This window comes from Miscanthus floridulus, chromosome 9 (genome assembly GCF_019320115.1).
Source record: "Miscanthus floridulus cultivar M001 chromosome 9, ASM1932011v1, whole genome shotgun sequence".
Taxonomy (NCBI): Eukaryota; Viridiplantae; Streptophyta; class Magnoliopsida; order Poales; family Poaceae; genus Miscanthus; species Miscanthus floridulus.
The window spans coordinates 132,875,040-132,947,128 of NC_089588.1; the positions used below are offsets into that span (position 1 = coordinate 132,875,040).

At 43.0% G+C, this 72,089-nt stretch overlaps 1 protein-coding gene and 1 pseudogene across 1 annotated transcript; both read left to right on the forward strand.

Moving 5' to 3' along the window:
• Positions 1-15,696: 15,696 nt before the first annotated feature.
• LOC136484289 (receptor kinase-like protein Xa21) lies at positions 15,697-30,272 on the forward strand (annotated as a pseudogene).
• A 5,896-nt stretch (positions 30,273-36,168) lies between these two features.
• LOC136480978 (uncharacterized) lies at positions 36,169-37,533 on the forward strand. Its single transcript, XM_066478383.1, has 2 exons — positions 36,169-36,345; positions 37,015-37,533. The coding sequence occupies exons 1-2, from the start codon at positions 36,169-36,171 to the stop codon at positions 37,531-37,533; spliced, it is 696 nt and encodes a 231-aa protein (XP_066334480.1).
• The last annotated feature ends 34,556 nt before the right edge of the window (positions 37,534-72,089 follow it).

Consider the following 72,089-nt stretch of genomic DNA (forward strand, 5'->3'; position numbering starts at 1 on the left):
CGGTGCGGGGTCGATCGGCTAGTAGGCTCGAAGACGGAGCCGAGAGTGCGTCGAATTGAATGGACATGACCCATCCATGTCGAATTGATGGTATGGCTTGGCTGGCCTGAGCAACAGAGGAGGGAGGGGAAAAGAAGGGGATGGGTCCGGCTACTTGCCTGAGCTTTGGCGGGACGCGACGACCAGACACGTGCACTCACTATGAACTACTGCAACCAGGAGAGGAACATGCGCGTGTGTAGCCGGTGGCAGAGCGGCTGTGGCGCCGTTAATCGCGAATGACACGCGAGTGGCCTTGGCAAGCCCACGTGCACAAAGTCAGGACGGCAATGACGTAGCGGCACAGGCGGACGACATCCACCCTGTCAGAGAGGAACAGCACAGCATAGCGCAGAGCAGACATGATGCGACGCAAAGGCAGCGGCAGTGACATGGCAAGGTAGGCGGCAGCGGACCAGCCAGGACATCAGGCCCGCATCGACAGCGGTGGGGCAGAGTGGCCAGGACAACTAGCCCCCAGCAACCCGTCAAACACAGCGGTGCGCGATGCGTGCATGTGCGTGCTCTGCTCGTGCAACACATGCCTAGGCGTGGCAGCGGTGACGCGGGGCCTGCGCTGCGGTGCGCGTGTGTGCGCATGTTGGATGAGCCGGCATTGCGACGCTTAGTGCCGAGGCACGGTGACCGTGCCCAGTCACTGAAACCTGCCGAAAATGTGCCATGCACGCTTTTTGAAGTGTCTGAAAAATCCAAATCGTTGATTCAATCGCCGAACCACCTATGCCATTCTTAAGAGGGCATATTAGGCTACTAAAACCAGCCATAAAACCACAACACTCCTTAACCCAATTACTCTACAAAAATTGCCAAACACAGCTTTGTCAAAACATTTTTCAGACTTACAAAATCGACTAAGTCTTGATCGGATTTGCGTCAAATTCAATTTCAATTCTATTAGACCAATTAGCTAGTGAATTCATTATTCGACCACAGGTATTTCATCGTCATCTATAAAGTTTCTACTTCTAACTTTATTAAAGTATCACATGTATGTTCTATAGCATTTTCGCTTAATAAAATTGGTTTTAAACCCTAAGTGATATTTCGATTGAAACATCTACCTCAGTGGACTAGAAAGAAGGCAGGGATAATGCTTCAAAATATAACTTTCTTGCCCCCACGTTGCTTCATCCTCTGAGTGGTTTTTCCACTGAACTTTGTAGAACTTCACCACATTGTTTCTAGTCACTCTTTCTTTCTCATCTAAGATCTTGACAGGATGCTCGATATATGTCAAGTCAGGCTAGAGGGGAAGTCCTTCAATTTCCACAGCTTCATCAGGGACCCACAAACATTTCTTCAACTGCAATTCGTGAAACACATTGTGTACCATCGATAAAATCTCTAGAAGTTGGAGACGATAAGCAACTGGGCCACACTACTCCAAAACCTTGTAAGGGCCACATATCGAGGGGCTAACTTGCCACGGACGCCAAACCGATGCACCCCTCTCATAGAAGACACCTTGAGGTACACATGATCCCCAACTACAAACTGCAAAGGCGTTCTTTGCTTGTTCACATAAGCTTTCTATCGGCTCTGAACTGCCTTCAAATGACTCTGAATAATACTGACTTGCTCTCGAGCTTCATTGATAAAATCAGGCCCAAAATATCTATGGTCTCCCACTTAAACCCAGTTAAGTGGTGTCCTACATTTCTTTCCATACGGATCTTCAAAGGGTGCCATACGAATGCTTTCTTGATAGCTATTGTTGTAAGAAAACTCAGCTAAGTTCAAGCATTCGTCCCTTCTCAGGAAAAGAAATGGCACAAGCTCTGAACATATCTTCAAGTACCTGGTTTACCCTTTCAAGTACATGTTTTAAACAAAATGTAGAAGCTTATTTTTAAAAAATAACTTTTGTCACATTTATAGTGTTTATTAATATATCTTAAGGTTTGAAAAGAGTTTAGGGATGTCACTATCTCACCTCTCAAACCCAACTCCTTCAAAGGTTCAAAGGGCAAAACCTCCCCCTCTATTTTTGCTATTTCTCGCCCTCCAAATGAGCTAATGGTGCTCAACATGCAGACTGTCCCGAGGAGGAAGAAGGGGTATTTAGGGGTGGCATTTTTAGGGGCAGTTGACTAAAGAGAACCGCCTCTGTTAATTCATTTGTAGGGGCGGTTCTCATAAGGAACCATCTTTGAAAAGAAGTCACTTTTAGAGACGATTTTGTAAGGAGGACCGCCTTTGAAGATTCATTTTCAGGGGCAGTTCTCTTAAACCAACCGCCCCTAAAAATGGACGTATTTCAGAGGCGGTTTATCTAATAGAACCATCCCTGAAGATGGATCTTCAGAGGCGGTCATGGAGCTACAGTGCTCACTGACGTGGTTAGAGGCGGCGTGACCAACTAGTGAATATTTGTAGTTTTGTTGTACGTTGTGATCGGAGGTGGCCTAGCACTTAATGACACAGGATTTATACTGGTTCAGGCAACGTGCCCTACGTCCAGTTTGGGTCGGTCAGTGACTTTATTCCTGAGCCCAGGTGCTCGAAGTTTGCAGTGGGGTTACAAACGAGAAGGAGAAAGATGGGGTGTACGAGAGGTCCGGTAGGCTCCGGTCGGAAGAGCCAAGAGCGACAGGGGCTACGCTATGAGCTAAGTGTTCAAGCGTTTGCTTGGGGTACGAATCCGGCAGTTTTGTGGTTGTGAGCTAGTGAACTTGATCGGTGCTTGTTATCTTCAAGAAGGGCTCCCTCTTTGTTGGAGGGGGCGCATCCCCTTTTATAGATAAAGGGGATGGCTTTACAAGTGAGAGGATGAGGGTACGTATGCTACCAAGCCTTGTTGCCCACGCCTACCGAGCCTTGTTGCCCACACCGGCGGGTACAAGATAATGGTAGGCGCCTACAACACTATTGATGTCACTATAGAATGTTAGATGCATGCGGGAGGTCGTGCTGCCTTTTTCAGGGATGGTAGACGTCGGTACCTGCAAATATTGTTTGATGCCTAGAGGCATGTGAGGACTCTCACTATGTTCACCCGGTACGGTAAATCCCGGCGCCCACACCGCTATAGATGCCCAGAGGCACGTGGGGGGCCTCACCGTAGAGGGAGATGTCCGCGCCTATAATATTGTGTAACACCCCAAAATTTGCCTGTTTTTAAAATAGGTTCAAAATGATTTATTTGTGAATTTTTGAGCACATGAAAACATAGGAAAATAAAATTTTCATTAATTTAAAATTTATCATAAGGTAGAAACGTGTTTATTGCATTCATGCCGGTCGCACCTCGTGTTTCTATGCGCAAAATGTGTGTTTTTTTATACGTTTAGGAGACGAATATCTATCTCTAGGAATTTTTCAGCTTCTTTCCGGAATTTAATTCCTACCTCCGTCACCTTAATCTTTATGTTCCAAGTTCCCAACAATATTTTTATGAGCTCCAAATACTATATTTGGGTTCATCATGTTCCATAATATCTCTGGGAATTTCCGCCGAATTTTCAGAGCTTTCGGAGTATTTTTCGCGGCTTAAATGATAATTCTAGACTTTTCTGGAATTATTTTATCCATGAAATTAATTAATTCCGAAAATAATAAATCTCTCATTTTTCCGAAAGCTCAAAGCCCATGTGCAATATTCCTAGTAAATCTCAAAGGCGCATGCATTTATTTACTAATGGGCTTTAATGTTTATTTAGGCTCATTAGTGCAGGCGGATGGTACAACGTCAATTAGTACCATATCGCTAGTTGACGGGGATGTGGGGAGTTTTTCTCCCTATATATATCTACCAACCCCTTGGGGAAAGCACACCAAAACTACCGTAAGGGGAGCCCCTAGTTTGGGAAATCCCTCGTGTAGTAAATCATATTTTTCTCATCCTTCTCTCGCCGTCACCGTTGTCGTCGCTGTCGCCGTCACTGCCGCGCTGCCCAGCCCGGCCATACTCTCCTCAGCAACAAGTAAGTCCGCCGCCGTCCCTGCCGTTCTCCAACTCGTGGCTACATCCTGTCGTTGCTCCGTGGCCATGCAATCTGCTACTCATTGCCGAGCCCTAAGGTATGTGTTCCAACTAGCCAGCAAGCCGTCATGTAGATGCCCTGCAAATCTTTCCAGCTGGACATCATGTTCATATATTCACCTCAGACACAACGGAACAGAGTTGTTCGCTGGCCAGTTCCAACAATGTTTGCACGATGTCTTATGCGTTCTATCACTGCCTGAGCTTCTCTACAAAGATGGACGCCCAAGCCTAACCAAAGCCCTTGCTGCCGATCTGGTGTCCGGTGCCCCGACGTCTACAAGTCACAAGTCATCAACATCATTGATCCACCAGCTGACGGGCACACCTACATGAAGAGTCGTTCCTCCATCGTCGGGCATGCAGTGCAGGCTCCATCAAGCTGCCGAGAACCACCAACGTGAGCTCGCCGAGCCGCCTGACGGACATTGCATCGGCTGGAAGTAAATGACAGGACGCCTATGTTCAATGGTCAGCCCAGCCTTCCTTACCCTATTATTTTATTGGCCATAAATACTATCAACGTCATGCCTGCGTCATTTAGATGTAATCTAGCAGCGATAATCATGTCACATGTTTTGTGAGTTTTATAAATAAAATACTAAATTGATCAGTGTCCATGCTACAAGTTTTCTAAATGTAAAGCAAACATAGGTTCTACACCACGGTCTTTCATAAGCAAATAGTAATATGCTTAATTGCTAAACCAAATAAATATATATATATGTTTTAAATTTGCTTAGCTCAAACATGCATTACATATAATTCGAACAGATATTCTCACGTGTTCTTCTATGTTTGCGAATTAAAAGTTTGATTTGACTTAAATTATTCCGCCGTATTTATTAATAAGATATGACTAGTCATTACTCGACCTTTTAATTAAAAGATGATTTGACTAATCTGAATTAATATACTTCACGTGGCTTTTGCTTAGCTAAAATAAATCAAGCTTACATTTATTTGTTTTATAAAGTGATGAATCTTTCTGCAGCCGTTCTTTTGTCACCGAAGCTCTGATTAGCGTGTCTATCGTGTTTGTGTGTTCGTAGCGATGCATAGAATTGTGTTTCAAACTTTTTTGCTTATTTTTCTATGATTGGTGTATTGTTCTAATTTAGATCTATTGTCTGTTTCGTGTATGATTGTACAGATGTTTGTGTGGTGTTTTATGATTACGTCCAGTCGGTGAGATATACGTGGTGATCAAAAGAAGAAGAAGAACGTTGAAGATTAAAGCTTACCGAAGGATCGGTGTTTAAGACAAGTATAGCATGGGATCTTCCTTGTTGTCCTATTCATCTTTAATCACTTAATTCATATTGCATGTGTCTACCTAGACTACCATTAAGGATTTTCTAGTAATTTGCACTTATACCTTGATGTCTTTGGGTTATTGCATTGGGTAGCTTTGCTAGTGCTCAACTACAACCATGATCTTGTAACTTGACTAATGTAATATGCAATAAACATTAAAAGATGCTTTTTAGCAACATGGAACAAGGGGGCTAGAGCATTGGGCTATTTTTATGGTGCTCTAGATTCCTCTCCCTAAGGACTTATCTGTAAGTGATCATCCGGGACTTACATTACAGCTGTGAGGGTTACATGGCTCTGGCTTTAGCTCAGTATGAGGACCTTTTCTAGCTTGTTAGTGGTTACCTTTATTGGCGTAAGAATGGCTTGATGAATCGGGTATAGTGCGGCCTCTGTCCCCTTGTGTATAGGCTGCATGTCATTGTGCCATCTGGAAGGGGGGCTCTACATCTGTTTGCTGAGTGAATCTAATGGCCCTAACTTGTTAGACGAACCTTTGAAAGGCTTCATAGTGAACCCTACCGACCTTCCTTGGAAGTGGGTCAAGCGATTAGTTACCTCGGGCGAAAGGGTAAATCATGACTCACAGTGAAAGTGTACAACCTCTGCAGAGTGTAAAACTGGTATATCAGCCGTGCTCACGGTCACAAGCGGCCTTGGAACCCTTACGGAATAGATGATCACTAATGGTTAATGATGATGAACACTGATGATGAAGATGCTCATTAATGATTACTATTTATGCTATTCATTATTCATGCTTACCTGATCATGTGTTTATATGGGCTTGTGATAAACTTGTTGCTACTCCTATGCTAAAATCATGACTCATTAAAAGCTAAACGCAGTTAAACCAGTGTCAACCTTTTGAGCCTCATGAACCCCATGTTATATTTGTTGAGTACGACATGTACTTATGCTTGCTTTATTTTTCAATTATTTGGATAAAAATCCCGAATGGGTACCAGATTGCTAGAGTTTGGAGGAATTAGGCTTGTGATCAACCAGTCAGTTGTCCCTGTGGAACTGGAGTCTTCACCTAAAGATCAGAGTTGTCTTTCCGCTGTCTATACTCTAAGGTTATAATCTTTATACTAATACGCTATGTATTTAAGCATTGTCTTTTGATATTACCTTTATTTGTAGCTATATGTAAGATTTGACTTCCTGGGCTCACATATGGTGCGTATCTGGTTTTGTTCTTAAAACCGGGTGCGACATATTGTTTGTGTCAGGGTGGCTGTAGAGTACTGTTCTGCGCAGGGTATGGTCCCTGGTATAGTGGTTTTGACTTGTGAGCCTTGCCTTGCTTTTCTCCACACGTCTTTTGGTTCCTACCGAGCGGGCGTCCCCGGTCGGATGGCTCCAGTCGGCTCTTAGTGCACCGGTCGGAGAAGAGTGGTGAACAGGGTTCCTGCGATCCCCTGTCGGAGACGCGGGGTCGGAGTCGGAAGTAGTGTTTTGGGCCAGGCCTTCCGATCGGAGAGGCCGTCCGGTGGCGGCTGGAGTCGAAGCGAACGCTCCGGTCGGAGAGGTGGGCCGAAGCAGCCGACGAGCGGGCGCTGTTCCTCTTCGGCCAGACCTTCCGGTCGGTGATGTGGCCGCCCTTCCGGCCTGTCGTTTTAGACTCTTGGGCCGGCCCATGAGTCACGTGCTGTTGGCTTGGGCCGAGCATTGGCGTGGAAGCCGGTCCCCGAGGGACCCCGGGTTTATGAACCCGACACCGCCTTTGAAGATTCATTTTCAGGGACGGTTCTCTTAAACCAACCGCCCCTAAAAATGGACGTATTTCAGAGGCGGTTTTCCTAATAGAACCGCCCCTGAAGATGGATCTTCAGAGGCGGTCATGGAGCTACAGTGCTCACCGACGCGGTTAGACGCGGCGTGCTAGTTGAACCGCCTCTGATAGAAAAGGGTGGCGTTGCTAAAAATGATTTCTGTACTAGTGTATAATTAGCTAAACTTTAGCTGGTCTTTTAGCTAAATCCCTAGCAGATAAATTTAGCCAGCTAAAGTTTAGCAGGTGATCAAACATGCCCTAAATATCTAAGCGGTACAGTGTTTTGCAAATGAACAGTGAATCATGCACATGCAAAGATAAGCAATTTAGTCAGTTGTAAGTACAAAGTTCATTCAAGAATTTCTAACACTTATGTCTCTTAAGATTATAGCCCTTACAAGGGCACGCGTTGATAGACATGTTGTTTTATTAAAATATAAGAGGATGGTAGGCTTGTATTTTAATAAACACATCCGTACTAGCCTATTTAGAGCGAACTGAGTCAAAATTTTACATACATCAGCATATCGTAAGCGATACATTCAAATTGTCTGCAAGCATCTTTGGTCCATCATGGCGCAGAGAAAGTCTAGGTCATTAAGTGGCATAACCAATACAGAGACCAGTCGTCCATCACATTATGAAATCAGTGGCCGACTGGCCGTTCACGTCAGAGACTGACCAGTGAGTCTTCGTGACGATGTTGACTGGCTTCCATTGCTGCAATAACAGAGCGTGACACGTTGTATCTTTACTCATTCCGTCCAAAAAAAAATACAATTCTAGGTTTGAAACAAGGAAAAAGAATTTAAAATTTATTACATTTATAGAAAATAGTATCAACATTTATATCTCTAAATAGATTTACTATAAATTCTATTGTATTAGTAATCTAATAATATTTATTCGATATCACAAATATACTTAATTCTAAAAGGTGAGTTACATTGTTTCTAGGTTGGAGGGAGTAGAAAGTTACACATGCATCCAATACTTGATTTTCATGCTGATGGCCAACCAGTTTAAGATGAACTGAATTTTTTGGGTAACTGAAATTTGAGACGAACTAAAGAACCGATTAGTTCTGTTTAGTCTAACTGAATGGCCAGGAACTTGGTGTCTAGTGTGAGTTTAAAAATGGGAGAAATCATTCCGTGGTGGTAAGTGCTTTGGTAATAATGCATGGGTCCTGTTCTCGAGCTTGTGTAGTAGACTGAGACTTTTTTTGTCTGCTTGAAATATCTCATTTTCATTGTTTCGAATCCTTCTCTATTAATCTATGCCAGGCAAACCGGATGCTTATTTCTAAAATGAAAAGGTGCATGATACTAGACATCATCACTTGCTCTTGTAGTCTTGTTGATTGGTCAAATGCATGATACTATACATCATCACTTGCAAATACAGAGTTTGGCTGTTTGGGCAAATGTGGGGTTTCATTATTCTCACTCATTTTGTTATTTTCTCTCCTCTCCATCGACTTCAAGCTTTGAGCTCTCTGGTATTGGAGGAGCTCACTTGTTTGCTATGGCATTTTACTCCCCAACAAACATTACTAGTGGAAAAAATCATGACTAGTACATGAGATTGCAGTGATATAGTGCCTATTAGCACTACTTTGGTTAAAAAAATTATGTCATACTTTTAGGAATGTGTTAAATAAGCTGTCCAAATTGTCAGCAAGCTCCTTTACTTTGTTTACATCAGGCGCATAGAAAATCTGGGCCACTGTGCTTTGGTCAAATAATTCACATATCATATTTTCAGGAAACGTGTTGACTGAGCTGTCCAAATTGTCTGCAAGCTTCTTTATTTTGTACATCAGAGCGCAATATAAAAGCTCCTGTATTGACTCTTGGTCAGTGCCTTCTTCTGGAGTCACTCCACTTAGAAGCAAATAATCTGCAAGGAAGCATCCCAGATTCTTTCATCTACTTAAAAGGCATCACTGTGATGGATCTTTCACAGAATAACTTGTCTGGTAAAATTCCTGAATTTTTTTGAGTCACTTAGCTCTTTACAGATTCTAAATCTATCCTTCAATGACCTTGAGGGCCCTGTCCCTGGAGGCGGCATCTTTGCTAAACCAAATGATGTGTACATCCAAGGAAACAATAAGTTGTGTGCAACGTCTCCAGATCTACAAGTACCACAGTGCTTGACATCAAAACCCCAGAGAAAGAAGCATGCCTACATTTTAGCTGTTCTGGTTTCACTTGCTAGTGTAGCTGCAGTCACAATGGCCTGTGTTGCTGTCATTATTTCGAAGAGAAGGAAAGGAAAGCAACTAACCAACCAGCCATTAAAGAAGCTAAAGAATTTCTCGTATGGTGATTTATTCAAAGCAACAGCTGGTTTCTCTCCTAACAGTCTTGTTGGATCTGGAAGGTTTGGATTGGTATACAAAGGTCAATTCATGGTTGAAGAATGTGCAGTTGCCATAAAGGTATTCAGGCTTGACCAATTTGGAGCACCAAGTAACTTCCTTTCTGAATGTGAGGCATTGAGAAACATTTGCCATCGGAGTCTTATAAGAGTGATTAGTGTATGTTCAGCATTTGATCCAACTGGAAATGAATTCAAAGCACTCATTCTTGAGTACATGGTAAATGGTAACCTAGAAAGCTGGCTCCATCAGAAAGAGTACACAAAAAGCACGAAAAGACCATTGAGTTTAGGCACACGAATAGCAATAGCTGTGGATATTTCTGCTGCATTGGACTATCTTCATAATCGATGCACTCCTCCTTTGGTACATCGTGATCTGAAACCAAGCAATGTCCTTTTGAATGATGAAATGGTTGCATCTCTCAGTGAATTTGGTCTTGCAAAGTTTCTTTCTGTTGACTTTTCAACTGGATTCAATAATTCATCGAGTGTTGTAGGACCAAGAGGATCTATCGGTTACATTGCACCAGGTGAGCACATGTTTCACTCTTGCTTTTTTAATCAGAATGAATTGTACTTATGTATACATGATATTTGTCCTGTAAATGATGCATTGACATCTCATCTATATTTTTGCCAATTTTCTGAAATAGCTAAGTGGAGGACTTTCTTATTAAGTTTTACACAACATTGCAGAGTGCGGTGTGGGGTGCAAAATCTATGTTGAGGGTGACATCTACAGCTATGGAATTATTCTGCTGGAGATTATTACAGGAAGGCAACCAACTGATGACATGTTTAAGGATGGAGTAAACATCCGCAACTTTGTGGAGTCATCACTTCCACTGAATATCCATAACATATTAGAACCAAATCTCACTGGATATCATGAAGGTGAAGACGGAGGACAAGAAATAGTTGAAATGCAGCACTGTGCCATGCAACTCGCAAATCTTGGTCTAAAATGTTCTGAGATGTCACCCAAGGATCGGCCAAGAACAGAGGAGGTTTATGCTGAAATCTTGGCCATCAAAGAAGAATTTTCAACATTGTGTTCATTGGGAAGTGTATCTACATTACTGTAATTCACATAGTACCTCTGTAGCAGTTGCATTTTGCCTATAGAAAAAGATTTGTACAAGGCAGTTGATCAAATAAATATGTAGTCAGGGACAAGCATTAGTACTTTTCCTAGTATAGGAAACTGGTGCAGTACATGGAAACGGTACTAAGTGTCAACCCTGGCTATAGTACTAAGTGTGGTACTCGGAAACAATACCAAGTGTCAATAACAGTACGCACAACCGCTTCTTCCACCGCATGTTTAGTTCAGAATCACCACATGTTTTTATGTAACCCCTAACTCCCTAAGTATCACAAACCAATTGTGTGATGACCTAAAAATTTGAGGCCTTTAGAATAACTTGAACTCCCTGTGAAACATTAATGACTGATAGAATTAAACTAGTGATGTTATACTAGCCCACAGTGTTAAAATCAACATACTTCACCCCCGTATAATATATAACCAAAGCCTTAGTTAGAAACAGCAAAGCATGATGCCCTTTTTTCGAGCAATAACTGATGAAATCAATTGAATGCTCTCGGTATCTATATAACATGTGTTTCAATCATGCGTTCCTGGCCTCCCACTTTGCATTTCATAGCACATATTACCTATCTTTCAGTATGCAAAAATGCAAGATGACCAACCTTCTCTGAAATTTAGAAAACTGAAGAACAGAACAAAATTTCACATAACTGAACAACACCATGCCATTTTCACTAAACAACAACCTCTGAACTACAATGTCAATTCCAATAAATAACAAAATCATTCATATAAATGCTTTACTATATCCTAGCATTGAAACCATATTTTGGGAGAAATATGATGAAAATTAGTATGCACATGGGGGCCTTAAAAAAATACTATGCTCAAATGTTGATCTTTGTAGACTGTTTTCTTTTCCTTGGTTGTAGCCTACTATCTATCTGACTCTACTTTCAATTTGTTTCACTGTGGGTGTGGGGTATGGACTCCTTTTTCTTTGAAAAATGGGAAAGTAGTGGACAATTTCAATCTGTATAATGGTACTAGTGCTAGACCTCTAGTTGCAACGACTGACAGCATACAGCAGGAAACCGTTTTATTTGGAATGGGCCATGTAATCAGCATTTTGTAAACCTGAAGCAATGTGAACCCGTGCACTCTCCTCACTCGACAGGTAGGCTGCTCCCCTCATACTGAAAGGTCACAGCAGACCCTGTACAGTGTAGTAGGCATGGACCAGCCAACACCTTTCTCAACCCATACTACACCAAACAGAGAGGATTGAACATAATGATCATCATCAAAACATTAAACAAATTGCAGGGCATTGACAAGACTTTTTTTTTTGTCTGCTTGAAATATCTCATTTTCATTGTTTCGAATCCTCCTCTATTAATCTATGCCAGGCAAACCAGATGCTTATTTCTAAAATGAAAAGGTGCATGATACTAGACATCATCACTTGCTCTTGGAGTCTTGTTGATTGGTCAAATGCATGATACTATACATCATCACTTGCAAATACAGAGTTTGGCTGTTTGGGCAAATGTGGGGTTTCATTATTCTCACTCATTTTGTTATTTTCTCTCCTCTCCATCGACTTCAAGCTTTGAGCTCTCTGGTGTTGGAGGAGCTCACTTGTTTGCTATGGTATTTTACTCCCCAACAAACATTACTAGTGGGAAAAAAAAACATGACTAGTACATGAGATTGCTGTGATATAGTGCCTATTAGCACTACTTTGGTCAAAAATAAATTATGTCACACTTTTAGGAATGTGTTAAATAAGCTGTCCAAATTGTCAGCAAGCTCCTTTACTTTGTTTACATCAGGCGCATAGAAAATCTGGGCCACTCTGCTTTGGTCAAATAATTCACATATCATATTTTCAGGAAACGTGTTGACAGAGCTGTCCAAATTGTCTGCAAGCTTCTTTATTTTGTACATCAGAGCGCAATATAAAAGCTCCTTTATTGACTCTTTGCGGCAAGATGTTGAATGGTCCTATTGGTGAAGAAGCAGAGGGTGACAGGCTTGTGAAGTCAGATTCATACAATGCAACAGGCATGAACTCTTTTTGAAATAGGGTTAAAAGGATTTAATTTGGTATTTTTGTGCTCATGAAAACATAGGTAAATAATAATTTTTAATAAATTAAAATTTAACATAAGAATTTAGCAACATCGATGTGCATACATGCCGGTGCATTTGATCTATTGCAATGAGTGGTTGAATCCAAAATTCAAAATGAATTCAAAATGTTTTTGTAATTTTGAAAATGGCTTTGAAAAAGAGAATTGGAAAATAAAAGAGTTTAAAAAGGGTTGTAAAATTTATTTTTAGAAGCTTACTAAAATTTGCTCATTTTTATTGGAATTGAAAAGTATATTTGAAACTATATTTGAATTTGATTTAGGTCATATTTGAAATTTGGATTGAAAATGGGAAAATGGAAAAGCACTCCTCCCTCTTTCGGCCCAGCAGTCAGCCTGCTCCTCCCCGTCGTCTCCCTCACTCTCCCGCAGGCCCAGCTAAACAGTCCGGCCCAGCTCTTCAACACCGCATGGCCTGCTTCCACTTTCTTCTGCTCGGCCCGTCTCCCCACACAGGCCTAGCTCTTTCCCCTCTCCCCGCGTGACGCCGATGGGTCAGGGTCGTCTTCTTCCTCCCGTCCCAGAACCGGACTCTACCGCCGCCACCGATGCAGTCCGCATCTGCCCCGTGTAGCCTTGCATTGTGCACCAAGCAGCTTCCCGGCCTTAAATACCGATGCCCGCACCGTGCCGCCCTCCCTATCTCGTTCCAGGGTAACCGCCACCTCGTAGCGTCGCCGCGCCTAGCTGAAAACCTAGCGCCGCCATCCGCCGTCGCCCCGCCAAGCCGCGCATCGTCTCCGTGCCTCCTCTACCATCAAAAATACCATAGGTGAGTTCACCGTGCCCCTCTCTCTCTCCCGGTGCCTTCCCCGTGTCGTAACATGGCTCGTAGGCGTTTCCCTTGCACGCCGACGAGCTCCTCGCCATCGGCTATGGCGGCCACCACGTCGCCCTTCCAGTTCCGGCCAGCGCATCTCATCCAACCGTTCCTAGCCGTCCGATCTGAGATCAACGGCCTAGATTAGAATATACCCCTTCGCTGGCCTTTTTGCTAGAGACCCCGAGTTTTTATGAAATCAACCCGCAATCCACCCTCTGTTGAAAATAATTCAACATATGCCCCTAGATTTTCTGTTTTAGCCCTGCAGTTTTCCAAAAACGATGTCCGGTCCACAGGACTGTTTTAATTCGGTTTTTAATTATTTTTAATATGAAATTGATTTCAAAATATTTACAAAATTGCCATTGATCTTATTTTATGCATAGTTTCTTCGTTTTAACTCCGATTAGACCTGTTCAACTTGTGTTAGGTTCATAATTCCATAATCTACATGTTCGTACTAATGTTATGTATGTTTTTAACTTATAAAATTTGAAGTTAGATTTAATCTATTATTTTATTAAAGGAAATCTTGTTTAATTCATAACTTTTTCGTTATAGCTCCGATTAGAGTGATTTTCGCGTCTGTGTGTGTTCGTAGCAAGATGTAGATTCATTTTACAAACTTTTCATCTTGATTTTATGTTTGGTGTACTATTCTAATTTAGATCTATTGTTTGCTTCGTGTATAATTGCATGGATGCTTGTGTGGTGCTTTTATGATCATGTCTAGTCAGTGAGCTATACATGGTGAATCAAGAAGCAGATCTTTGAACAGTTGGACTAGAAGAAGATCACAGTTGTAAGGCAAGTATAGCATGGGATCTTCCTTGTTCTATATGCCTTTAATCATTTAATTCTTACTGCATGTGTCTACCTTGACTACCACTAAGGATTTCCTAGTTCTTTATTACCCTGCACCTTGACTCCTATGGGTTATTGCATTAGGGAGTATGATGCTAGTGCTCAACTACAACCATGATCTTGTAACTTGACTAATGGAATATGCAATAAATATTAAAAGATGCTTTTTAGCAACATGGAATCAAGAGGGCTAGAACACTGGGCTATTTTTATGGTGCTCTAGATTCCTCTCCCTAAGGACTTATCTATAAACAAACATCCAGGACTTACAGTATAACTATGAGAGCTATATGGCTCTAGCTTTAGCTCAGTATGAAGACATTTTTTAGCTTGTTAGTCGCTACCTTCATTGGCATAAGAATGGCTTGACGAATCGAGTATAGGATAGCCTCTACTCTTATGTGTATAGCCATGATGGAATTGTGCCATTCGATAGGGGGATTCCTATATCTGTTTGCCGAGTGAATCTAATGGCCCTAACTTGTTAGATGAACCTTTGAAAGGCTTCATAGTGAACCCTGCCGACCTTCCTTGGTAGTGGGTCAAGAGACTGATCACCTCGGGTGAAAGAGTAAATCACGACTCACAGTGAAAGTGTACAACCTCTGCAGAGTGTAAGACTAGTATATCAACCGTGTTCATGCTCACGAGCGGCCTTGGACCCTCACGGAATAGATGATGAACACTAAAGATACTGATGATAACGATGCTCACTAATGATTACTGTTTATGCTATTCATTATTCATGTTTACCTAATCATGTGTTTATGTGGGCTTGTGATAAACTTGTTGCTACTCCTATGCTAAAATTATGACAATTAAAAGTTAATCGCAATTAAACTAGTGTCAGCCTTTTGAGCCTCATGAACCCCATATTATATTTGTTGAGTACGACATGTACTTACGCTTGCTTTACTTTCTAAATCTTTGGAAAAATCCCGGATGGGTGCTAGATTGCTAGAGTTTGAAGGAATTAGGCTTCTGATCAACCAGTCAGTTGTCCCTGTGGAATTGAAGTCTTCACCCGAAGATCGGAGTTCTCTCTCCACTGTTTCCTGTCTAAGGTTATACCTTTCATACTAAGTACGTTATATATTGAGCATTCGTCTTTTGATATTACCCTTATTTGTAGCTATATGTGAGATTTGAATTCATAAGCTCATATATGGTGTGTATCTGGTTTTGTTCTTAAAACCGGGTGCAACAGAAGCTCTATATAACCTCATCATATACAGTTAGCCCAAGGTAGAAGGATGATCTACACAAGCATCCATCCATATATGTATAGAAACAATGTCTCACATAGCCATCCACAGCAATTCCATCCTGCCGCTGCTTGCTTTCATCTCCATCCACTTCCTTGCTGTAACACCCTTGGTGTTACATTGTACAGTTTTTTGCTAAAACACTACATGAGCATCATACTTGTGTGTAAATGTGTGTAATATAGGGTATAAAGCAATATACGAAACTCGAAATGTTCATTTGAAACACGAAACGCATGTTACATTTCATGTCGCGTTGTATTACTTAGGGTTCTAAATGAATTTTTATTGACGAAAATGTTAGGGAACGCATATACGAAACTTTGGTAAAGTTTGTAGCATGAGCTTCGTAGGCGACGATGAAATACGTGCGATCAAGAACGAGATTCGCTAGCTAGTGTATCGAATGGCTCGGAACTCCAATTCGACGCGAATCCGATCGTATTTTGGTTGAAATTCCTAAGTCGAGAAATGGATCGACGAAGTAAAGTTCGACAATTTTTGTAGAACGATCGGGTTAGGTAGTGGCATGGTTTTAGGGTTTCCTCTAGTAGCCCGATATACCAGCTAGAGTGTAAAATTGGTGGTGTAGTTACTGGATCATCGAGTTGGTTTTTGTAGCAACTTTAAAATGCGTGCAAGGCACATTCCCAGTCGGTTTCGGTGTCTAGGCGCGGTCACCGTGACCCGCCCGATGTCGCCGCTCGCCCAGGCGCACCCACGCGCACCGCCGCGTCGGCCACACTGCCGCTGCCATGCCTGGCACGCTACCTGCTCGCACATGCGCACATTGGGCCTGGCCAGCCTGGCTGCTCTGCCTCATCCGTCGCATCTGCCCGAGCCATGCAGCTTGCCGTCGCGTCGCACTGCACCACGGTCGCGTTGCGCGCCATTCGTCGGTGCCGCGCTGGCCGGCCCTGCCACTGGCCCCGCGCTGTAGGCTATGCTATCGTTGCTGCCCTGGCACACCACGCACGCACACGCTCGCGCACAGCAGCGCGGACCTACACTGTTGTGCCGCGCACGGGCCACTCTACCGCCTCGCGCTTGCTCGACGGAGCCGTGCACGCGTTGTCCCGCTTGGCTCGGCCCACACGTCGCCTTGCTGCACATGGGATTGTCGACTGCTCTTGCCATCACTTCAGCTCATCAACGCTGCGCTGTTACCTCCCTTGGCTGGCACCATCCACTGCGGTGTAGTATGGAGCCGTCGTCGACCTGCGGGTTATGGCGTTGCGGCCAAGCGTCTTGTGCATGCCACGCTGTTCCCCATCACCCGTGCGCATTGTGCTTTGGGTTGACGGCCAATCCCGCCACGACAGCGCCGAGCCACTTTGCCTACGTTCCCTGTTCCTCTGTCACCAGGCCGTGCCGAGGCAAGCTCGCAGCGTCGGCCAAATCAATGAAATTGCATGCGCCCGTGGATGGAGTAGGGACCTAGCTACGTGTCAAACATTTACACTACTGCTGCCAACCAGTGTCAAGCCCCAATTTGAAGTTCCTTCGCCGCCGGTCACTTTAAGACTCTATGGCAGCGCTCGTCTAATTTCCCTAGCCCCGTCCACCTTCGTCCAATTTGTTGGCACTGTACCTTCGCCCCGCTCCACTCTATCCCGTGCGCACCCCATTTCGCCCTGCTACTGCCTGCTCCGCGCTACCTCCATAGTCGCGCCATCGCCGTGGGTCGCGAGGCTTGCCGTGCGCGCACGGCCAGGCTCGCTCGGTCAGTCTCTGGTGAAGCCACCATGACCGGTAGGTTTGGGGTGAGTCGCTGTTGCCCATCCATGAGCTTATTCACGTTGTCTGTGCCTTGGCTCATGGGAACGCGCCCGCCGTCGCAGGGAGTCCACCGCCGTGGAGGGAGCTCGGGACAGCGTCTTCGTTCGCCGTCTCGCCTCCCATCACTTCTAGTTGACGTCGAGGTGTGCATCGGCTCCATAGATAGGGCTGTGAGGGTGTGCTGTGGCCGGCGTAGCCGCTCGGTGCCAACGCCGCCGCGGCGGTGCGTGCACGGGTGCCGTGGGACTTGACTGCGGTAAAGAAGGAAAAGGGGAGGGTTATATTCATAAGATGACTGTCTATAGAAATAGTACCGTGGACCTCAGTGTGGTTCGTCGGTAGGTCAGGGGCGTTCACGCAAAATGGCCATTGCGCATGGGCCTTCCTATCGCGGGCCGACATCGCTCGGCTGGGCCGGCCTCTGCGCAGGTCGCGCCAGTGGTGAGCGCGTCGTGCGGTTGTGGGCCACGCTACGGTTAGTGGGCCACGGTCTGAAGTTTGGTTTTCTATTTTCCAGCGCATTAATAAATGCTTATTCAATTTAGTTTTGAGCTGAACTTTGATAAATTGTTGTAAATCTTGTAGAGGTCGAAAAATAGTGAAACCAAGTTTGTTAGGTTCACAAAAATGACATCCATCTGTTAGTGTAGTTAGATTACAGTTAGCTGTAATAGTGATGGGTTCATAAATCCAAACTAGAAAGCTTAGTATTATGTAGATTAATATTTAAAGGAATTTTTGTGGTAAATTGGTGATAGCTATAGCTATGAAATTTTTACAGTAGGCTAATTAGATTATTATGTACTTGCTATAAATTCTGTAGCCCTAGAGTAGGTTGATAAACAGAGTAGCTATTATCCTTGTTTTACCATATATAGAATAAATCGGTATTAGGAGTAAGAAAACCTTTAGTTGCTATGATAATGTATGTCATGATTCGTACTTGTTAGTGGTAGCAGTAGGTAACTTAGTACCTTAGCCTGTAGGACTAGCTTAGTAACTTGATAAGATATAGTTTATTTTAAGAGCTGTTGTTGCCATATCATTAAGTGTTGCATCATTATTTCATGCATGTAGATCACGAGTTGGTAGAGTTCGTGCCCGTGGATGAACAGGATTACGAATAGGTCATTCAGGAGTACGAGGATGAAATCCTCATGCAGGAGGGAACCCTGGAGCCTTTTGCTGCTGACTTTATTGATCCGTCACCTGCCCAAGGCAAGCCCCGGTGCATAACCCATATTTTTACTGATCACTGAATATGTATATGTTGTGCATTTATGTTATAGGCATTTTATGGAAACTACATGCATAAATATATCTACCCATGAGTCCGACTAGTTCATGCCGAGTGGCTGCTATGCGTAGGAATTCGGTAGCGTGAGTAACCTGCCGTTACTCACGATATGTGATAATTATGATCACTCATGATAAAATGGTGGAAAGGAAATGGTGACCAGGTAGGGATATGGTTTGGAAATTGGTGGGTGTAAGAGGTTGTGACCTGCGGCCAACAGGGCATAGCTTGGTTACACGTTTTTCCTGTCTATCTTGGTTACAGACCGATCGTTGCATAAGTCATCGGGGCAAGTCACAGATTTATTATCCCGAACACATACTTGGGTATGGGCGTAGGGAAGACTTGTTGCTCTCTTGTCGTGGATCCGGCTCTTTCCGGACTGACTGATTGGAGGCGGGGATGGTGGAGGTCCTTGCACCACACTGAGTCTGGGACTTAGGAGTGGGGGCTTGGAGTCCAAGTTAGGACGGGGACCTGGACACCCAGGACAGCAGGGTGATGGGTTAGTCCTGCTTGTGCCTGGGGTACAAGCGGGGCGTGTGTTTTTGGGGTACCCAGCTGGGGGCATTGATTTGTGAATCACCGGGCAATCTGGTATGCCTTGTTTCGTGTCTAGCACCGTAGTAAGAACTGGAAGATGGAAGGTGCTGAAATGGAACTGATTGCTCAACTCTTGCTTGAAAGTAGACCAGGTGCTTACATAGAATGGCTAGATAACAAACTAATACGGCTATTAATAATGACATCAATAAGGACTCACTATTAGTACTGCTTTCTGTAAAAAGGAAACCAACAAACCATAAAGCTTATCATATTCCTTGGAGTTGGGAAATTATTCCCACTAGTCAGATAAGTCTTGCGAGTATATTGTGTACTCAGGGTTTATTTACCCCTATTGTAGGTTACACTTGAGGATTACCTTTGTGTGGAGGATTCTTCTGGTGGGCATAGAGGGATCCTCGTTCTTTAGCACTAGATGTTTATCTTAATTCCGCTGTTTAATATTCCACACTCTGACTTTGGAAATGTAATAATGTACTTTTTATGAACTCTGGATGTATGAAATAGATTAAGTATTGTAACTCGTTCTCATTATTGGATCCTTGGGGAAAAATGTAGATCTTTCGGGTTCTCCCTTGGGGTGTGCCCGATGGATACTGCCCGCTGTAGCTTGCTTTCGGGGTGCTTAGTGTCTAGTGGAAGACGGGTGCCTCCGTAAGTGTGCTATTTCAGGCGGTTCTGACATAGTTGGTATCAGAGCCAATAATGGGTTACGAGTTCATCACTCTTTTTCAAAAAACTTAAAAATTTGACCAACAAAAGTTTTGTGAAAAGTAGGATGCGATTAAATTATGTAAATAAGTATAAGCCCTAGCAATATGGTCTATCTAGGATAGCGGCACTGGTTTTATCTAAACAGTTTTCTGCGGGTACACTGACTTACGTTGCGTAAGAAATTGTCTAGCATACGGAAAGTGACTGTGCGATGTGCCAAAAATTTTGTGAATGCCGCTATATTCTTGCTTGAGTGAACGTATAGGACGATACATGCATCATGATAATAGCATCTTGCTTAAACTAAAATCCCCCTACACGTATAATTCGATTAGTAAAGTGATAGGATTAAAAAAATGCTTTAATAAATGTGTTGTCATTTCTCTAATCCCTTGCTTCTGATCGAGAAGGTTGTTCTAAATGGATGGTTCCTATCTCTCACATATGAATCTAAGGTCCGGACGCGGGAGCACCAGTGCCGGGGCGGCCCACGGTCTTAGAGAGGGCCAAGGCGAAAGTGGTCGGGCCAATAAGCACGGCAACGGGGAAAGCTAGGAGGCTCCACTTCTGGCTCCTCATCCTTTTCCGCCACCGCCACTGCCACCACCAATGACTCACACGGAGATGATGGTGGAACTGATGGCTGCTCGCCGCGAGTCAGCCCGTGCCACGGAGCTAATGGCACAAGCTATCGTTGGTTTCACCCGCGGAGGCCACAGGGGCAATGGTGGGAACGGGGGTGGTGCCTGCCGTCCTGAGGGACCCTCCTCTTACCAGGATTTCCTCAAGACCCACCCACCCACCCACTTTCACACCGACAGCTGAGCCCCTGGATGCAGAGCACTAGCTTCGCATTCTGGAGCACAAGTTTTTGTTGCTCAACGTGGCCGATGAGCAGAAAGTGCGCTTTGCAGAGCAGCAGCTGTTGGGGTCTACGAGTGCATGGTGGGATACCTTCCATGCCATGCAGTAGCTAGATCATCCGATGACCTGGCAGGAGTTCACTGCGGCATTCATAGAGTTCTATATTCTTGCTGGTGTCCTCAACCGGAAGCTGACTGAGTTCCTGGAACTGCGACAAGGGAGTATGACAGTGATGGACTACGTCAATAAGTTCAATCACTTGTCCCAGTATGCTAGCATTCATGTGGACACTAACGAGATGAAGAAGGACCGCTTCTATTGCGGCCTCTCTTACATCTTTCAAGAGAAATTGTACACCGGGAACTATCTTACCTTCGGGGCAATGATGAATGTTGCCATCGCTATGGAGGGCTTGCAGCGGGATTCCCAGGCAGAGTGGAAGAGAAAGCGGGTGGCTACAGGGTCTTCTAGCCACCCTCATACTCAGAAGGTATAGGTTGTTCGACGGGTGCCCTATTAATCATCAGGCGGGCATTCATTTCGGCAGCCCCAGCATACTTCTCAGACTTCTTACACATAGTACCGTGCACCCACTTAGCAGGTGTAGCCCTAGTAGCCTCAGGGACAGTAGGTCCCACCTCACCAAGGATTGGGGAACAAGCCTAGCGCTTGTTTCAAATGTGGCAAGGATGCCCACTGTGCCCGAGAGTGTCCCTAGAACCAGCCAGCTCAGTCTGCACAACCATCGGCGAACTCTAGGCTAGTCAAGCGGATAGCGATCAAGAGGAAGGTGCCAGTCAGCTAATCGGGACAGGCTCATTAGATTATTATGTACTTGCTGTAAATTTTGTAGCCCAAGAGTAGGTTGATAAACAGAGTAGCTATTATCCTTGTTTTATCATATATAGAATAAATTGGTATTAGGAGTAAGAAAACCTTTAGTTGCTATGATAATGTATGTCATGATTCGTTCTTGTTAGAGGTAGCTTTTGGTAACTTAGTACCTTAGCCGGTAGGACTAGCTTAGTAACTTGATAATATATTGTTTATTTTAAGAGCTGCTATTGCCATATTATTAAGTATTGCATCATCATTTCATGCATGTAGATCACGAGTTGGTTGAGTTCATGCCCATGGACTAACAGGATTATGAAGAGGTCATTGAGGAGTACGAGGAGGAGATCCTCGTGCAGGAGCGAGCCCCAGAGCCTTTTGGTGCTGACTTTGCTGACCCGTCGCCTGCCCAAGGCAAGCCCCGGTGCATAACCCATATTTTTACTAATCACTAAATATATATATGTTGTGCATTTACATTATAGGCATTTTATGAAAACTACATGCATAAATATATCTACACATGAGTCCTACTAGTTCAGGCCGAGTAGCTGGTATGCGCAGGAATTCGGTAGCATGAGTAACCTGCCGTTACTCCCGATAAGTGATAATTATGATCACTCATGATAAAATGGTGGAAAGGAAATGGAGACCGGGCAGGGATATGGTTTCAAAATTGGTGGATGTAAGAGGTTGTGTCCTGTGGCCAACAGGGCATAGCTTGGTTACACTTTTTCCCTGTATGTGTCGGTTAAGGACCGGTCGTTGCATAAGTCATCGGGGCAAGTCATAGATTTATTATCCCGAGCACATACTTGGGTACGGGCGCAGGGAAGATTCGTTGCTCTCTTGTCGTGGATCCGGCTCTTTTTGGACCGACTGACTGGAAGCGAGGATGGTGGAGGTCCTTGCACCGCACAGAGTTCGGGACTCAGGAGTGGGGGCTTGGAGCCCATGTTTGGACAGGGACCTAGACACCTAGGACAGGAGGGTGATGGGTTAGTCCTGCTTGTGCCTGGGGTACAAGCGGGGCGTGTGTTTTCGAGGTACCTAGCTAGGGGCATTGATTCGTGAATCACTGGGCAATCCGGTACGGCTTGTTTCGTGTCTAGCACCGTAGTAAGAACTGGAAGATGGAAGGTGCTGAAATGGAACTGATTGCTCAACTCTTGCTTGAAAGTAGAACAGGTGCTTACATGGAATGGCTAGATAACAAACTAATATGGCTATTAATAATGACATCAATAAGGACTCACTATTAGTACTACTTTCTGCAAAAAGGAAATCAGCAAACCATAAAGCTTATCATATTCCTTGGAGTCGAGAAATTTTTCCCACTAGTCGGATAAGTCTTGCGAGTACATTGTGTACTCAGGGTTTATTTACCCCTGTTGAAGGTTACACTTGAGGAGTACCTTTGTGTGGAGGATTCTTCTGGTGGGCACAGACGGATCCTCATTCTTTAACGCTAGATGTTTATCTTAATTCTGCTTTTTAATATTCCATACTCTGACTTTGGAAATGTAATAATGTACTTTTTATGAACTCTAGATGTATGAAATGGATTAAGTATTGTAACTCGTTCTCATTATTGGATCATTGGGAAAAATGTGGATCTTTCGGGTTCTCCCTTGGGGTGTGCCCGACGGATACTGCCTGTTGTAGCTTGCTTTTAGGGTGCTTAGTGTCTGGTGGAAGATGGATGCCTCCGTAAGTGTGCTATTTCAGGCAGTTCTGCCACACTTGCCTTGTGTCAACACACATCACCCGCCGCACTGAATGAATCCAGTGCTCTCCTCTATCTCAAATCTCAGCTCCTCAACCCATCACGTGCATTGGCATCATGGAGAGACCAATCCCGTGTGTTCTGCAAGTGGCATGGGGTGACATGCGGCAGCAGACAGCAGGCATCTCGAGTCATTGCACTAGACCTTGAATCCAAGAACATTGCTGGCAACATATTCCCTTACGTCGCCAACCTCAGCTTCCTTGAAAGGATCCACATGCCCAACAACCAGCTCGATGGCCAGATTTCTCCTGACATCAGCCGGCTAACCCAGCTTCGGTACTTCAACCTCAGCATGAACTCCCTTCGTGGTGAGATACCAGAGGCAATATCCGCATGTTCCCGTCTTGAGACAATCGACCTTGATAGCAATTCCCACCAAGGTGAGATCCCTCCAAGTCTTGCTAGGTGCTCATCCCTTCAGACTGTTATTCTTGGCTACAACAATCTTCAGGGAAGCATCCCTCCATAGCTTGGCCTGCTACCCAATCTGTTCACACTGTTTCTCCCCAGCAATAATATCACAGGAAGCATTCCTAAATATTTAGGGCAGAGCAAAAACCTCACGTGGGTGAATCTTCAGAACAAAAGCCTTACTAGAGGGATACCAAGTGCTCTGTTCAACAACACATCTCTTTCTTATATAGATCTCTCACACAATGCTCTTTTCGGGTCTGTCCCACCTTTCTCTCAGGCATCTTCCTTGGCACTGAATTACCTTAGCTTATACGAAAATCATCTCTCTAGAGAGATTCCTAGCTCACATGGTAATCTTTCTTCCCTGGCTTTCTTACTGGTTTCTCATAACAGTGTAGGAGGAAGGATTCCAGAGAGCTTAGGTAAGCTTAAAACCCTGCAAGCACTAGACCTCAGCTATAACAACTTGTCAGGCACCGTTGCACCTGCACTTTATAACATCTCCTCTCTTACTTTTCTTGGACTTGGGGCCAACCAACTTGTTGGTACGATTCCCACCAGTATCGGCAACACCCTTACAAGCATCACAGATTTGATATTGGAAGGGAGTAGGTCTGAAGGTCCAATTCCAGCTTCACTGGCCAATGCCACAAATTTGCAATATCTAGATCTCCGTAGCAATGCATTCACTGGTGTTATTCCTTCACTGGGATCCCTGACCTTGTTGAGTTACCTAGATCTAGGTGCAAATAGGCTTGAAGCTGGAGATTGGTCTTTCATGTCCTCTCTAGTCAACTGCACACAGTTAAAAAATTTATGGCTAGATAGAAACAACCTCCAAGGTATAATATCTACTTATATCACCAAAATCCCAAAATGCTTAGAGATCATGGTTCTAAAAGAAAACCAATTCACAGGTTCTATACCATTAGAGATAGGAAAGTTCAAGAATCTCATAGTAATTCAGTTAGATAGTAATTTCCTTTCAGGGGAAATTCCAGACACGCTTGGGAACCTCCAAAACATGTCTATTCTGACCATATCCAAAAACCAACTTTCTGGAGAAATCCCAAGATCAATTGGGAAGCTAGAGCAGCTTACTGAACTTCTTTTCGGGGAAAATAATTTGACCGGGCCCATACCTTCTAGTTTAGAGGACTGCAAACAACTGACAACGCTCAATCTTTCTTCCAATAGCTTGTACGGAGGCATTCCAAGGAACTGTTTTCGATATGTACACTTTATGTTGGCTTAGACTTGTCCAATAACAAACTCACTGGAGACATACCGTTTGAGATTGGTAGATTGATCAATCTGAATTCACTTAGTCTTTCCAACAATCGATTATCAGGTGAGATCCCCTCCACACTTGGTTCAGTGCCTTCTTCTGGAGTCACTCCACTTAGAAGCAAATAATCTGCAAGGAAGCATCCCAGATTCTTTCATCAACTTAAAAGGCATCACTGTGATGGATCTTTCACAGAATAACTTGTCTGGTAAAATTCCTGAATTTTTTGAGTCACTTAGCTCTTTACAGATTCTAAATCTATCCTTCAATGACCTTGAGGGCCCTGTCCCTGGAGGCGGCATCATTGCTAAACCAAATGATGTGTACATCCAAGGAAATAATAAGTTGTGTGCAACGTCTCTAGATCTACAAGTACCATAGTGCTTGACATCAAGACCCCAAAGAAAGAAGCATGCCTACATTCTAGTTGTTCTGGTTTCACTTGCTAGTGTAGCTGCAGTCACAATGGCCTGTGTTGCTGTCATTATTTTGAGGAGAAGGAAAGGAAAGCAACTAACCAACCAGCCATTAAAGAAGATAAAGAATTTCTCGTATGGTGATTTATTCAAGGAGGAGGGTTGTGATAGGCGTGGTGAGCCAACGTTAAATCTAGCCATTCTAATGGAGATGAAACCCAAAAGAAAACCGTTGGGGCGTAACCCTCTTAGCGACGCGCCATATCGAAACCCGGGTATGGTGTTAAATGGGCAAGGGCCGGGTTGGCACCCCTTGGTGACGCGCCGTGTCGTGATCTGTGCATGGTGTCAAGTGAGCAAGGATCGGGTCGTCGGTTCCTTAGTGGCGCGCTACATCGGTGTCCAGGTGTAGTGAAAAATGAGCAAGGGTCTTCACATCTGAGTCGACGAGTGCGAACGGTAAGGAAGCTAGTCGAACCAACTTGGATCCATTTAGGTAGTTGGAATGTAGGGTCGCTTACAGGTAAGTTAAGAGAATTAGTTCATATCGCGACTAGGAGGCATGTAAATATATTATGTGTTCAAAAGACTAAATGCAAGGGTCAGAAGGCGAAGGAGGTGGACAATACATGTTTCATGCTTTGGTACACAGGGACAGTTGCGAATAGAAATGGAGTAGGAGTTTTGATTGATAAGAGCCTCAAGAATGGTGTGGTGGGAGTGAGAAGGAGAAGAGATAGGATTATCTTAGACAAGCTTATCGTTGGTGATATGGTCTTGAACGTAATTAGTGCGTATGCCCCCCAAGTAGGCCTCAACGAGAGTGCTAAGAGATAGTTCTAGAAAGACTTAGATGGCCTAATTAGAGCTGTACCTAGTAGAGAGAAGCTTTTTATAGGAGGAGATCTTAATGGGCATGTAGGTACTACAAGCGCAGGTTTCGAGGCAGTTCATGGAGGTTTTGGGTATGGTAGTAGGAATCAGGAGGGGGAGGAAGTTCTGGACTTCGCGGTAACTTTTGACCTGATGATAGCCAACACTTTCTTTAGAAAGAGAGAATCTCGTCTAGTGACCTTCAGTAGCGGACAACACTCTAGCCAGATTGACTTTGTCCTCGTAAGAAGAAAGGGACAAACGAGCAAGCTTGGGTTGCAAGGTGATACCAGGGGAGTGTGTTGTTTCTCAACATAAGCTTTTGGTGGCAGACTTTCATTTTCAGGTGCATTCCCGTAGGGATAAACAAGCTAAGATTGAAAGAACAAAATGGTGGAAACTGAAAGGGGAGACGTCAGAGGTATTCAGGAATAGGGTTATCAAAAAGGGCTCTTAGAAGGAAGAAGAGGACATAAACAACATGTGGGAGAAGATGGCAACCAACATTCGGAAGGTGGCCTTAGATGTGTGTGGAGTAACCAAAGGAAGTGGAGGCGAGGCTAAAGATACTTGGTGGTGGAATGAGGAAGTCCAAAGGGCTATTAAGGAGAAGAAAGAATGCTATAGACACTTGTACCATGACAGGAGTGTGGACAACATACAGAAGTGCAAGGTGGCAAAGAAGACTGCAAAGCGAGCTGTAAGTGTGGCAAAGGGTAGAGCGTACGAGGATCTTTTCCAACATTTGAGTACGAAGGAAGGAGAGAAGGGCATTTATAGGATGGCTAGGGTTCGTGAGTTTAAGACAAGGGACTTCAACCAAGTTAAGTGCATTAAGGATGAAAGGGAACATCTCTTTGTGAAGGAGGATGAGATCCAACATCGATGGCAAGAGTATTTTGACAAATTGTTCAATGGTGAGAATACGGACACAACCTTTCAGTTGGATGACTCTTTTGACCAATAGGCGCTTTGTGTAGAGAATCCAACAATCTGAGGTTAGAGAGGCGTTGAAAAGGATGAAAGGAGGTAAGGCGATGGGACTGGATGGTATCCCAATCGAGGTGTGGAGATGCCTCGGGGGCATAGCTATAGTATGGCTAACCAAGCTGTTCAACCATATTTTTCGATCGAATAAGATGCCTGACGAGTGGAGAAGAAGTATATTGGTACCGATCTACAAGAATAAAGGGGATATTCAAAGTTGTACTAATTACCGGGGAATTAAGTTGATGAGCCATGCTATGAAGCTATGGGAGAGAGTTATCGAGCATCGCTTGAGAGCAATAACATGGGTCTCTATGAACCAATTTGGTTTCATGCCCAGAAGGTCAACCATGGAAGCCATTTTCTTAATAAGACAAGGTATGGAGCAGTATAGGGAGAAGAAGAAGGACCTACACATGGTTTTTATTGACTTGGAGAAGGCTTATGATAAAATACCAAGGAATGTTATGTGGTGGGCTTTGAACAAACATAAAGTCCCAACGAAGTACATCGGGCTCATTAAGGACATGTACAACAATGTTGTGACTAGTGTTCGAACAAGTGATGGAGACACGGATGACTTCCCGATTAGGATAAGACTACATCAAGGGTCAGCTTTGAGCCCTTATCTGTTTGCCTTAGTGATGGATGAGGTCACAAGGGACATACAAGGGGACATCCCTTGGAGTATGCTTTTCGCGGACGATGTAGTGCTAGTTGATGAAAGCCGGACAGGAGAGAATAAAAAACTAGAGTTATAGCGGGAGACTTTGGAGTCCAAAGGTTTTAGACTCAGTAGAACTAAAACTGAGTATATGAGATGTGACTTCGACACTACTACTCGGGAGGAGGAAGATATTAGTTTGGAAGGTCAAGTAGTGCCTAGGAAGGATACCTTTCGATATTTAGGATCAATGCTACAGAGAGACGGGGATATTGATGAAGATGTTAGCCATGGAATCTAAGCAGGGTGGATGAAGTGGTGCCAAACATCTGGTGTCCTATGTGACAAAAGGGTACCACAGAAGCTAAAAGGCAAGTTTTATAGGACGGCGATTAGACCTGCTATGTTGTATGGTAAAGAATGTTGGCCTACGAAAAGACGACATGTTCAACAGATAAGTGTCGCAGAAATGCATATGTTGCGTTGGATTTGTTGTCATACAAGAAGGGATCGAGTTCGGAACGATGATATACGCGATAGATTAGAGGTAGCACCAATTGAAGAAAAGCTTGTCCAACACTGGTTGAGATCGTTTGGACATGTCCAACGGAGGCCTCTAGAGGCACCAGTGCATAGTGGAATCCTAAGCCAGGATAGTAATGTGAAGAGAGGCAGAGGAAGACCGAAGTTGACTTGGGTAGTGGCAATAAAAGGAGACTTGAAAGGATGGAATATACCAAAGACTCAGCCTTAGATAGGAGTGCTTGGAAAACAGCTATTTACATGCCTGAACCTTGATTGCTTCTGCTGGGTTTCAACTCTAGTCTACCCTAACTTATTTGGGACTTAAAGGCTTTGTTGTTGTTGTTGTTGTTGTTGTAACAGATGGTTTCTCTCCTAACAGTCTTGTTGGATCTGGAAGGTTTGGATTGGTATACAAAGGTCAATTCATGGTTGAAGAATGTGCAGTTGCCATAAAGGTATTCAGGCTTGACCAATTTGGAGCACCAAGTAACTTCCTTTCTGAATGTGAGGCATTGAGAAAAATTCGCCATCGGAGTCTTATAAGAGTGATTAGTGTATGTTCAGCGTTTGATCCAACTGGAAATGAATTCAAAGCACTCATTCTTGAGTACATGGTAAATGGTAACCTAGAAAGCTGACTCCATCAGAAAGAGTACACAAAAAGCACGCAAAGACCATTGAGTTTAGGCACATGAATAGCAATAGCTGTGGATATTTATGCTGCATGGGACTATCTTCATAATTGATGCACTCCTCCTTTGGTACATCGTGATCTGAAACCAAGCAATGTCCTTTTGAATGATGAAATGGTCGCATCTCTCAGTGATTTTGGTCTTGCAAAGTTTCTTTCTGTTGACTTTTCAACTGGATTCAATAATTCATCGAGTGTTGTAGGACCAAGAGGATCTATCGGTTACATTGCACCAGGTGAGCACATGTTTCACTCTTGCTTTTTTAATCAGAATGAATTGTACTTATGTATACATGATATTTGTCCTGTAAATGATGCATTGACATCTCAACTATATTTTTGCCAATTTTCTGAAATAGCTAAGTGGAGGACTTTCTTATTAAGTTTTACACAACATTGCAGAGTGCGGTGTGGGGTGCAAAATCTCTGTTGAGGGTGACATCTACAGCTATGGAATTATTCTGCTGGAGATTATTACAGGAAGGCGACCAACTGATGACATGTTTAAGGATGGAGTAAACATCCGCAACTTTGTGGAGTCATCACTTCCACTGAATATCCATAACATATTAGAACCAAATCTCACTGGATATCATGAAGGTGAAGACGGAGGACAAGAAATAGTTGAAATGCAGCACTGTGTCATGCAACTCGCAAAGATTGGTCTAAAATGTTCTGAGATGTCACCCAAGGATCGGCCAAGAACAGAGGAGGTTTATGCTGAAATCTTGGCCATCAAAGAAGAATTTTCAACATTGTGTTCATTGGGAAGTGTATCTACGTTACTGTAATTCACATAGTACCTCTGTAACAGTTGCATTTTGCCTATAGAAAAAGATTTGTACAAGGCAGTTGATCAAATAAATATGTAGTCAGGGACAAGCATTAGTACTTTTCCTAGTATAGGAAACTGGTGCAGTACATGGAAACGGTACTAAGTGTCAACCCTGGCTATAGTACTAAGTGTGGTACTCGGAAACAATACCAAGTGTCAATAACAGTACGCACAACCGCTTCTTCCACCGCATGTTTAGTTCAGAATCACCACATGTTTTTATGTAACCCCTAACTCCCTAAGTATCACAAACCAATTGTGTGATGACCTAAAAATTTGAGGCCTTTAGAATAACTTGAACTCCCTGTGAAACATTAATGACTGATAGAATTAAACTAGTGATGTTATACTAGCCCACAGTGTTAAAATCAACATACTTCACCCCCTATAATATATAACCAAAGTCTTAGTTAGAAACAGCAAAGCATGATGCCCTTTTTTCGAGCAATAACCGATGAAATCAATTGAATGCTCTCGGTATCTATATAACATGTGTTTCAATCATGCGTTCCTGGCCTCCCACTTTGCATTTCATAGCACATATTACCTATCTTTCAGTATGCAAAAATGCAAGATGACCAACCTTCTCTGAAATTTAGAAAACTGAAGAACAGAACAAAATTTCACATAACTGAACAACACCATGCCATTTTCACTAAACAACAACCTCTGAACTACAATGTCAATTCCAATAAATAACAAAATCATTCATATAAATTTTTTACTATATCCTAGCATTGAAACCGTATTTTGGGAGAAATATGATGAAAATTAGTATGCACATGGGGGCCTTAAAAAAAATACTATGCTCAAATGTTGGTCTTTCTAGACTGTTTTCTTTTCCTTGGTTGTAGCCTACTATCTATCTGACTCTACTTTCAATTTGTTTCACTGTGGGTGTGGGGTATGGACTCCTTTTTCTTTGAAAAATGGGAAAGTAGTGGACAATTTCAATCTGTATAATGGTACTAGTGCTAGACCTCTAGTTGCAACGACTGACAGCATACAGCAGTTAACCGTTTTATTTGGAATGGGCCATGTAATCAGCATTTTGTAAACCTGAAGCAATGTGAACCCGTGCACTCTCCTCACTCGACAGCAGACCCTGTACAGTGTAGTAGGCATGGACCAGCCAACACCTTTCTCAACCCATATTACACCAAACAGAGAGGATTGAACATAATGATCATCATCAAAACATTAAACAAATTGCAGGGCATTGACAAGACTAAAATTCTGAATACCACTCCTATCAACAAACCATGTCATGTCATTATTATCCTACTTTGGGGGTGGGGGAGAGCAACAGAGCTGGTGTAAGATGGGAAACATCACTATCTCTATATCTACTTTCTTTCTCTAGTGCTACAAGCCATACATGGATTTTTTGGACTGAAATATAACTAACAATATTTAAAACTATGTAGTACAGAATTTTTATGAGGTACTGCAGCCCTTGCTGTTTATTAGAAGACAGCGGCCACACCAGTTCATGGAGTTCTCAGGATGAGCATAATCTCCCAAAAAAGAAACTAGCTTAATTAATTTTCCCTGTCCATTAAGCTGCATTCTCTTCCCCCATGTAGTTTCAGAAAACAACACTATGGTCCTAGCTACTTCTCACATAGCGAAGCAAATTCAACACAGCAAGCTAGCTAATCGTCAGTTGGAATCTCAAAAGCAAAGGAAAATCTCAAGGCCACTGACCTCGGGGCCGGCGGCGTGTCGGAGGCACAGAGCAGGGGAGCCGGGGGATTCGTCAGGGCCACAAGCGTCTTCCTTTCCGGCCACCAGGATCGGGTGCGCTGGCCTGCGGCACGCCACGCAGGTGTGGGCTCGGGTTCCGCTCCAAGGAAGTCGGCCGGAACTCGGCCCTCCTCGCCGGCACGGCTCTTCGCGGGCATGTGAACACGGGCGGCGCCGAGCAGAAGCTGGCGGCACAGAGCAGAGGCAGGGGAAAGCTGGAGGGCGAGGGTTCGGTGTGGGCTTTTGGCTTACATGGGCCAAGTTTTGACCCAAAGTGATGTGTCAATATTAGAGCATCTCGTGCAACACTGACTGACAGGTCTTCTATTCCCTAATATAATATCTTATATATTCTTTATTACTAATTGCCTGCAAATCGTAATGATTTCTACCATGGACTCGCACGGCAATAGCAAAAGTAAACCATGCAAAGTTGCAGCAGCATCGTACATCAGGCAACGTGTGCCATACTAACCATAGGAACAATCTGGTACAGAATCCTATCACTCACATTACTCATTCTATACATAATAAATTTGGGGCATTTTCATTCCTACAAAGTATATACAAGTGAAAACAAACTGCACAATAGGATTTTAAGTGGGCTATCATATATAATACTAATAAGAAAATGCCATTCTGAGATAAAGATGGTGCACTATAGTAACTTGGTCTCTACCGATCATTGTCCACAGTCTGACGGTGTCAGGTACGTGATGATAACTTCAAAGTCGAGTTTGACTGGGCCTCCAGCTTGTGTGGGGCATCCTTGCTGGTCTTCTCCGCCTCCACACCTTCCTCCAAGTTCTTCATGACCCTCTCCAATGTTCCTAAATAGGTTAACATCATTAGGTAGTAATCTATTTTCAAAACTATGCAAAGGATCGCTTAAGAACGAGGTCACCTATAAATTTAGTTGTCACATTCTCGAGCTCGAGTCATCGGACCTTGCATAATGGTTGGAGGATCAGCGGGTGCATCCGAAGGAGGTATGTCGTGATCACCACCAGAGTTATATCCGGTGCCTACCAGAAGCCTCCAAACACTTAGTTTTTCGCCCCTTTTTCAAATGTGCTAACTCCTCAAGTGTTTCAACAACTTATGCATGCTCGATCATGTCATATCGCTGCCAGGTTGTGGTCTGAATCGGCAGCGATAGCCGGCTTCACTGCTCGATCAGTAGGATCCCAATCATTTGCCCAGATCCTAGGCTTCTGACACGACAGTGAAATCAGGTCAGTTCCGGCTCTAGTGCAACTGGCAGCAACAAGCCGACAAGGATTGTCTGTTATATAGTAGGGGTGATTAGGATTAACCTTCAACGTCTTTTTAATCAGGCAGTTACTATACGCTAGCACTGTTCGCCTAAACGGTCGTTTAGCCCGTTTAAACACCGTGTAAACGCTACACGGTGGTGCGCCGTTTCCGTTTAATCACCCGTTTACTCCTTTTAATTGGCCGTTTAGCCCGTTTAATAGGACGTTTTACCTGAATAATGGCTAAACGGTAGGTGACCGACTGTTTACCGTTTAGCGTTTAGGAAAACACTGTACGCTAGTGTAAATTACCGACTTCGGGGCATCGGTCATCCCACCAAGCGATGGTTCATAGTGTATATAAACCTGATCAGTGTAGTAAACCTTCAATATATAGACACTCGGATGCATACACTGAATTTGGATCCTCGATCGATTTGGAGAAGGTCCAGTTTATTTATGCTGATCAGCGATATATTTATAATGAACCAGTATGTTATTACTTTTTGCACAAACTGCTAATGACATGGCGGACGATGGCACGGCGGGGTCCCCAGTGTTGGTCCGCAAGGATGTGTAGGATCTCCCCAGCCACCTGCACGTGGACCCAAAACAGGCCGTCAAATATCAATTGCTCTTGCTCATTTTGTTAAACAAAGTTGTTCATCACAGTTCAACAACTACAAAATTGATAGTATTTTCTATTTTAAATTGTCTGTGTGACCGCTAGGCATTTGGAACCATGATAAACCATACGGTTGGAGCTGCTTATGCTCGGTCCTTTTTTCTTAGGCTCTGTTTGGATCCACCGGATAAACTTCAGCTGCTAAATTAGTTTAGCTGCTTGGGATCCAAACAGAGACAGCTAAACTTTAGCTGGAGGCTAAAATGTATACCATCCGTTTAGCTGTTCCAATCCTGCTAAAGCGTGAGTAACGACAAAATCGCCCCTCTTTTTTCCGTGTCCATATAGGGCTCAACAAAACTAAGGGCAACATGGTAAATAAAAACCAATTATTTAGATGATCCAAACAACCACAGCTAAACTTTAGCTAGCCAAATTAGCTGGCAAAAGTTTAGTTAGTGTGGATTCAAACAGGGCCTTAGACGGCTCAACAGATGCTAGCTATAGCTATGAGAAACATTTCGTAAATGGTTCTAAACAAATAAACATGGGAATAACTATATTATTATAGATGTTCCAAAAGAGAATGTTCACTACTATGCTAATTTTGTTTCCCAGATGCAGCTCCATCAACAGTCATCTCTATAGAGACCTCCAGGGGGTAGGAACCATACTGTCTCTAGAAATACAAATTCATAGACTGCTAAGATTTTCAAACACTTATTTGTTTAGAACCATTTAGGAAAAAACATTATTAGGATAACTATGTTGTTAGGATAACTATTAAAAAAATGGTTCTAACTATGTTGTTCCCTCCATCCTAAATTATTAGTCATTTCAACTTTCTTAGACAGTCCAAGTATCTCAATTTTGACACGATTTATATTAAATGGTTCTAAACAAAAAACATTATTAGGATAACTATGTTGTTCCCTCCATCCTAAATTATTGGTCATTTCAACTTTCTTAGACAGTCCAAGTATCTCAATTTTGAAACGATTTATATTAAAATAATAACATTTATGATACCAAATAAGTATCATTAAATTTCATTAATTATATTTTTATAGTATACCTATTTGATGTCATAATTTTTTGTAATTCTCTCTATAATTTTGGTCAAACTTAAGATTCTTTGATTCTCCAAGAAAATTAAATGTCTTGTAATTTGGAATTTAGAGAATATTGAACTACCGAATGGTTTCAGTCTTTTTATTTATTTTTATGTTTTTATTTCACCCGACAATCAGTTACATTTTCTATTGAGATTCTTTTACCAAAGTAAACACCGATACTTGCTACCCATACGTATGCAAAAGCGGATCTACGGCCCAGGCTGCCCATGCTGCTGCCCTAGTCTTGCATAAGCAAAGCTACTTAATAAAAGGTGTAGAATTTATACAATTACAAAAGATTATAATTAATTTAGCTAAGTCAGTCGAAATCAATTTCTGGATCTGCCACTGTGTATTTAAATGTCTTATCTTATCTAACCCATTTTCTTCTTTGATCTTACTCTTATGCCCTATAAATGTGTATCTTAAGATTTATGGTGCATATGGCCTGAAGAAGTGGACACATAGAGAGTATGTGATCACACCAGACCATCTAGGATAGTACGTATGTCAAGTATACTAGTTATACTTATTTTATGTACTACTATCACGGTATTATAACAAATTAACAATATACTCACTTCTTTCCAAATTAGAAGACATTTAGGCATTTTTATATACATTGTTTTTACTATGTATCTACATAGTGTATATTTAGGTGTATAGCAAAAACTATGTATCTAGAAAAGTCAAAATATCTTATAATTTGGAATAGAGTACTAAAAATACAAGCTCCATTGAAATTTTTCCATGTAGTAAGATTTGGAGTATCTTAAAATGAGCATATGAACATATTAAAACTGATAAATGAGCATGTACCCTTAGGGAAGGTGATTTACTAAAGATGGGAGAACATACTCTAAAATACTCGATCTGTTCCAAGTTATAAGATTTTTGAATTTTCTAGATATATTATTTTTATTATGCGTGTAGATATAATATATATCCGGTATTTCACAAGGCGTCGCTCCGCGGCCGCCTAGGTACACTTATGCGCTAGGCGATGGGGTACCACGGACCCTAGTGGGGTAGGCGGTATCTTTGCAGCGCCAATTGGCCACAACAGCTGGACATGCCATCCCTGGTGGCCTTATGTGCAGATCTGGCAGCAGAGTGGCGGGGGAGGAGGTGGGAACAGCGGGCTGCTATAGGGGATCGAGGAGGCATGGATGGCGGGCGGCAGGGAGATGTGGACATCGGGCAGCAATGGCAGGGACCACCGGCGGCAGCGGAGATGGGAAACACAGCTACACGGCAGCAGAGATGGTAGACGTGGCTAAGAGGAGGCTGGAGGTGGCGCAGACAGAAGGGAGGAGTCTGGCCGCGACAGAGAAGGGAGCAGTTGCGCGACAACAGAGAAGGAAGGAAGAGTTGCGCGAACGGGTGTGTGTGTGGCTGGGAGGCTCAGTTTTCCCCACCGCGCGCCGCTAGGGTTCACAGCGCCGCCAATCCTCCGCAACTCCCCGACGGCGTAGACTCACCCAGCCCCCATGACTCCCTGGTGGCGCGGACTCGCCCGGCCCCTGCGACTCCCCGGCAGCACGGACTCACCCGGCCTCGCGAACTCCCCCAGCTACCGCGTCCTGTCCCACTCTGCGACTTACCGGCGACGCGAGCTGATGTGAATGCCCGCGCTCTCTGCTCCAGGTATGCCTCGGCTATCTGCTCCAGATCTGAGCGCGAGCTGATCTGAACGCGACAATATACATCTGGGTCGTACTTTTGCCTTCCTAGTCTTGCTAGTTGCTAGTAGTATGCATGTCAGTTAAAGGTACGTGTGTGTCTGTGGCTTCTTGAGAATTGACAGTTAAGGATACGTGTGTGTGGCTTGTTGAGCATTGACGCTTGTCTGATGACTATGTTTTGTTGAAATTGTAAATTTATATATGACAACAATACTGCTGATGGTGTTCACCGATGAGGAAGATGATTTTTTGGTGGAATGGGGGGAGGAAGAAGAATCAGATGATGATGATTTGGTGGCGCTGTTGCTAATTCTTACCAGGATCACTAAATGATATCAATGTACTTCGAAGGTCTCCCCTTTTTCAGCGACTAACTTCAGGAATTTCACCTCCAATTGAGTACACTGTGAATAGCAATAAGTACACCATGGGTTATTATTTGGCAGATGGGATCTATCCTTCTTGGCCTACATTTGTGAAGAGCTACAGAAGTCCACAAGGTAACAAGAAGTCTCACTCCACACAAGCTCAAGAAGCGGCCAGGAAGGACGTTGAGAGAGCATTTGGTGTTTTGCAGTCACGCTTTGCCATGATTAGGGGTCTTGCAAGATTTTCGGGCAAGGATATGCTATGGTACGTATTGACAGCATATGTGATCATGCATAATATGATAATTGAGAATGAGAGAGATGACGCCGATGTTGGGGGATATGACTATGATCAAGATGGGGGTGAGGAGTTGAGGCAGGAGGAATACCAACGCCGCAATCCAAATGTGATGTCCGAGTTTCTCAGGATATACAAGGAGATTGAAGATAAAGAGGGGCATGAGAAACAAAGAAACAATCTTGTGGAGCATTTGTGGGCGCGACATGGCGCAAGTTAATTGTTTTGTTCGACTTTATGTTTCATGATTATGTTATTTGATTTGCAAACATGTTATGGATTATGTTGTGATTTACTATCATTAAATTCGGACAAATTGGTTTTTGAATTTAAATTTAAACATTCATATTTTTATTTATAATTTTATTTAGGTATGATACTTTTATTGTTATTCATTATAGTTTGAATAAATTATTATATAATATAATGTTCTTGAATACATATGCATATAGTGTGCCAGAAAATAGAGGGAATTAAGAAGTAGGGGGCCCTGTTTTGGGCGCTACTACTCAGTCAAGAAAACAGCCCCCCCCCCCCCCCCCCAATAGTGGGGGAGCACCGAAATGAAAAAGTAGGGGCCCTGTTTTGGGGGCCACTACTCTAGTTGCTCTAAGGTCTTGGTGGATAAGGTGGGCTCTGTTTTGATGGACCTTTCTATTTTTATGGCCTTTCAGTCCATGTCTCTAATTTCTTCATTTTTTCATGTAATATATAAATGTGTAAGATGCCTAGAAAACACCTTGCAAATGCCTAGGTGCACCTAGGCTCTAGACGGAGGGTCACCGCCTAGTTAGCGCCTAGCGTCTGATACAACCTTGTACATATCTAAAGTGCATAGCAAACCATGTATGCAGACAATTCGGTGGCGACGCGGCAAACGCGACCCGTGGGTTGTGTTGTCAGTGCCCGAGGTCTCCTTGTTGTCGTCGCCAGTCTGAGGCTGGGGATGCGGCATACCCACCATCGCTGGATCAATGGGGCTCTGATATCAATTGTCAGATCACCGCCGGCGTGGTTGCTGCCAGTGAGCTCTATCTCTCTCTCACGTGAACACAGAGGTGAACGCTAACTCACGGAGTTTTAGTGCTGGTAAAACTGCCAGCGTTTTCTTGTTTAGATTACAAAATATAAGTGCAAGATACAGAGGCCGTGAGGCCAAGATTCACACGGCACACCTGTGAGCATGATCTGCCATCTCCCACACTGCTGGGACATGGCGTGGAATAGCGCGGCATGGGCGCCGTCGCGCGCTGCTACTCTATCTGAGAAATAGAAAACGGAAAACAGCTATATCTAATCTACGCTGTACACTAACCGGCACAAGCTTATGTGCTTACACATATCACTGAATATATCGCCTAAATGTATGATTGATAAATTTATTGTTTTGGCACAATAGCATGGTTGTGCTGTCTCCGATGTCTTCAAATATCATGGTTGTGCTGTCTCCAATCTCTTTGTGCAGCTCTGTAGTTTTTGTGGATGCTTATGCATGATGCACGAAGGCATGAAGAGGTGAACCAGGCAGTTGTATCGAGAAGTAGGCATTTTTGAGGTATTTATAACAACTCATTTGATTATAACAGGGTCAATGTTCAACCTAATTGTTATTTATTTATTTTTGTCGTCAAGCTTCTGAACCACCTTATTTGTGCATCTTTATATTGGAATTATGATTTGAGAAGACAGGAGCACCGATTCATCAACTTCGTTCTGCAGATCAGTGTCGTGTATGTTTATGGCAGTGCATTTTAGATTGCCTCATATACTGTATTAGTTTGAATTTAAACAGCTTCGAAGGAGATGTTAGCTAAAGTGAACTACAAGGTGTGCTTGCAAGACAGTTTGACCATAATGGTGTTTCGATTACCTATGCCTATACTCAATCAAAACCATGATACACACAAGATATTTCTTCCATATATGAGAAGAACTGAGACATATGAGAATGAAATGTCTTGTGTCATCAGGGGCGGATCTCCAGCCCCCCCTACAGCTGGTGCATGAATGGAAATATGGGGAGGGTGAGGGGGAAGAAGAGGTGGAGGAAAGAAAAAAAATAGAGAGAGAGAGAGGAAGAAGAAGAGATCAGCCCCTCCTTCAATCCTGTTCTGCATCCGCCACTGTGCGTCATGAGTGTACTATATAGATTGCAGCTAACACATATATGAAAGAATGAAAAAACTGAGATGTATGAGAATGAACTTATCCACAGCCACAATCGAAACAAACATTCAGAACAAAAAACACACGATAACAATCAAATAGTCCCTTAGCACTTACATCCTGGATTCTGCCCATGAGCCTGCTGGCTGACGATGCTTATCAAGATCAGCTGAATCACCAGAAACACGGTAGGAAGGAAGTAACGCCTTCCTAGCATTGTATTGTATGAGAACAGTGAGCTTGAACTCCTACTTGTGATGGGAGAACCTGGGGGGGGGGGGGGTATGGTCAATACCAGTCACGAGGGAACCGCCGCGTCCATGAAGCATATAGTTCAATCGTATATATATTTGACGATGAAGCTGACATAACAGAACTGCCACACCACATACATAGACATCACTTGCTTCTGTTGAATGGCGTGCATGGCACGAGACAAACCAAAAGTGGAAGAAGGGAAATAGGGAATAAGCAGTTTCTTGGGACTACGACATCACTTGCAGGACACGTTTGGGTGCTGCCACTGTCCCTATGGAAAGAAGTGTAATTGATCTCAGGTACGTCACATCCGGGAAGCAACTATCGAGGCGGCTGACTCAACCACCTCTAACTCCGCGTCTGTACAAATCAACGAATTATAGAAATGGAAATCGATTTTTAAATGCGGCTTGTAACAAGATCCGTCTCTAAAAATGGATTTTTAGAAGCTACATATCTATTTTTCAGAGGCGGCCCTTGTCCCTGGTTGCCTCCACAAATCTATTTGAAAATTGATATTTAAATTTTGAATACAAGTATAATGTGTATATATGTAACAATATGTATTCAAAATCAAATGCTTGAAAAAATACATATGTGATAGAATAATGAGATAGTAAACACATTGACAATAATTAATTCAAATCAAGTCGATACAAACGAAGCGTCATAAAGTACACATCCATATTCGTACACATGTAAGTACACTACATAGATAATCTAGTATAAATCAAGTAGAACACACCCACTATTTCTCACTCACTACGTCGACTGAGATAACCCATGTAGTGCATGTCACCGATAGTGTATCCTAGCACATCATTGATGTAAAACAACGTATCCATTAGTGCATTCTCCCTCGCTTCACAAGTTCTAGAACGGTGTATCCAATAGTGCAATCTAATGATACTTATGCTAACACAAATTACTATATATTACAAGAGAAATTAATGGTCAAACTATGATATCTTGAAGACCGCACCAAGTCAAATCGCGCCTTCTATTTTGAGACGAAGCGAGTAGTTGATCGGGATAACCCCTTTAGTTTTCTTTAGTCTTCTTGCTAATAAAATGCCAAAGGGCGATGATCCTATTTCTAAGAGTGACATGAAGACCTGGATGGACCAGATGCTTAAGACAGTCGATGAAGGCATAGCAAAGATGGTTAATGGAGCTATTGACAAGCTGACCATGCATGGCGTGGTGAACCAGTCACTACTACAGATTTGGACATCATTGCCGGATTTGTGAGAACCGGCCGTGATGTACCTTCACTGCCGGTTCCGAGCTTGAAAATAAGAAAATGATTGGGGCTAGGCTAAAACCGGCAGTGAAGGACCACATCACTGCCGGTTTGTGGCTTGCATCGGCAGTGAGTTGGCGGCCACTTATCACTGCCGGTTCTAACCAAGAGCCGACGGTGATTTGGTGCTATCACTGTCGATTCGAGCCAAGAACTGACGGTGATAACCTCATAGTACAAAATGCTAGCACTGTCCTCTTCTTTCTCCTCTCTTCCTTCCTGAGCCATGTGGATTCTACACCTAGGAGTTCCTTAGAGAATCCGAGAAATGCAGCATGAGCTACAAGGTGCTAAAGGATTCACAACGGTAGTGGAAGAACAAATATGTTGAGCAGGAGTGCATAACCACCATTGTAGCCGACTTCTGTGACCTCCTCATGCGCCAACGTGTCCATCAGAATGGCAGATATTTCTGAGACACATGTATGATCTACATGTATGTGTATATATATACATAAATACGTATATATTTTGCAAGCATATCTCCAGGACTGGCATTGGTGGTTTTAAGTACAACTTATTCGATCGGTTTGCAAGAATCTTGCAATTGCGAAACAAAATTTGAATATGATTATGGGAAATGAAATAATTCTTCTACAAAACATTAACAGAGACTAGCCAGCTCTTTGAAAGTGGGAAGAAAGCCAAGCTATTCGGATGGCTACCTTACAGAGGCGGGCCTCTTAGCTTTGGCCACCTCTATTAGCACACATTTAACAGAGGTGGACGTCCTAGGGCTGCCGTCTCTGTTAATTGCATTAACGCGCCTGCCTCCATTGACATGCATATTAACAGAGGCGGCTGCAGCGCCTGCCTCTAGAAATGACCCATTAACAGTAACCACTTGCCAGAGACGGACGCCATGCATACCCACCTCTGAATAATCCAAAATGATCGCCTCCGAAAATGGTTACAGCAGTAGTGTATAGTCTCTTATTGAGCTAGCTGTCGTGCTATTCTTGCTTCTTGCCTGCATCATAGTTGTACTATCTCGTGTTTTGCTTTCGTATTTCTGCGTCTCCAAGTCAATATAGTCATTGAGGCTTCATCCAAGATAATCAACGAAGCTTCCTCTAGAAGCGTATCGTAGTCATCCCACTTTATTATTATTTGGAAGTACATGATGCCGCGGCCCGTGGGCTATGGGCAAGGCAAGTCAAGTCACCGACGCCTGTACATGTGCTGAGCTGTGAGCACGTAGTAGGGCTCATCAAGAGCATTATATTATATGCCGATCGAGGGCCTAGGAGAGGAAGATGCGACGTCTGTAGATCGAGTTCAGACGCTCCTCGTTGTCGGCATGCCTACTAACTAGAGCCCCATGCACGGCCAATCCATGCCATGAAGATGGATGCAGCGTTACCAATGTGTAATGGCCGTGGTCTGCGGGCAAGTCAAGTCAAGTCGACGCCTGTGTTGAGCTGTGAGCTCATAGGCTCATCTAGAGTTCACACGCTCCTCACCGTGCCTACTGCCTGGCGCCCCATGGCCCATCCATGCATGTGGAGATCCACCCATGTGCAGACGCTGGATCCTAATGCACCTGACCATCGATCTATTAGTGTTGGAAGTTAACTTCATTCACATATGATTTCGAGTTGGAAGTGAATGGAAGGTCAAATGACTGACTGGACGCAGCTTGGAGAGTCCAGTCAGTTCATCTGATCAACAGCAGTCGTCTGGTACTGACCGGACGTTGAGTGGAAGAGCACCGGATGTTGGGTGCCTGCGTCTGGTCAACTCCAGAGAGGTTCTAGAGAGACTTTTGCTCGACCGGACGCGTCCGGTAGGTACTAACCGGACGTTGGGGTGCCTGAGTCCGGTCGACTCCAGTAAGGTTCCATAAAGGGTTTTTTTGACCAGATGCGTTTGGTTGGTGCTGACTGAACGCTTGTCAGAGTCCGGTCAGAGCTTAACGGCTCTTTCTGATACAGTGGCGGGGAAAACTGACCGGAGCGTCCGATCACCCCGCAGAGTGATGACTCAGTCTCCAAACGTTATGTTTTGAATGAGGGGGTATAAATACTTACTCCACTTGTCCAAGGGAGCTCTTTTGCCCATTTGTTCAGCTGAGAAACACCTTTGGAGTGCAAGGGAGAGCAAGAGTCAATTGAGGTGATTGAGATTTGAGAATCCAAGATTAAGGACCTCATTAGTGCATAGAGAGTAGCAAGTGTGCATCGACCCTTGTCATTAGGCTTGTCTTAATCAAGTGAGAGTTTGTGCTTGTTACTCTCCCTAGATGGCTTGGTGGTGATTGGGAGCTTGGTTATCATCCGGCGGAGCTTGTGGATGACCCAAGTCATGTTGTGAGCGGTTGTGGGTGATTCACCATGACGGAGTGTCAAAGAATTTACCCGTAGAGAGCACTTGACCCTTGCGCAAATCAGGAGGGAGCTACACCCTTGTGGGGGTGCTCCAACGAGGACTAGTGGGGAGTGGCGACTCTCCGATACCTCGGGAAAACATCGCCATGTTCCTTTTCCTCTCTTTACTTTGAGCAATTACATTTGAGCAATTCATTTCATGTCTTTACATTCCTAGAATTGCCATGCTAGAGTACGATTGGAACCTAGGGTGCAAAACTTTTGTGCGGTAGAACAATAGAAACACATTCTAGGCACAAGGGGTGAAGTGAGCTAAGTGTAGGTTTTAATTATTGCATAAAATTTAGAATTAGCCCAATTCACCCCCTCTTGGGCATCTTGATCCTTTCAAAGCCTAAGTAATCCGTCATTAGCACATGTTACTGTAGCACCACATTGTCAAATCATGGACTAATTGGGCTTAAAAGATTCGTCTCGCAAATTAGTCGCAAACTGTGCAATTAGTTTCGTAATTAGTCTATATTTAATACTCCATGCATGTGTCCAAACATCCGATAGGATAGCGACTAAAGTTTAGGAGGAGGAACCAAACACCCCCTTAATGAATGGCACGAGACAAATAAAATGTGGAAGAAGGAAGCAGCTTTTTGGGACTGCGACATCACTTGTGCAACACGTTTGAGCGCTGTCAGTGTTGCTTTGGCAAGAAGTGTAACTGATCTGAGGTACTATACCTCACAGCTGGTAAGCCTCTATCACTACTAAACAAACGATTTGTGGCAACGGCACCTTTTTCTGTAGGGGTGGCTCACTCTGTAGCCGCCCCTACAGTGCTCGCGCCGAGGTCCCACGAGGTCAGCCGCCCCCTACAAATGGCACAGTATCGGCAGCTGTTGATACGAGCCGCCCCTATAAATGGATCGATTTGTACGGTGGCTCAATCACCAGCCGTCTCTTCAAATATTTTTGTATTTCTGGACTTTTTTAAATGTTAGTTCTGCATATTTTTTTAAATGTATTAAAAACAATTTGCTATATTTTCCCCTACATATAAAAAACAACTTGCAGATATATATATAATGATATATTTTCTTTGTTAAAAAATATAAAAATTATATTTAAAAATTGAAAATTTAAATTTGTGAACTTCGAATTGAATTTTAAGTCAGAAAATGACCTAAAATGAAAATGTTGTAAACATAAAAGTTGTAAAACTCATCAAAAATTACAACTTTCATTTTGGTCATCTTTTCATGTGACTTAGTTTGAAAAGTTCAAATTTTGAATTTCATAAAATGGCAACTTCAAACAACATTTTTTAAGTGTAAATGATTTCAGCTACAAAATCGTGAATATAAAAGTTGTATAACTCATCAAGATCTAAAACATTTATTTTGGTCATTTGTTCATCCTACAAAGTAGTAAAACATTGTTCACAAATTTTACATATCTCTCCTATGGTTTCATAAACTATATGAGAGATATGTAAGTTTTATGAACAATGTTACTATCACTTTATCGGATGAAGAAATGACCAAAATAAAAGTTGTAGGTCTTAATGAGTTCTACAACTTTTATGTTCATGACTTTTTGAGGTCAAATCATTTGGTGTCTCAAATTTTTGTTTGAATGTATCATTTATTGAAATTCAAAATTTGAATTGTTCAAATTAAGTCACATGAAAATATGACCAAAACAAAAGTTGTAGAGATTGATGAGTTCTACAACTTTAATGTTCATGACTTTTTTATTTGAAACCATATGCTCCTTCAATATGTTGTTCCATGTTTACATATTTTTGAAATTCAAAATTTGATTTTTTTCAAACAAAGCCACATGAGAAGATGACCACAATAATTAGATAGAGCATTATTTTAGAAAATTTTAGGAAAAAAATTATCACATTTGGAGTTATTATGAGGGAGAAAGTCTAGTTACAAGTTTTAGCAAGAGATTAAAAAGAGAAATCACACTTGTTCGCTAAAATTTGTAACTAGTCTTTCTCCCTCGTAATAACTCCAAATGTGATGATTTTTTCCCTAAAATTTTCTAAAATCATGATCTATCAAGGTATTGTGTTGATTTTTTTAATCTTTTCATGTGACAAAGTTTGAGCAATTCAAATTTTGAATTTTAAAAATGACAAGTTCAAACCAAATTTTGAAACACCAAATGATTTCAACTGAAAAAGTGATGAATAACAAAGTTATATAACTCTTCAAGATCTATAACTTTTATTTTGGTCATTTCTTCATTCGACAAAGTGATAGTAAACATTGTTTGCTAATTCATAAATCTCTCATAGTGTTTATGAACCAGCAGTGATGTACCTTCAATGCCGGTTCTGAGCTTGAAAATCAGAAAATGATTGGGGCTGGGCCAAAACTGGTAGTGAAGGTCCACATCATTACCGGTTTGTGGCTTGCATCGGTAGTGGCTTGATGTCAACTTATCACTGTCGGTTCTAGCCAAGAACCGTCAGTGATGTTGAGCTATCACTGGCGGTTCTAGACAAGAACTAACAGTAATAACATCACAGTATAAAAAGCTGGCGCCGTCCTCTCCTTCCTCCTTTCTTCCATCCCGAGCACAAAGGCGCGCATTTGGGCCACTCCCTCTATTGTTGTGGCTACTCTTGACCATGAAGCTAGCTCTTGTATTTGGAAGAATGCCTTGATCTTCTTACTTTAAGGTTAGTAACAAGCATCCACTCCTTTGATTTTGTTGCTTAATTAGCGTTGTTTTGATGGCTACATTGCTTGGTTCTTATTTTAGTTCTTTCTCCATTCTAGAGAGCACTTTTCCAATTGAACTTTGTGCAAGGCTTGCAAGGAAATTGTGGTGAATCCATCATTTAAAATGTTGGTGTCTTTGAACACATTTAAATTCCTATCTAATTACATGGTGGTCAAGATCATTGTTAGTATGTGATGCTATAATTAGTTCTTGATATGAGTAGAGTAGATTCTTTTACAATTTTGGTGTGCAAATTAATCCATGTGCCACCTACCAACACATTGTTTAGAGCTACATTGTTGTTCATGATCATATCTCCAATTTTAGTGTTTTTTAATTACTGTCTCCATTTTTATGTAGCATGGAGTAGAATAATTGTTCTTTATTATTGTGATATAATTTTTTTAATGGTGCTACTATTTTCAATTTATATGGCCGAGGCTACCAATTTTAATATTCAAATAATTAGTGTATAATAATGTTTTCCAAAAATGGGATGACTAAATTAAATAAGTGTAGAATAAACTGTTGTTTCAAGCAACAATTGTTGTTCATGAAGCTCCACTTGTTATTAATTTCTCTCTAATTACTATCTCAATATTTTGTTGTACAGAGATGGATTGAGAGTGGATGTATGAGTCCCGAACGGACAAGCAGTACATGGTTGGCATTGGGAAGTTTCTCACTGATGCCAAAGCCCATGCTATGAATGGGAACCCAGTCTTCTGCCTATGCAAATATTGCATGAATCAAAGCAAATGGGCTCAAATTGAGTCTATACGCATGCATTTGATTACCAGGGGGTTCATGCCAAACTATATGATATGGACTATGCATGGCGATGTTGTTGTGAATATTCCACTGGAAAACGATGATGTTGTGGCCATGCCTGATGTGGCTATGCCTGACGTAGGCATCCATGATACTAATGAGGAACCCGATGTCAACATGGAACCTATGGCCACAGTTAATGATGTGTTTAGGAACACGCTAGCTGACAACACCGAGGATAACGATGGTATTTCTCAGCTGCTACGTAATGTAGAGACCGAATGTCTTAGTGAAAGACAGCTGAGAAAGCTAGAGAAAATGAGACAAGATGGCAAAACACCATTGTATAAGAATTGTCCAATGAGCAATTTAGAAGCCGACATCATGCTGTTAGAGTTTAAATCGACAAACGGATTGAGCGATAAAGGCTTCGATCAGTTGTTAGGTATAATAAGGAAAATGTTTCTAGAAAAAAATGAGTTGCCAGAAAAGACATACCTGTCCTGGTAAATGATCTGCCCCATCAGCCTCGAGGTTGAAAAAATCCATGCGTGTTCCAATGATTGCATATTGTACCGGGGAGATGAATACAAAGACTTGGATGCGTTCCCCAAGTGTGAAGCTCCACGGTACAAGGATGGGCCATCAGATGAGGGTACCAAGACCAGAGGAGGTCCTATGAAGGTCATTTAGTATTTTCCTATAGCTCCCCAGGTGCATAAGCTGTTTGTATGTACAAAGTCAGCCAAGCTGTTGCGCTGACATGGCGAAGAGTGTATGAAAGATACAATGATGAGGCACCCCTCCAATGGGATGGACTAGAGGACAGTTAATACTGTGTTCTATAAGAACTTCGATGGAGAGGTAAGTCACCTTTGATTTAGTTTGAGCATAGATGAGATGAATCCTTTTGACCAGGTTAGAAGCAATAATAGCACCTGGCCAATGATGCTCTGTATATACAACCTTCCACCTTGGCTCTGTATGAAGCAGCTGTACATCTAGAAGCCACTACCGATCCAAGGGCCAAGATAACCTGGGAATGACATCGATGTGTTTCTGGAACCAGTGATCGATGAACTAGTGGAGATGTTTGAAAAGGATGTTGAGGATGTTTGGGACGAGTACAAAAAGGAGCATGTCACAATCAAGGCAATACTTATTGGTACAATCACCGACCTGCTAGGTTAAGGTTGCTTGTCTGGAGAGAATACAAAAGACTATACTAGATGTGTCGAGTGCTTGGATGACATTGATGTGGTACATCTGCCAAAGAACTCAAAGATAGTTTATATGGGACACCATAAGTTCCTACCTAAGGATTACCCTTACCACAGGAACATAAAAGATTTTGTGGGGACTATTGAGAAATGCTTACCTTCAAAATATCGAGACGGGCATGCGATACTTCGAGAAGTCAACAAACTGGAGGTTGTCCATGGGAAGGGGCATAATGCAGTAGCAGCGCCAGATGGGAGCGTCTGGAAGAAAAAAATTAGTTTTCTAGAAACTACCTTACTGGCCAGTGCTGAGTGTACACCACTATCTTGATCCCATGCACATTACTAAAAACGTGTGCGGTAACACGCTTAACACCTTGATGGACACCGAGGGGACATCAAAGGATTCACTAGCCACACGCCTAGACATGCAACATTTGGAAATCAGGAAGGAGCTGCATCCCGTGGTGCTAGAGGATGGCCAGTTTGAACTTCCGGTTGCATCATGGACCTTGAAGAAGGAAGAAAAGTGTGCCCTTATTTCTTTCTTCAATGAACTCAAAGTCCTAATGGGCTGTTGTGCGAACCCAAAGAGGCTAGTGAACATGATAGAACTCAAGTTCAACTATGGCTATATGAAGGCCCATGATTGTCATGTCATTATGACTCAGCTGCTCTCTGTTGCCTTGCGTGGTATCCTCCCCCCAAAGGTCGGTGCCCTAATCATAAAGTTGTGCTCATTTTTCAACATGATCTCAAAAATGGTCATTGATGTGTCCACGCTAGACCAGCTGCAGTGAGACATTGCCGAAATTCTCGTTAGGCTTGAGATGCATTTCCTGCTGACTTACTTTGATATCTCAGTGCATCTGCCCGTTCATCTTGTTGACCAAATTAGAGCCTTTGGCCTAATGTACTTGCATCAGATGTTCCCTTTTGTAAGGTTGATGAAAGTTTTCAGGAGATATGTTAGGAACAGATTCATGCCAGAAGGGGGCATGGTTGAAGGATGGTCAACGGAGGAGGCCATTGAGTTCTGCACATATTATCTGGACATCAATAGGGTTAGAGTTCCAGAATGTCGTCATGAGGGATGACTAGGTGGCAAAGGAATGATCGGTGCGAAATCTATCACAGTAGATGACCCCATTTCTTTTAGACAGGCATAGTTCGGTATTCTCTAGCAAGTAGAGGATGTGATGCCATGCATTGACAAGCATAGGCAATCGCTGCAAACTTTGTATCCGAGCAGGTCGCACACTTGGCTTGACAAAAAAAACATAAGTAGGAATTTGTTAGCTAGTTGCGATGCCGCTTAATTGGAACAACGTTGGGTAATCAGCTGGATATCTTAGCCAAGGGACCTTCGAGTACATTGCTTAAGTACCAAGGGTATGAGATCAATGGATTTACATTTTACACAAAAAAGCAAGATGGAAAAAGCACATACCAAAATAGTGGTGGTTGTTTTGATGCTCACGATGAAAATGACAACGTGCTGGCGATGTACTATGGTTTCATAGAGGAGATATGGGAGCTAGACTACGGTTGGTTGAAGGTAGCTCTTTTCACTGCCAGTGGGTCTGGCTCGAGGAAATCACCACCGACAGAGAAGGGTTCACTACCGTTGATCTCACCAAGACCGCATACAGAGACGACCCCTTTGTCCTTACAAAAGATGTTATGCAAATCTTCTATACAAGTGACAACAAGACAAAAGGAAAGCTAAAAGTAGTCCTGGAAGGAAAAAGGAAGATTGTCGGTGTAGATGAAATGACGGACGAAGAAGACTACAGGGGCTATCAGGAAATACCTGCATTCGGGGTGAATGTACCCCTACCTATCCTTGAAGAGTGTGATGATGCTTACGTCCGGTGTGATCACGATGAGGCCCTCATTGTTGGACCTAATGAAGATAGCTAGATTATTATTAACTATGTAATCATTATTCAGACATTGTATCAGTAATTTGCACTGAATATCTAATTTATATTTTGTGCGCATCTGTATAATTTAATTATTGACTATGTAATCAAATATTGAGATGATGTTCACAAACACTATTATTTGATAATTATAGACCATTAATTAATTGTCATGGAATTAAATAATCAAGACACAAATTTTTGTGCTATTTTGGAATATAAACTAACTGTATTTACAAACAATAAACGAATAAAAGAAAAAACAAAACCAATCCCAGTCTAAATAAAAGAAAATTGAACAAAACTTTTAATAGTGTGTCTAAATAAAAGAAAATAGAATATAAACTAATTTTGAGCACATTTTTCTATCTTATTAATTAATATTCTGTTAGGATGGGATAAAAGAAAAAAAAACAAAACTACCCGAACTCCTTGTACTACCGCAGCAGTTAAGACCGCGCACTCTGGACCCTGAGACCCACGCTCGAGCCCCAGGCGGGACAAACTTTTTGTGTTTTGTTTTATTAATTAATAGTGCATTAGCGCGGGATAAAACAAAAAAATCTAACTGAACTCCCTATACTACCACAGTGGTTAAGGCCACGCAATCTAGACCCTGAGACCCGCGCTCGAGCCCCCGGCGGGCCAACCTTTTTTATGTTTTGTTTTATTAATTAATATTGCGCATAGGATAAAAGATAAAATAAAACAAAACCAACTGAACTCCCTATCCTAGCGCAGCGGTTAAGCCACTAAACTATGTATCCCGAGACCCAGGTTCGAATCCTAGTGACGGAACAATTTTTTTTTAAAAGTTGTGACGACAGGCAGCCCAACTGCAGCATTGCAGCATGGCAGGGCCCATCACTGTCGGTTTCGGTTTAAAAACCGCTAATGATACAAGCTATCATTGCCGGTTCCCAAAACCGGCACAGACGAGCACCTTCACTGTGGGTTTTTAACTAAAACCGACAGTGATATAAAGATGCTCCTCATAGGCCTGCAGTGCTACCGTGGACCACCATAGCAGGACCACTGCTCCCACCTACCCCGACAGCTTTAGGTCAAAAACAAAAACATACCACGACTGCTAGCCCCTATAAAATGGCCCTCGGCCAGGAGCTAGCCTCTCAACAGCCAAGTCTTACCACCCTCTTGTTACTTATTTCTCACTTTGTTATCTCTAGCAAGTATACACATCTATGACCTCTCTGTGGGAGAAAGCCCTCTACATACAAATTTCAATAAGCGTGGTCATCCTCAAGGATGGTGCACACAAAAGGTACTAGAAGAATGTTTCGGAAGATAGAGCAATGCCCAAGCTTCGGGACGCCGTGAGGTTAATAGAGTCATCCTATTCGGTGTGCCCTGGACTGTTTGACTAGAGCGGCATGGATTCTTTGCTGCTCGACAACCGTCCCATGTGCTCTGCATTGTTAGTCCGGAGAGGCATCGGTTCAACAGTGCCCGGCAACCTCTCCGCTTGTCTCCCGAAGGCATAGCATTCTCTGGCGGCAATTTGACCCTACCTAGGTTCTAGAAGAATGCTTCTGAGATGGTTATTTTATAATGTGTTACAAACACTTCGATTGTAACATTAACCTAGACGGAAATAGGTTTTTATTATCGTATATTTAATTTTAGTGTCATGTCTTTGTTATCGTATATGTAATTTGATTTCAAGGTTTCTGTTATTTTATATTGTATTTCCGTAACCGAAATATATATATATCGATGTTTGTCTCTTCAAATGGCAATGCATGTATGGATGTTTTACATATATATGGTGCCATAATAATTAATTATCTAAAGTTTTTTGTGTGGACGACGGTATTTTTGTACCCATATTTGAAATTATGCAATTCATATGAAATTTTTGGACATTATTTGAGCATCAAATAAAGATCACAGGATTACTATTTTTTCATAAGTAATGACCTTTATTGCAGCATGCATGCAATGCATTTATTGCTGCATGCATGCATGCATAGAAGTACGTGCTATCAGCCACATCACTGTCGGTTTTCATACAAATCCAACGGTGATAGGGTTACATCAGTGTCGGTTTCATTACAAAACCAGCAGTGATGGACACCATCAGTGTTAGTTTTGTTTTGAAACTGGCAGTGATGTGTCTGTCCCCCTCTAAAAAGGCACTAGGAACATACACATGCACGCAGTCTCACTTCACTCTCATTTCTCAGTTTCAGGTGCTCTCACTTCTCACTCCTTTCACTCTACGTGGTCATGGCTCCTGGATATTTCATTGCAGGTATATATATTCTCCTCTCTTACATTGGAGCTATGTATATATGCATCGTCGATCTATATTTATTTAGTTTGCCACATTTTTACTTGGTATATTTTATATAATCCAATATATATTTTTCTATTCATATTTCTTAGAATTTTATTAGGTACAATGCAATATATATACATATATTCTCCTCTTCCATATTCTAGCAATGTATATATATGCATCGATCTATATTTATTTAGTTTGCTATATTTTAGTTGGCACATTTTATATAATAAAATATATATTTATAGTCATATTTCTTGAATTTTATTAGGTGGGATGAACGGACCTGCCCAACCACAAGAACTATGTTTCCACCCTGGCGATGATCCATTTGATCTTGATGTGGCCATTCTAAACCACCCTATTCCACCTATCCTATGAAATATTTTTCCATCATCTTATTTTTGGATGCAAATTAATTAATAATTATAGTTTAAATTATGTAATAAGTGTTGTTTCATAATATGTATGGACTCATTCAAATAATATCATTGTTGCATATGTCATAGACGATAGCCCCGATAGAGTGGCTGTAAGCAGAACTTAGCTTGCTCATGGTGTCGGACATCATTGAGAACATGGCATATGATGATGATGATCAAACTTAGACGTGTGAACTAAGCTTCTACATCCCTTTGAGGCTCCCATCAAGGCATCAGGAATTTATTTGGTGGATAGGATCACTGATGCCTAGCAGGAGAACTGCCCAATTCTCTATCGCGCGCAACTGTTTGGTGGCACTTCAACACATTGGCTATCAGGTGCCTAATTTCTTGCACTTCAAGATAGATGCTTTGCGTGCTGGTGATGTCCCCGTTCCACAAGTTAGCGAATACTAGGCAAGCGACAACCAAATGGATGTGGTAAAGTTGACATCACTGATACCTGTGTCATGGTTATTTATTGTATTGTTATTGTAATAAAGATCTCTCATTTGTTTTGCTCGCTTGCAGGTGGTGCTCCATGACATTACCTATGCTACATTGGGCTTGTCGGCCATTCTAGACCAAGCTACGGAGAGACTCAGGTATGACTTGGAGTACTATACTAGGAACCTTGGCTAGCACACTACTGTAGGATGCCAGTTCTACATAAGATTTACTAGCGGGGCCAATGGTCATTCAGTAGGTTACATCTATGGACGACCATGTCACCAGTCTTTTGAGGCAGGAGAGAGTGCAATCGTATGGGCATTGTCCTTCATCGATAGCTGTGGTTACATAATCCTTGACATCAATTTCCATTCTTGGATGCAAATATATGGTGCTGCGCATCCACCCCTGAATTAGTGTTTGTTTAGGTTTAATTTGCAAGGTTTAAGTTTAATTCGGCTTGTGTTTTTCATGTAATTCATGTGCTGTGGAACAAGAACTCTAAATTATAGTGCCATATTGGTCTCAAACTTTTTGTCTGGCTTGCACGTGCCACGGGTGAATGAAACACCAAGTTTGGGATTTTTCTGAGATGGTTTGGTACTTTCTCTGATTTATTTGAATTTCTGCGCGACATCACTAATTAATTAGAGGTTGAACTAAGCCTACCCTAAAATGATCTGAAATGGTGCCAAATTTTTCCACAGGGTCTTATGTGTCCTAGGGACCAATTTTTGGTCAAGGTGGATGCAAAATTCTAGTGTGCCCAACATGTAAATGGTCCTCTTTTGTCCCGTTTAGCACAAAGAAAAATATAATAATAAAGAAAATGATCAAAAAAGCTAAGATCTTGTGTAGGGCCATAATTTGGGTGTATATGCTTGCAAAAAACATTTGAAGTCATTTGGACATAGGCGGTACATACCTGCTTCAGAAACCTATTGAAGCCGTCTCATGTTGCAATGACTAAACACCTAGGTCCCCAAGGTTTCTGTGGTTCATATGCATTCTTGTGTCGTATTGGTCTTAAACTTTTTCTCAGGCTTGCACGTGCCATGGGTGAATGAAACACCAAGTTTGTGATTTTTTAGAGGTGGTTTGGTAATTTCTCTGATTTAATTGAATTTCCACACGATGTCACCGATTAATTAGAGGTTGAACTGAGCAAACCCCAAAATGATCCACATGGTCTTATGTGCCCTAGGGACTAATTTTTGGTCGAGGTGGATGCAAAATTCTAGTGTGCCTAACATGTAATTGGGCCTCTTTTGTCCCGTTTAGCACAAAGAAAAATATAATAATAAAGGAAATAATCAGAAAAACCTAAGATCTTGTGTGGGGCCATAATTTGGAATTACATGCTTGCAAAAAAAATTGAAGCCATTTGGACTTAGGTGCGACAGGAATATAAATGCGTGAATTTATTCAGTTTAAAAAAGAAAAAATATATATAATCATCACTGTCGGCTTAAAAAATGGGCAGTGATGGGCATAAACCGATAGTGCTGACAACTACCATTGTCAGTTTCATTTTGAAAAGAAAACCGACAGTGATAGATATATTTTTTTAAAAAAATTCAAAAAATTGTGCCACGCACGGCGTATGCACGGGGCACGGGGTACGCATGGAGTGTAGTGCCTTAAGCGCTGCGCTAGGATAGTAATTGTGTTAGGCTTAGTTTTTTTATTTTTTATTTAGTTATAGTGTAGTTAGTTTATATTAAAAAATAAAACAAAATTAAAAAATTTCCCCGTCCGAGGTTCGAACCTGGGTCTCAGGCTCGAGAGAGTACAACCTTGACCGCAGCGCTAGTTATATAATTGCATTAGGAGTAGTTTTTTATTTTTATTTATTTACACATAGTGTAGTTAGGTGATTCAAAATTAAAGGAAAAAACAAAAAGTTTGGCCCGCCTGGGATTCGAACGCGGGTCATGGGGTCATGAGTGCGCGGCCTTAACCGCTGCGCTAGGATAGGGAATTCATTAGCTTAGGTTATTTTTATCTTTTTAACATTGCGCTCCAACTAGCTGTGGTAGTGCACATCACTGTCGGGTTGGATTTGGCACCAACAGTGATGCTATGTGATCACTATCAGTTTGCCTCTGGAACAGATAGTGATGTGCCATGAGTATATAAGCCGGCGGCGTGGGCCAAAATTTTTCTAAGTCATTTGAAGCCTGCGCCATCCAGTACCTCCAAGCCGACGGAGCACCACCGCCCTGTGCGCCGCCGTCCGCAGCCCAAGCACCCTCCTCTTCTTCAAAACCGACGTCCGCGCGTCCCCGTGCAGCCCGCGCCAGCGAGGAAGACCTGTGACGCCGTCCTCCACCCCGGCGTCCCCCACCCTACGATCCTCCACCCCGGCATCCCCCACATTATGGTCATCCATGACAGCGTCCTCCACTCCACGGTCCTCCACGCCGATGTCCCCCACCCCCGGTCCTCCACCCCTTCTCCCACCCCTTCCATAGCTTGGATTTGAAGGAGCGTGCGGACAACGGCGTCACCACGCTACACAGTGAGTGCCTCCCTCACTGCGCCCCTTAGGTGTTCGATGGTTTGCCGCTAACCATCATTGCCGTCCCAGCCATGCCCACGCCATCGTCTTCCTCGATGTCGATGGAGCTCCACCGCCACCCGCACCACCGTCCGTAGCCATCGCGCCATCCTCTTCTTCAACGCCTGATGCTGTCATCTTCCTCCATGTTGACAGAGCTACACCACCACCCATGCCGCCATCTATAGCCATTGCGCCATCCTCGTTTGGAATGCTCGACGCCGTCCCTGGCACGCCAGTGGCCTCATCTTCCTTGATGTCGCTAGAGCACCGCTGCTTCCTTACAAGTTGTTTCACTGGAAGACAATCGAACATGGCCTCTTCATATTTGTTTTCTTATGTCTTATATGTACTGCTAATTACCATAATACTTTCATGTCCAATATGCATGGGATGAAGCCTAGCTAAATGTGTTGCAAATTGAAGTTTGAATATTTTAATATAGTCTACAACTTTGCTCGATACACTAAACTTAGTCTAGAACATGTTTAAATGACATAGCACTATCAAAATAATTTGGTTACATGTATTGGTAACCATGGCATGGTATGTAGTGTATGTTGGTCGGATGCCTGTGATCTATCTTACCTGGAAAGATTGCTATGCTGCAAGTCAATCGATACCCAGGTAATTGTTACAAAAAATACAACATAGAAGCTGAAGCTTTGAGGGCCTACTATGGTCCAATGAGTGCAAACCATGGCCTTCCACCGTCAGTGGAGATTGAAGAGGAGCCACCCGCTAGAGATATGAAGATGAGGAGAATTGCTCCTTGGTCTTGGAAAGATGCCATGCTTTTATTTATGGCTATGATCATTGTTTTTCTTATTTGGAAGTTGGTGTAGGCTTTGTTTCGTAGAATAGTAGGTGGACTTTGTTGTATGGAGCCAATCAAACAATGCATTTGTTGTATGTGAACTGTTTGTGGACTTATTATTAGACTTTGCATTAAATCTCTATTAGTTGGGTAATATACATATGCACAAATGCTACTAGTAGTTGTACACAGCCAAAACTAACCATGATCATGTCACAGCCATGACTCATCGTCGCCCGTTAACCCGTCGCCCAAGAACTAATAGGCAAGTAGAAGCGGCTGATATCAGTGGGATGGGAGAGCAGCATGATCCGACAAACGGTGGCTGTAACAATCAGGACGGTGAGAATGAGGTACCATGGACCCCTACCACTCTTCTCGAGCTGGATCAAGATGACCATGATGACCAGGTAACTTAGGTATCATGTGACTAGGTAGCCACACACGCTAATTAATTGAGGGTCTATTAGCTTACTTGGTGTCTCCGGCAGGAGGTTGAGCCAACCGAGCAGCCAGATGGTTCGGGTAGCAGCAAGGCTAGAACCAAGCGAGGCGTGTCACAGCTCCCTACTGGTAGAAATGCACACTGCACATCACTGAGTTTGACCAAGTTGGTGAGCCACTCACACCAAAAAAAGTTGCGGCCAAATACAAGACTATCATCTGGGCACTTGTAAGGGACTACATCCCGATTAAGAGTAGGAAGTGGATTGGGAAAGATGATGACCCATGGAGGGTTCCCGAAAGTGAGAAGGATGACATATGGGAGAAATGGATCCCACAGTATTTCACTTTCCCATAGGACTATGATATGGAGCAAGTCAAGAAAAAAGCAAAAGAAATCATGGGGACATGCTTCAAGACTTTCAAGGGGACATTGTACAAGAAATTTATGCTCGACGATAAAGAACCAAATTGGGATGGTGGAGAGTACACCAAGTAGAAGGACTTTTGGTAGGAATTCAAGCAATATAGGCAATCTAAGGAGTACTTGGAACTGAGCAGAAAGAATAAGGAGAACTCGCTTAAAGCGATGAATCCTCATAAACTCAGCTCTCATAGCTACGCCAGTAAGATGGATGCATTGGAAAGGGAACTTGAGGAGGTGGAACGCCTTGGCCTTGAGCCTAAGACTACCAATTGGGAGCCCAGATCGATATATTTCTATATGTCGGGGGGTACACCATGGCTCAGACGGGAGCTTTAGCTCCACAAATCTAGACATGACCATCCTCGTCCAGAGGATCTTAGAGGTAAATGATGAGGTGAGGATAGGGACTCATAGTACTAATAGGGAGAATGACATGCTCACCCAAGCACTTGGAAACAAGGAGCACCCTGGTCGCACTAGAGGAGCCGGTCTTGTTCCTTGGAAAATAGAATTCAAGGAAGAATCTTCCACATATTGGAGCTGCTCGAGTGGTAGAGCAGCACAAGAGGCAGAGTATATGAGGGTTCTGAAAGAGATGGAATACAAATTCAAAAAATGGATTGATGAGAGGGTTCAAGAAAAAGTCAATGTACTTATTGCATCCATGGGATCAAGAGTAGTACCACAAGAACCTCTTTCGACTAGCTTTAGCCTAGAGTTCAGGGGTCGCAGTAGCTGCAGATCGACCCCACTCGACGATGAAGAGGCGAATGTGCCTCATCCTGTGGACATCATCACCAAACTCGTCAATGTCAGTCCGTATATCTGTCAGCAATGGACAACTGACAAGGTGGCGGTTGGCCAGGCCTGGCCTGCGAGAGACTGGACCATTAATGGCTGCCCAATTCCAACTGGATATGCCCACATCAACATTGATACTATACTTGATAAGAAGTATGACAAGATGCACATTGATTACCCCGCATAGGAAGACAGGCAACGCCTTGTTCAGAACAAGGGCCCTTATGTGGCCTGGCGTAAGCACTTCATTAAGCTTGATCACTAGTTGTCTTCGGATGATGATGAGGAGACGGTGAATCTTTGCCACCCAGAGATGATCACTCACCATCTCCAAATAGAGGAGATCACACTACCTTCCCTGGTTCCTTGCCATCACCCCCGAGAAGACATAATTCTTGTCCTCCGTCTTCACCAGCCCCAAGAAAAGAGAAGTCTCCACCTCCTCCTCGCTCTTCATCACCCTCAAGAAAATATAATTCTCGTCATCCTCCTGCTCCTCCACAACAGCCCAAAACAAGATCTAAGGCATCCTCGCAGTCGCAGAAAAGGTCCTCGGATTTGGTCACTAAGGCTCCCAAAGTGGACCAACAAAAAAGAAAAGGATGATGAGTGCCAGTGTTACAAACTTGATGTACCAACAAAAGCCAGAAGTAGCCTCCAAGGAAGACAAAGTTAGATTCTAGAACCTATTTGCCTCATTGCCTAAGTGGAGGGTGCAGTCCGAACTCAATAGGCAAACAGAGAGTAAGCACAATCAAGCAGGGATGATGCCGCGAACATCTATTATGATTCACTAGCATATGAGACGGCAAGACCGGTAATGTAGTTTCAAAGAGGCAATTTCTTGGCGGACGAGGAGTATAAAAATTTGACAAAATATATGCATGTCTTGCATGATTACTACATGGCCCAAGCACTTGAGACGGATCAGGCGGGTTTCGAATATATTATCCGTCTGCCACATGTTTTTTATTAACATAATGAAGAGAAGCAATTTATCGGTTGGGATAACTTTTGTTTCAGCTATTCTAGAGACGCGATCTCCATACACAAATGTTGATGCTGTGGACTATGTAAGTACCCTACTCACACGATATTATAATTAATTACTTTCTCGATACACAAATAGTTAACGACTGCACATTCCCCATGAATTATGCAGGTGTGTAGCAAAACATTGCTTCAAAACAAAGTACATTCATATGTCTTTCCTGGACGCCTAGCTAGTCAACGAAAGAACATGTGGAGGCATGCATGTGAGAGAACTGCCATTTTCAAAAATTTTAAGATGAGTAATAAAACCGAAATACTTCTAGCCTACAACTGCGAGTATGTGTTCTCTGCTCTTATTTTTATGCTTGTTTTTTGTAGTTACGATTATTCGTTAACTAGGGTTTTGTGATTACAGCGACCATTTCATCTTCATTGTTGTCAATATTAAAAGAAATCGTATGACGGTGTGGGACTCAAAGAAAAAGACACTTTCTTTGCTTGATTCCTTAGTCGAAGTGCTTAATGCGTAAGCGAACTTAATAACATATTATTCTCTAATCGCATGTAGCATATTCTAATGTTGCCCCTTTTTTAGACTTTTATAATGTGGCACAGTGTTCAGGCAAGAATGGTTGGTGGGACGATGGTCCTATTCCAGGTTGTACCAATGCAATTGGAGACCCTAGGCCAGCCGGCGGGAAACAAAGAATGCGGGTTCTACGTAATGTGGGCAATGCTTCGCTACCTCGGCGTAAAATCGGAGGCAGTAGATGCTTTGGTGTGTATAATCCCCATTTCATTTATATTTGTTAATTCAACAAAATGATCTACTTATTTCTCTAACATTTCTGCCTTTTGAAACTGGTTTTTTTAATGATAGTGCAAGAAATTTAAACACAATAGGCTGTTAGAAATGAAGGTCATAGCACTGTCATCGGAGCTAGCAGCCTTCATCATATCGGAGTGCTTGGAAAAAAGGAACATTCTCCATTGCATAGTCTGTGAAGTACAAGGCGCAGCACGGGCTAGAGCTGCTCGCTAGACTATTGTAATTTCTTATTTATTTCAAGGGATCGAGAGCTTCATAAGTACATTTGAACTGTAACGATAACATTTGTAATGTTTAATATTGATGGACCTATCGTCTACGTAGCGAATATAAAGAAAAACCTGATTCCACCAAAATAATAAAAAATAAATTATATAAAACAATAAAATGCGAAAAAGAGATCACTGCCGGTTTGCATGTCAAGCTGGCAGTGATGTCTTGACCAATACTGCCGGTTCAAAGCTCAAGCCGGCAGTGTTGGCTTGAGAATCAATGTCGGCTTGAGCCATGAGCCGACAATGTTGGCTTGAGCATCACTGTTGGCTCATGCCACAACCTGGCAGTATTTGCTTGAGCATCACTGTCGGCTCGAGCCACAAGGCGGTAGTGTTGGCTCAACTGACACTGCCGGTTGGTGCCAGGAACCGACAGTATTGCCTACACATCACTGGTGGTTTTGAGAACCGGCAGTGATGTGAACCCCACATCACTGCCGGTATGCCACTGCTAGTTCAAAATCCGGCAGTGAAGGGGATTTTGAACTGATAGTGATGTCCTGATCTAGGGTAGTGCACGGTCTTCTTGTTCCTCCAGCTGGCTCTGCAGGGCACGGGGTGGATGGTAGCTAGCCAATCCTAGGCTTGCCAGACGCGGGCGGGTGCGGCCTCGCTAGGCGGGTTGGCTCACGCGTGGCCTCGCCAGCCACGGCTAGGCGGGCACAACCCTCGCTGGGGTCGAGCGTATGCGACCTCACCGAACGTGAGCAAGCATGCAGCCTTGCTCGCCCGGGTGGGAACGGCCCTCGCCGGATGTGGATGGCGCGCAGGGCTAGGCGGGCACGTGCTGGCCAAGGAGGCTCACCGACCATGGTGGTCGGGGAGGGACGCATGGTCGTCGGGCTTGCTGGCCGTGGGACAAGCATGCGGTGGGGGCATAGTGCGAGCATGGCGATCAAGAAGAAGAGGAGATGGGAAAAATTAGAACGAAGGGGTATGTTTGTGTAACCGGTGGCAGTGGTGGGTAATTTTCTCCATCTCCAGCAATTCAAGTTTGGTGGAGCACCCCTTGAGGAGAGCTAGCATTTTGGTGAATCTGACCCTCAGATCCACTATTTTGGTGGATCTAAATTTGGTGGAGCTAGATTGTTTGGCAAACTTTTTGTGGGCTAGAGCTATTTTTGATAAATATGGAGCTAGGGGAGCTATCCCAAACTGTCACTGTCCTCCTCTCGATACTCCCACCTCCAGTGAACATTGCTGCTCTTCTTCCATGGATGATATCATGGTGGGTCAGCACCGGGGCTTGCATAGACGGAGTCAGAAGATGGCGTAGTGAGGGTGGGGCTAGGGCTGGGGCCGACGCGATGAGGGATGAATAGCAGGGGGTCGGGGTGGGGCGTTAGGTTGAGGCTGGGGTTAGCGTGGTGGGTCCAAGGCTGAGCCCAGGGCCTGGGTTGAGGGCTATGGCCAGGGCCAGTGCGGCGTGGGCCGAGGTCGGCATGATATGAACTAAGGATGAGGCTAGATTGAGGGAAGGATGGTGGCCGCGCCGGGACGAAGGAGGTCGTGGCGAGAAAGAGAGGGAGAGAGAAGTGGAGGAGGTTGCAGCGCGAAGGGATCAAGTACGGGGCTGATGAATAGAAAGAGAAGGAAAGAAAAAAGATAGAGAAAATAAATAAATAACGACATGAGAATCCCATATATTGGGGAAGATTATTGGTGATCTGCTGGAGCATCTCCTTAGTATGTTTAAAGTATTGAAGAAATAAGTTATTGGGTGTTTGGATGTGCCAAATCTTGTAGTCTCTCTAAAACCATGGTTTGATCAAAACTATAGTCTTTTTGAGTTTTACAAACTCTATACATGATCTCTTGTTTCTAAACCACATATTTTTATCTCTTTGGATTATAAGATACTACAGTTTCCAAAATCTGCAACATCCAATCAAGGCCGTAAAGGGTTACAATAATAGGCGTTGACAACTGCAGGTAAAGCCAACGACTTACATCTAAAGAGTAAAGTAGGTCATCTATGAAAAGAAGAGTAAATAAGGTAATCGTTTCTCTAAAAAAATGGAGGTGTATATATGTAGTGACAGTATATTTAGATGAGAATTTTTACAATGGTTGTCATAAAATGGACGACTCACGAGGATCGATTCGATGGCTAAAAAGGCAAAGGAACCAATTTAAGAGGTACTGGGACGAACCAAGTGCGTACTAAATGGTGGGACCATATGCACCGGGTGCATACTAAAATTGATCGGATCAGCACATGAAAAAAGTGGGAAATTTTCTATTTTTGAATTTTTTTTACGTAATTGAGGGTAGAACAGTCAATCAATGGTAGAAAAATAATGTCTTGAGTAGTAGGGATGATTGAAGTACTACAGTCTTTTCACGTATAATTCTCTTCGGACCACACCAGCCCGGCCCCTCTCTCAGTCACTCTGTTCTTTCTCTCTATGTGCTGCGGCGGTGGGCAGGGTGAGGACGAGGGCGGTGGCTGCGGCGGCGAGCGCGAGGGCAGGGATGCGGCTTCCAGGGCATGCCATCCCTCCTCACCAGTCCCTGGCGAACGGCGGCACCGCGTAGATCCGGCGATGGCGGTGGAGGAGGTGAGATTCGGGCCCGGCGGCGTCCGCGCTCCCCTTCACGGCGGCAATGGCCGTCCCCGCTGACAGGAGGGTGCGGGCGGTGAGGTGCGCTCGCGGACGCGGCGGTCCGGGCAGCAGCCATGGTGGGGATCGACACCGTGGAGGAGGACGAGGAGGGTCCCCGGGCTCATACACCGGCACCACATAGATCCGGCAATGGCGGTGGAGGAGGCGAGATCCGGTCCCAGCGGCGTCGGCTTTCCCCTTCACGGCGGTGGTGGCCGTCGCCGCTGGCGGGAGGGTGCGGGTGGCGAGGTGCGCTTGCGAACGCGGCGGTCCGGGCAGCAGCCATGGCGGTGATCGACACCGTGGAGGAGGACGAGGAGGCGGAGCCCGGCAACGCCTGTTCGCAACAGAGGCGGACCAGCTCCGCCGCCACCGTTGACCCCGCCTGCGTGCGGCGTGCTGCCTGCTGCCGCCTGTGTTCGGCGTGCCCACGCTGCACCTACTCCGGCGGCGCCAGCGTCCACCCTAGGCCGGGGAGCTACCCATGGTGGTGCTCCGACGGGTCCCAGCGGCGTCTGTGCTCCCGTTGGCGGCGGCGTCGGCCGTCCCCGCTGCTGAAGGGTGCGGGTGGCAAGGTGCGCTCGTCCGCTGATGTGGCGGTCCGAGTTGGCGAAGCTGAAGAGCGGGTTCGGCAAGGTGCCCTTGTCCGCCCACGGTCACCAAGAAGCGGCAGCGTCGGTCGTGAAGGAAGTAGGAGGATGGGGCAGGAGGAAGAAGTATGCCCTAACTACCTAGGCCACGCTCATACCCCTCGCCGTCTCCGCCCAATCCACCAGACCTAAAGCCGGCTAATTTTTGCCTCTGCTCTACACCTTGCCCTTCGCCATAAATTGAGGTATCTTGTAGACTCGCAGTCACTCTGCTGTTGCTCAGTTAGCTTTGAAGCATCTCCCGTGGCGAATTTCTATAGCTATTCGGGAAGGGATCCACTAATTTTGCCCATTTCATAGCATAACTACGCACAAATCTATATCAATTATGTGACTCAAGCGTGTTGCTAGCTAGCTATGCCATTCTGTCATGTTTAGTGACAACCTTGTAACCTAGATTTCTTCTGTAATGTTGATTATTTGTCAATTTGGATGTCAGGATGGTCATGATACCCTATTGGCAGCAAGTTGGGGATTGAGCCGTACGCCGTCGAGATCAACCCCGCTGGTGACCTCCTTGTGCTCGACTCCATCAACAGCAACATCTATAGGGTCCAGCTGCCGCTGTCACCATGTGAGCATGCTCTGCCTCTGACCAGTCCCTGCCCTTTTCAGTTTTTTTCAGGTTTTAGCCTCATGTTGGACAGGATGACATGAGCAGTACAAAAGATGGGAGAAAAGAGCAACAGCTGACCGAATTACTAATAGAATTTTCAAGTTGCAATAGACTAGATTACTTGTCCACATGATATAGATACCAGTTAACACAAATTAGGTTATCAGTAACTTTCCAATTTCCAAAGGGGTGGTAAAGCTGTGTTCAGAGAGAGAACATAATGAAATCACCAGTTTTGTACTTAGTAACAGTTATTAAGGTCGCTGTATGATAGTACCAAATTCTATGTTATATCTGGTGCTTTGCTTTTTTGTTTATTGCATTTTAAATCAAGCAAAGTTCCTTTGGATTGTCCTTTTGACTGAAAGCTGACCCTTTCTATCCTAGGTTAGACTACACAAATTCTAGGCTATTCATATTCTAATAACTACAATAGAAAACTATTCAGTTGTGCTATCAAAGCTACAAGAAGGATTAAAGTTGGAAACTGATAATGGCTATGTACTCCTTCCTCTAAATCCAATTGAGGTACACTGTCTTCCCTTTTTATGGTTTAGGCAAACTCTAGTTGGCTTGTATATCAGATGACTGTAGGTGGGTGCTGGCCTTCAACTGAAAATACCTTCCATGTTGCTGTAATCATAAGGATTTTCATATTTCTGTGTGATAAAAATATTTCCTTTGAACCACTGAATGGAGTGCATTTGTCATGTGTGTGGTCCTTGATTTCTGGACGGTAGCCTATTGTTTTGCTATTAGCACTTGTGGGTTGTGGCAAGAATTTTCATTAGAGTTCACTAGACCAAATATACATTGGAAATAATAGTAACATATTATCTTTACCTTTTTCTTGTTATTTTAGGTAGAGGTACAAGTGTTTCGTAAGGAATTGGATAGATCTGAAAGTTTTACTGTGTCAATACCTGCACACACTGGTGGTGCAATGCCTGCATCTAGCTATTCAGATCAAAGCTTGACAGGTATCTCATATTTCTATACTTTCATTTTTTTTCTAAATAATTTTACATGGTAATCTGCTGGAAGTTAGGAGTTGTATTTCTTGTTCTGTAGAGACTGGACTCCCTCTTAAAAGATGATTAAATCTTTCATAAGGAAAACCTGTTTGATTGAGTTTTCATGAATTTTACTAGGCAAAAGATCATCAGGGGTATACTTTAATTTTGTGCAGAAGATGATGCACTTCTGTGCATGAACACTGAAAAAACCAGGCCATCTCCACAGTGCACTACTAGTAGCAAGACAGCTACCATAGGGCAAAGTGAAGAAGAAATGGAAGAGTTGAGCAAGGATAAGGATATTCAACATATAATATAAGAGGTGAAGAGCTTTTTAATCTTTTATTGAATGATTTCTTTCTCTGATGCAATTTTGTGACGATTTTATTTGATCTTTGAATAGAAGAGAGGCATCCTGAATCTCGGAGCTCTTCACATCAAGTGATCTTTGACACAGAAGGTACCAGCTCCAGTGAGTCATCCTTGCTTGGAACGGTAAGGAATGAATTTATTTATTCCATTATTCTCAGCCACTGCCCAAATTAGCTTGAGGGTAGTTTACAACAATGTTCCTGTATTGTTCTCAGGTTGAGTTTTCCATCTTATTTCGGTAGCCAAGTCAGTTGTATCATGAATGTCGTTGTTAGGAAACTTGACAAACCGGTTATACTTGTTTAGGTTGCTTCTGAAATGAAGCTTGAGGAACTGTACCAGAAATCTGAAAGATGTGAACCCGCTATAGAAAAGGCTACCGTGGAACTGGAGCATGGAATAGACTGTGGTCAAGGTCCAGACCAAAAGTGTGATCATGCCCCAGCGAAAGCTGCAAAGGTTTGAAGTACTTTGTTTGACTTGAATGTATCACTAGAATTATACACAGCTTAGAAGTTGTGCTGGGAATATATTTTCTTGTACAGCTGCATTGCTTGCGATTGTGCATGGTTTGCATCTACTTACACCTCTTCCCATGGGGGCACATGTTTGTTGTAGAGGGTAGCCTTGTCTACCGCCACAAATATTTGCAGGAATTGCTGAAGAAAATGTTTGACTAAGTATTTGCGCCGAACACACATGAATTTAGTTCAGCACATCGTTTAGGTCTGAACACACATCGTTCTAGCCATCTGGACAAACTAAAGATCAAATATAGCTTACTAAATAGACAACACATTAGTTCTAAAAAGGCCTAAAAGGGTTGGTCTGCTATTTCCCTGGATGCTTGGCCCTTTGAACTCGTTTAGCGATAGATTCGCTACTAAATTCATCTGCGATAGTAGGAGGAGTATTGACAACTAATTTCGTTGGCGGTCGTCCTCTTTTCCTATTTTGAGCTCCTGTTCCTTTTTCAGATCCTGTCACTAGTACAGAAATGAGCTGTACTCCCAGTTGGGAAACCCCTTCAGTCCTGGTTTCCCAACTGGGAGCACGAATGCGGGACTAAAGGGCCCCTCCTTTAGTCCCGATTTCTCGCCCGGGACTAAAGTCCACCTTTAGTCCTGGTTGGTAATATCAACCGAGACTAAAGGGCCAACTGGGGCTAAAGAGGCCTCCCAGCCTAGCCACGTGGGCCGGCCCTTTAGTCCCGGTTGGTATTACCAACCGGGACTAAAGGTTTTCTTTTTTTTCTTTTTTCAATTGATGATTCGTTTTGGTTTTCGAATACGCATTCTACGCTGCTAATAATATACGTATTCTACACGCTTATAATGTTCAAACATTTTGTACAAACTAAAGTATGAAACTAACGTATATATTACATGCATATACATATATTGTATATTATTTTATGTACATATAATATGTATATATATATTACAAATAAAGCTTGCATTGTATATTCTATCATATCCTTGGGATAACATATTCACTCCATTTGGTTTGGCTTTCATGTTTCCTTCACGTCATTGTAGAACTCGCCGGCGGGGTTTAAGACCTGGTCATTAAGAAATCCTGCTATGGTCTCTTGAATTGCTTTCAGTTGGTCACGTCGTATAACTTTTTCCTTCAACCATAGAGTCTTTAATAAAAGTTAAAGGAAAAGTATTAATATATATATATATATGTGTGTGTTGGTCACATGATTACTTATATATATGAGCAATAAAAGAAATTATGAATATATGAATATATTTATATAACGTACTTTGAGGAAAAGTATTAATATATATATATGTGTGTGTGTGTGTGTGTGTGTGTGTTGGTCCCCTGTTCTTGCCTCAGAACCCACTTTTACAAGAAAAAAGATCTGGTGAATTGAAAGCATGCATGGTGTTAATTGAATTATATATATATATATATATATAAATGTAGCTAGTACTTACTTTGTGTGCGATTACATCCAGTGGCGCTTTGCAATGTTTCATGTGGTGTTCCTCAATGAAACTTTTCCAAACACTGCGCCCAATAAAATAAAAAATTAATTTGGCCTTTAATAATTGTTGCAGTTAAGAGATCAGGGTATATATAGTTGCTAGAGAGACCAAATTACCCTTGGATAATATCTATCATGTCTTGGTACTCTGTTTGCTCTTTTCTTAATGAGTCTAAGATGCTCAACTGACTATTGGCCATATCGATGACCATCAATATCCAGTGATTGCTGCATATGTTTTATACACAAATATGATCAACATTAACTTGAGTCAACGTATATATATATGGGAGATAGCTTAGCTAGTAAGCAAATAATTGAACAAATGTCCATATGATCGACATTAATTATTTAACACTCACTTAAAGTTGTAGGGGAAGAGTATGTCCTTGTTTTGTTGGTTCACTAAGAACCTCATGAGCTTTTTCTCGAGTTCAGCTTTCCATTGAGGCGAGGGATTAGGGTGTTTGAATACGACATTTGGATCAACGAAACCAACATCATTATCCTTTCTCTTTCTGAGTTCTGTCATCTCATATATGCATATATAAAAATATAGTGTGAGGATATATAATTTATATATATACATGTAGCTTTATATATATACACTTTAATAGTAAAAAATAATCACACTTACAGACAATAGCAGCTAATGAGACTTTGTCGAGAGAGTCGAGGTGGCATAGTTGGTGTAATTCTAAAAACTCGACATATATAACGTCATCGCCACAAAAGTAATGTTGGTTTCTAACTCTGACAGAAACAAAGGCCTCTCCCCATTCACACGACGCAATGTACCACTTGTTTAGCAGGTACATTTGCGTACCTAGTTCACCTAAGGCCTCAGGGTTGTATAGACTCTTTCCATGTTCAAATTTCTTCCAAGTATCCACTTTCAGAGCAGATGGTCCTTCAACGAGCACTTGGGCAAGGTTCAAACCAGTATCCTCGTAAAACCAAACCAGGTCCACAAAATCGACGTCCAGTAAGTCTAAGTTTGAACCATATTCATTATGAATGACAAGAGGGGGGGCTGATTGTTGCGATTGTTGTCCGAGTTGTGCAACACCTTTCCCTGCTCTAGTCTTTTTCTGCACCGCCTCAAATGACTTGGTGAGAGAGCGGTCGTAGTCCGATTTTGGTAGGGTCTTTTGAGATTCCCGCTTTTTCTAGTCCACCTTCTTTCTTAGAAGATCTGGAGGTAGGTAGAAGTACGGTTTCTCTAGGTTCTCCCTCGCTTCTCGTTGCTTTCTTACTTTTTTGAAGAAATTGTTCACATCTTTTTGTATTGCAGCATTTAATTCCTTTTCACTTTTCTCATAAGACAGTTTTTGGGGAATAACTGGATTAGAGGAGGCTTTCTTCTTTGCCGGCTGGTGGGCCAATGGCTTCATTTGCGGGGGGGGGGCTCTTAGGAGCTGGCTGCTTTTTGGTCATCAAGGGAGGCGGGGAAGCCGTTGGAGACCTCCTTGGAGGTGTTGGAGACCTCCTTGGAGGTGGCAGCGGCGGCGACGTTGCATAATCATTGCCCGGAGCACTATGATGATCTGGAGATTGAATAATTGGACTTAGGTTGGCGGAGGCCCAGCTGTGTGAGTACAAAAAAGAATAATTAGGTATAAGAAATTGTTATTATTAATCATGCATGTCAAAAGAAAATTAGTGAAAAAAATGTTTCGTTCACTTTTGTCCGCACCTATTGTCTGGCAGTTGAGGAAGCAGCGGTGGGCTAGAGACCCCAGGAATAATGATGTAGTGCTTGCGCCATAGTATGAATGTCTTCTCTGCTTCTCCTAGAGTCTTCTCCCCATCACCTCCTGGAATGTCAAGAGCCAGATCACTAAAACCTTTGTTAACTCTATCCACTGAGACGCTAACATATCCAGGTGGTATTATTGCCCTATGGATTCTTGGTGTCTTGGTAGGATCTGGAGGAGAAAAAACACCGAGAGCCACCATAATTGTGGCATTCTCTTTTGGAATATGTAGCTCACATGATGTAAACGGTGCAGTGATGTCATCCACGGGGAAACATAGCATTGCGTCATCTTAATTTGGCAACTCTGTGGAAGCGCAGCTGCTTTTCAACTGATCAGGGGGGCTAATATTAATGTTGATTCATGTATCTGATGCCTACCTTTGGGCACTCATTGCTATTTGCACTTGCTTTATGATTTTGTCCTACATTCTAGCTTGCATGTCTTTTTCGCGCTCATGTGCTTGAAGCAACGCCTCCCGTGACTCATGAACATATTCCTCCATCCTGCTGATCCGCGCTGCTTCCTCATCCTTCCGTCTCTGCCAACTTCTGTAGGTATCTCTGTCGTTAGGGAAACCATGCTCCCAAGAAATGTTCCGTCCTAAACCTCTCGTTCGGCCACTGTGTTCAGCAGTCCCGATGGCATACGTCAGTTCATCCTTCTCTCTATTGGGCCTGAACGCACCAATAGCTTTAGCTTGTAAAGCATAAGAAAATATTTGTGTTGCTCTTTCGAGTTTTGGGCCATGAACCAGCTTTCCGGTCTCTAGGTCCAGTCTTCCCCCATGAGCGAAAAAACAATTCTTCGCGTGTTTGGGCCAATTGAGTGATTCTGGTGTGATACCCATGGCAAGAATATCCGCTTCCATTTTTTCCCACTTGGGAATGGCAATTGCGTAGCCACTTGATCCATGCCATGGTGGTATACCTTCTATCGGGCATTCTCTTGGTTCCTTCTCACCTATTCCTCACCCTCTTCCGATGTCTTGTACTATTCAAAATCATTCCAGTAGGGCCTCAACTTCGCGAGCGGGCCCCTAGTATTGAAATTGGGCATTAGGTTCTTCTTGACGTATTTCGTGTATAGGGATTTCTTCCAAGTCTGGAATTGTGTGGCCATCTTCTTCATAGCCCACTTTTAGGCTAGCTCCTTCAATTCATCATCGTTGATATCATCATAATCATCCGCTTGCAACATGAAATGTTGAAGGATATCATCCCAAATTAAATTCTTATCAAGATCAGCGACAAAACTAACATGAGGCTCATTGATCTTTTGCTTCCATTCACGGGCACTGATCGGAAGTCTATCCCTTACAAGGTACCCACAGTGTTGCATGAATTTCCTTGCATGTGGACCAAGTGGTTCGCCTGTCTTGATATTGAATTCCGATATTATGTAGCACACCTCCAATGGCTTTTTCGGGCCTCGAATATTTTTGCTTTTCACCATTGTGGTCGTTGATCCAGAGGGCTACGTATAAAAAAAGAATAAATAAATATCATGTGTACACATAATAGATGATAGATATTCAAATATATATACCTCGCCAGTATTTTCTTGCACAATATTTTCTTGATTATTTTCAAGAGGCAGGTATTGACTCCCGTCATCTACATCCTGCTGGTCACCATCAGCAAATTGAGTGCCTGTGTTGATAATATCCATCATTTCTTCATCCATGTTGTCTCTCGGGGAAGCCATCTAGCTTTTACACCACTAGATATATCTATAAAAAATAAAAGCCATATATCTATAAAATGGATCGAGTCATGTGCTTAAAATTAATTAAATAACTACACTCAAAAATCCATTCGTTTTTTTCTACATAACATTTATATATATATAAATGACTCTTTGAGGAGGCGGAGGGCAGCAGGATAGGTGGTGCTTTGTTCATGGAAATACAGAAGCTTGGTAGTTGTAAACCGGTATGCTAACTACTCCCTCCGTCCTAAAATATAAAGTATCCTAATGATATTTAGATAAAAAAATATGAAGATTAACAAAGACCACTTTGCCCCTCATTAATTAGAATAGAGGGGAGTAGTTTAGTTGTTATTTTCCTTATTTACTAACTAATTGTTTTGGATGAAGCTAATAAGTTTAAAAAGAATCTCAATACATCCTGGCCAAAAAAAAAAGGAGAGAGGAGGTTAAGGATCTAGGATGTCTTGTATTTTGGTACAAAAATTTGAATTTCTAGCCTTTATATTTTAGGATGCAGGGTCCATCATCCATTTGGGTATAATACTATTAAGTACTTCATGCATGCCCCTAGTAGCTAGATTTGTTGTAGAAATAAACCTTCCTACGTGTCTCTCACGCTCCCCTTGGCACTGTAGCGCTACTGAAGCACAAAAATAGCACTCGCCTCGGCATCACACATTATTGCTACACTAGCCTATAGTGGTAGCTACCTCAGTCTACTCATCGTCCCATCCCATCGTATAGCATAGGCGCAGCGAGCTTCCATGGCTGACGCGTCTGCATAGGTGGGTAGGTTCAGTAGCGCACGGCATGGTAGTTGGCAGCTGCAGATTGTGTGGCACATGTTTGAATCTTATATAGAAGAAAGGGTGTGTTTAACAAGGATCAGGATTATTTTAGCTCTAGGCTACAATTGCATTGATTGATTGATTGAAGTCGCATTTGTTATTAATTATCAAGTATAATCTCCCTTTTAATTTGGACAGTACTACTAGTTGTACACAACTTGTACGTGCTTTCT

What these genes read in the sequence shown, in the direction of transcription:
- LOC136480978 (XM_066478383.1), top strand. Translation starts at nt 36,169, where the DNA reads ATGGCAGGGACCACCGGCGGCAGCGGAGATGGGAAACACAGCTACACG. An exon ending in AGGAAGAGTTGCGCGAACGG is followed by an intron (nt 36,346 to 37,014) that starts GTGTGTGTGTGG and finishes CCCCTTTTTCAG; the next exon opens with CGACTAACTTCAGGAATTTC.